This window comes from Chlorocebus sabaeus, chromosome 11, assembly GCF_047675955.1.
Source record: "Chlorocebus sabaeus isolate Y175 chromosome 11, mChlSab1.0.hap1, whole genome shotgun sequence".
In the NCBI taxonomy this organism is placed as follows: domain Eukaryota; kingdom Metazoa; phylum Chordata; class Mammalia; order Primates; family Cercopithecidae; genus Chlorocebus; species Chlorocebus sabaeus.
The window spans coordinates 51346993-51418638 of record NC_132914.1 but is presented as its reverse complement, the minus strand read 5'-3'; the positions used below and the strand labels follow the sequence as shown (position 1 = coordinate 51418638).

Sequence of the window (71646 nt, the reverse complement as noted above, 5' to 3'; positions counted from 1 at the left end):
TGTTGAACAAATGTACAAACAGAGAAGAGAAAACCTGAAAGAGCAGATAATCCAAAATTCCTATCTGTTTGACTTTGAGATACATACTTTGTAGCCAAGCAACCTTTATAAATCTGAGTCAGGTAAATATATAAATGGTATTACATTCCTTGTAGAAGGCAATCAAAATGAAAAGTGTGAAGGGAAAACCAACTGTGATAAAACCTTGACCGCAGATAATTCATGGCATATATAAGCCACACGTAGGTGATAAAGAATTGTTTGCCATTATGGATGCTTGTTTTAGAAATATCAGCCTGCCTTGGATTGCAGGGAACCATCTAACCCTCAGTTAGCGGGTCCCTACTTATCTGAAGGCATCATGCTCAGCTCTCTGTAGGACATCCCCTAAGCCAGAGGTTGTCACTCGAGGGGTCATAATTAAGATACCTGGGGAACATTTTCACACTTCATGTCCTTACCCTCTGGAGATTCTTTTACAACTAGCCCCTTACTTCTTGTGACCACTCTAAACCATCCCAAATGACAAGAACCTGTCCTAGATTTAAAAGGGACAAGACTCTAAAACTTTCCTTCACAGGAAGGCAGCGTAGTTTAGTAGTTAAGAGTAAGAGCTCTATAGATAGACTGCTGGAGTCAAAACTCAGCTCAACCATTTCATAGTTACATGATTTTGGACAGATTCTTATCCTTATTTTTTATTTTTATTTTTATTTTTATTTTTATTTCTTTTTTTGAGACGGAGTCTCGCCCCGTCGCCCAGGCTGGAGTGCAGTGGCGCAATCTCAGCTCACTGCAACCTCCGCCTCCAGGGTTCAAGCGATTCTCCTGCCTCAGCCTCCCGAGTAGCTAGGATTAAAGGTGCCCACCACCACGCCCGGCTAATTTTGTCTCTGGACAAATTCTTTACCCTCTATGCGCTTTAGTTTCCACAACTGAAAAATGGGAGTAAATAAACTTCATAGGGTTGTTGAAGATCAAATGCAGTAATGCTTGAAAAGTACTTAGCTCAGTACTTAGCAAAACAATATGTACTTAATACAATCTACCTAATACTTAATATTAAAATATGATCTAAAGTCCTCCAACTTTGAAAATGAATTCATCTTTGTAAATTTCTAGCCTCAAAATCACCCACTGAAATTTGAGCCTGTTGGTTGGCCCTCATGAGAAAATAAAAACTGTTTTATTCTATATAATTTACCTTGAATCTCTGAGAACTCTAGTCAGATACCCTCAGGCCTGCTACTGGTAAACACTTTGGAGGGTCCTAGCCTTACTGAGTTAGAGCAGGCATTGAAAAGGCCAAGGCTCAGCCAGGCACAGTGACTCATGCCTGTAATTCCAGCACTTTGCGAGGCCAAGGCAGATGGATCACCTAAGGTCAGGAGTTCGAGACCAGTCTGGGCAACATGGCGAAACCCAATCTCTACTAAAAAACACAAAAAATTGGCCGGACATGGTGGCAGGCACCTGTAATCCCTGCTGCTCAGGAGGCTAAGGCAGGAGAATCATTTGAACCTGGGAGGTGGAGGTTGCAGTGAGCCAAGATCATGCCATTGCACTCCAGCCTGGGTGACAGTGAGACTCCATCCCCCTCCCCCCCAAAAAAAGAAAGAAAAGGATAAGGCTCAAATATTATAGTAAAAATAATAACTGACATTTATTGAACATTTATTATGGGCACTACATTGAGTATTTTACCTGTGCTTCCTCACAACAATTCTAACAGACAAGTCCCATTGTTGTCTTCATTGTGTTTATTAGAAAACTGAGGTTTAGATAAGCCAAGAACTCATACAAAGTCACACAGAGAACAAACGGTTGTGCCAGGATTTGAACAAAGACTGTGTGATGCCAAAACTCAAGTGAACTCCTATGCCATGCTGCCCTCCTTCCCTACCGCTTTGTTGGGATTGTACACAAGTTTCCTTCAACACCCCATTTCCTAAAACGGACAGCGATTGAGAGGGAGGTCACAGTTTCCCTTTAGTGGCTCCTTGGACCTCAAGAATTCTGTCTTCTGCCCAGCCAGCCCTAAAAGGAAGAAATGATAAAAAGAGGAATACAGCGTGAACAGTAATAATAATCATACATTTGCTTCATATTATTTCTGGAAGAGGCAGTACTGGGTAGCATAGGAGTAAGAGTAAAGAATATTGAGTAATTTTCTGGAGGGTAGCCATAGCTCTTCTACTTAACTATATAAATTTTGATAACTTGCTTAATCTCTCTAAGCCTCAGTTTTCTTATCCATAAAATGGAAATGATAATATTTGCCTTACAGGATCAATATGAGGAATAAATGAGAAGATACAAACTATCACACACTGCTGGTGGGGGCCACCATCCTGATACAGTCTTCATGGAATTAAATGTGCACACGCTCTCTAACCAGCAATCCCACTCCTAGGTATACACCGCAGGAAAACTCTCTGGGTTCATAGAGAGGCCCAGATAAGGATATTTATCACAGCACCGTTTGTGGTAGTAAAAAGTTGGAGGCAACCCAAGTATCTATTACTAGGTGAATATGTAATAAAATCGACTGTATGAGCATAGCAGTCAGAAATAATGAAGTCGATTTCCATACAGCAACATAGATAAGGCTCAGAAACAATGTTTAGTGGAAAAAGTAAAAGCAGGATAAACCATATAGCACAATGTCATTTATGAACATTAAAAAGCGGTCAAATTGACACTATATTTTTTAGGTATACAATTAGATCTATTTTAAAATGTAAATCAGATTGTGTAATTCCTCTGCTCAAAACCTCCCCCTGGTTTCCCTCCTTATTCAGAGTATAAGCCAAGATCTGTGCTTACAGTGGTCCACAAAGTCTTACACATTTTGCCACTGACCCAGCTACCTCCCAGCCTGCTGTTTCTCTCTCTTTTCTCACTCATTTTGCTCTGGCCACTGACCTAAACTGACCCTTCTGGCCTCCTAACATACCAGGCAAGACCTGCCTTAGGGCCTTTGTACTTGCTGTCCGCCCACATCTGAACCGCTCCTACCCTAGATGTCCACATGGCTGGTCCTTAATGTGCATTTGGTGCATCACACCTTTTCAATGAGGCTTTCTTACGTCACCCTGTAGAAAGCGGCAATCTGCTCCTGACCACCTACAACACAACGTATCCCCTGCCCTGATTTTTTGTTTCCATAGCACTTATCACTATTTAACATATCCACTCATTTATTTGTTCACAATCATCTCATCCCACTAGAACGTCACCCCACTCGAACGTAAGCAACACAAATGCAGGTTTTGATTGTTTTGTTCACTGCTGTGAACACCTACAACTGTGCACCTACAACTTCTCAGCACCTGCAACTCTGTTCAACACATAGCAGGCACTTTATATTTGGTGAATGGCTGAATGTCTCTAAATAAACATATAGAGTACGGGTTGGAAGAGCACTAACTAAATATATGAAACAGATAGCTCCCACAAGAAAAGGAAATGAGAAATAGAAGTGAGGGGTGAAAGGGAAAGATAGAAGGAAGCAAAAAGGGGCCTCACATGAACTGATGATGCCGGCGTGCTGTGAAGAGGGCTTGGTAAGTAACTCAGTTCTGTGCACTTGAGCTTCCACAAAGGAATTGCATGAGATAATGTTGCGAAAGGACACTTCTGATTTCCTCAACTTTATCACACAGGATGGTCCCTGGGTCCTTCCCACTTTTGCTGAAGATAAAACTGGACATACAAAGAATGAAGATACAAGGGAAGCAGCTTAAAGAACAAAACATATGGGAATTAAATAGTCATAACCCATGACTCAAACAGAAGCATGCAGAACAAACAAATAAACAACCAAACTGACAGAAGAAAAAGCAAGCACATGATAGGGAATCCTGAGAAAGCCTAACTGCAGCCCAGTGTCTAACAATAAAGAGAAACATCTTCCTTGAATGCAATTCTCAGGAATATCTTTCCCTGTGCAATAATCTGCAATTATTCTAACGGTTTATATTCAGTCTGGGTTCTTCAAACCAGCTGTCAGAGCCCCTTCCTAATCATGCCCACCTCTACCCCCAAGCCTATCACCTCACTCCTAACTCAGCTCCTCACATTGTGACTTACCCTGCATGCAGCAAGACTTTGGCCTGCACCAGTTACTGGCCTGGCCGAGGGGTGCCCTCCTCACTCCTTTCTATCTGGTCTTGACTCTCTAGCTCTTCTCAATCCTATTCTACAATCTTTCCCCCACTTCTAGAAGCCTTCCCTGTGCCATCCTGACTGGTTTCCCCATCTCCAACCTTCCTTCCCATTTCATCAGCACTGACAGCTAACCTTGATGCTCAGCCGAAATTAGTTTTCCCTTTCTGTCTGATGGTGTCCTGGGTATGTCCCTTAAATTCCTTTATAGTCTAAAAGCCTCCAGAGGGCAGGGCCATGATCTGTGTACCTGTTCCTTCCGAATTCCATGCTCCCACCACCAACCCTTGTTACCCAGGACAAGGATCTACTCAATTGTACTGAGCAACCAAAAGAGACACTTAGGACAGAGAAAATAAACACATAACTGTATTGATTAACAACTATGTCTTACGATGCCTAGAAGTAGGATTTTTTTTTTTTTTTTTTTTTTTTTGAAAGAGAGAAAGGGCCAGATAGAGGTGGGAACAGGAGACTAGAACACACACAATCTTCTATTTAAAGAGTGTTTCCTAAGGATATTTCCTAATAAGGGCCCTGGGTCTGTGGATCTCAGTTTAATTAGGAAACAGTCTCTCCCAAAGGAGGTGCTTGGCCCAGGGGAGGTGCTTAAAGAAATACAGAGAAAGGCCAGAGAACACGAAGCCAGCTTGTATGAATTCCATCATGCCCCTGGCTCTCTCCTTCCCTTCCTCCTCCTCCCTGTGTTTCTCTCATTCTCTGAGCTCTTTCCAAACTCCAGAACAAAAGTTCCATCCCAAGTAGCCAAGAAGAACTCATGTCGAATCCAACAATCCACCCACTAAATTGAAGGCTGTCTTGTTTTCCCAGCCAACCCCACCCACTCTCCTTCATCCTGGAGGTCATTGTGTTCATTCCTTTGTCTCTAAGAAGGGCACTGCCCTCACTCAGGACCTTTCCTTTTCAAAACATTTTTCCAAGGAAGTAAGTTCCACTGGTTCCCTTGCTTGGGTGCTAACAACCCTGCTAATCCGGAAGTTTGGCCTCATGGCTCCTGCCGAACAACTTCAAATAGAGTGTGGACACAAAGTGCTCTTCTAGAAACTTGATAAACATTCATGAGAGGAAAGCTATGGAGCTGCTACATAATTACTTCAGGTCTCAAAGTTTCCAAGAAGTGGACTTTAAAATGCAACATCTCCTAGAGATGATATCAATCTCTTTGCATGTAAATACAACTCCTTTCTTGATCCCAAATTATATAAGTTTGCTCCTCCTTAAAATTTCCGGAGAATGAAAACTCTGGAACCAATCAAACCAATGTCTCAAAAAAAAAAAAAAAAAAAAAAAGTAAAGGTTTCTGGATATCTAAGCTTTCCCAGAGTTTCCAAAGCCCTGACTCAAGCACCTCTGCAATTATGGTTGGAGGCAATCAGAAATACAAGAGTAGAGGCTTTGTGTTCAAGGCGACCACTTTAAATAATAATAACCATGGCATATGCAGTGCACTAACAGTTCTAAATTGGAAACAGTTCAAAACACATAAGAAAAGGTAAACTGTATAAAAGCCATCATGAACACGGGGTCTGAGTTATATATCCAAGGTCTAGAAGAAATCAGTTAAGGCCAAACGAAAAACAGAATCTTCTCATATTATCTTTCTGTGTATGCCTTCTCTAGAAGTCTATGTCTACTCACAGTTCCTCATTCATTCAACAAATATTTACTGGTCCTCAACTATTCAGCACTGGGGATACAGCAATTAAAACACACACACAAAAAAATCCCTCCACTTAAGTCACTTACATTCCAGCAAGAAGAGGCAAATGATAAACAAGTAGTAAGAAGACATATTGTGTTAGGCCGGGCGCGGTGGCTCACGCCTGTAATCCCAGCACTTTGGGAGGCCAAGGCGGGTGGATCACGAGGTCAGGAGATCGAGACCATCCTGGCTAACACAGTGAAACCCCGTCTCTACTAAAAATACAAAAAAATTAGCCAGGCATGGTGGTGGGCGCCTGTAGTCCCAGCTACTCGGGAGGCTGAGGCAGGAGAGTGGCATGAACCCAGGAGGCAGAGCTCGCAGTGAGCCGAGATCGCGCCACTGCACTCCGCGAGACTCCATCTCAAAAAAAAAAAAAAAAATATATATATATATATATATAGTGTTAGATTGTGGTTTGTGCTGTAGAGAAAAGTAAAGCAAGTAAAGGTTAGGATGTGCTCAGGATGGGAGTTGAGATTTTAAAACAAGTGGTCTAAGAAGGCCTCGCTGAGATGACACTTCACCAGCAGCCAGGAGCAGGTGCAGGAAAAAGCAATGGTGCAGATCTCTGAGAAGTGCAAATATAAAGACTCTGGCCATTGTTTATTGTGGTAAAATGTACATAACATAACATTTACCATTTTGACTGTAAATGTGGCCTTAGGCTAGGCATGGTGGCTCACACCTATAATCCTAGCACTTTGGGAGGCCAAGGCGGGCAGATCTTCTGAGACCAGGAGTTCGAGACCGGCCTGGGCAAACATGGCAAAACTCCATCTCCACAAAAATAGAAAAATTAACCAGATGTGGTGGCAAGCACCTGTAAACCCAGCTACGCAGCAGTCTGAAGTGGGAGAATAACCTGAGCCTTGGGAGGTCAAGGCTGCAGTGAACTGTGATCATGCCACTGCACTCCAGCCTGGTGATAGAGCAAGACCTTGTCTCTAAAAAAATAAAAATATAAAAGGCCAGGCACGGTGACTCACGCTTGTAATTCCAGCACCTTGGGAGGCCAAGGCAAGTGGATCACGAGGTCAAGAGATCGAGACCATCCTGGCCAATATGGTGAAACCTCGTCTCTACTAAAAATACAAAAATTAGCTGGGCGTGGTGGTGGGCACCTGTAGTCCCGGCTACTTGGGAGGCTGAGGCCGAAGAATTGCTTGAACCCAGGAGGCGAAGGTTGCAGTGAGCTGAGATCATGCCACTGCACTCCAGCCTGGGCAACACAGTGAGACTCCATCTCATAAATAAATAAATAAATAAACAAATACAGCATTAAATACATTCACACGAGGGTCAATCATCATCACCATCCACCTCCAGACCTTCGTCATCTTCCCCAACTAAAACTCTGTGCCCATTAAACATTAAATTCCCATTCCCTCCTGCTCCCATTCCTCAGAAACTACCACTTTGCTTTCTGTCTCTATGAATTTGACTATTCTGGGTACCTCATATTAGTAGAATCATACAATATTTGTCTGCTTGTGTCTGGCTTATTTTATTTAGCATAAAGTCTTCAAGAGTATCCATGTTGTAGCATGTATTAGAATTTTCTTTCTTTTTTAGAGTGACTAATATTTCTCTCTATGTATATACCACATTTTGTTTATCCGTTTGTCTATCTATCAATAGACACTTGGGTTGCCGCCACCTTTTGGCTATTGTGAATAATGTTACTATGAACGTGGGTGTACATATATCAATTTGAGTCCCTGCTTTCATTTCTTTTGGATATACTCCCAGAAGTGGAATTTCTGGGTCATATAGTAATTCTAAGGTTTTTTTTGTTTTGTTTTGTTTTTTAGGAATTGCCAGTTTACTGTTTTCCACAGTGGCTGCACCATTTTACCTGCCAACCAGCAGTACACAAAGGTTCCAATTTCTCCACATTCTCGCCAACACTTGCTATTTTCTGTTTTTTTAATAATAGCCATCCTGATGGGTGTGGAACGGCACCTGACCATCTTGGGTTGGCACAGAGTGAGATAGGAAGAAGTAGGAGGGGATGAGGTCAGAGAAGATTCAGGAGGCCGGATCATTCATGGAGGGTCATAGAGTCACTGTGAGGACTTTGACTTTCACACTGGGTATCATGGAAACCCTAGATGAAGTGGCAGTTTTGCATATTGGCTACTGATTGTCATGTTCTTTGAACTAAGTATTTGGTTCTCAAACTATGGAACAGGCCTCCTCCAGAGTTTGAAAATACAGCACAGAAATGGGTTCTGCAGAGTTCTCCACAGACATCTCATGGTTCTGACAACAAAGTGAGAGCTAAACAAGCTGAGGCCCTCTCACACCGGCCTTCCTCTCCAGATGCTATACACCAACCCATGGGAGATTAACATGATGGATTACTTTCATCCAGGATGTTCACTTTATGGATTATCTTTAGCCAGGATTCAATCACTTAAAAAACCAATAATCTTTGTCTCATTCAGTATTTTGGATTATCTCCTCCATTTTTCTGGGTAACCAAGAGCTGATATGGAGATGACGGGTACTTTTTCCCAGACACTGGTGAAATTAGGGACTGCAAAGACAAAGGCAGGTAGATTCTCAGAAAAGGGGCAGGAACAATGTGAATCATGCACTCACCAGCCTTGCAAAATGAAATAGACGAATTCAGTCCCAAGGCCTGGATGCCTCAGCAAGGATTGTCAGAAATGTCTGAGATGATCAGAGCTCGGGAGAGAAAGGGCCCCAGAGGGAAGCCTGAAAACACATTTTTGAGAGGCAGAGAGTACCTCTCATAACCTCACTTCCCCCAGGCGACAGGGATGAAAGCTTCTACATCAAAATGAGAAGTCCAAGGAGTTATAGATTTTCTCAACAATAAATAATCTGGAGAGAATGGCCGCCCAACCACCGTTTATAAATGCTAGAAAATACACACTTGTGTGTGGTGAGGGCAGGGGGATGGAGAGTGGAGAAAGAGAGAATTATGGAGTTGTCCCCTCTGGGAGAGGAGGAGGGCCAGAAATCAATTTTCACTATGGCATTCTTAGGATTCAAATGGGGGCTAGGAGAGGGAAGTATGGTTAAATCTGGAAACCTAAATGACTAATTTTTCTCAGTAAGGAAACAGGCCAGGTACTCTATGATTCTGTGTGCTATTTTTCTTTTCATCTGAGGACCACCTCATTCATCCTCCTGTCCCTACGCAGTATGAACACCACCACCGCCCGCCCCGGGTAAACAGAAACTCCATGGCTTCCCTTACGCCATAGTCCCTCCCTCATATTCCTTCTCTGTGGTCTCATTAAAGAAGTCTTGGGTTACCCTTTTCAGCCCAAAGATTTATAATAAAAATGAAACTAGGATTTAGGAGAAGGCTGCTCTTCTCCTTCTCTTCAGGTAGAAAAATAATGGACCTACATGGCAGTGAAAGTTTTAGGTCATTCATTCAGTAAGTATTAAGCACCTACTATATGCCAATCACTGTGCTTGATGCTAAGAACACAACAGGGAGGGGAAAGACATGTTCCCTGTCTACATGGCACTGTCTTTAAAAGTGTTCTTACCTAATCCAAAAGTGCCAGAAACGCCTAATCTGAATCTAATGATGAAAACAATCCGTCAAATTCAGACCCAGTGACTTTCTACAAAACAACTGACTGGTACTCTTCAAAACTGTGAAAGCTATGAACAACAGGCTAAGGAATGATTCCAGATTAAAGGAGAATAAAGAGGCATGATAACAAAATACAGTGCATACACTTGAATTGGATCAGGCTAGGAAGAAACATTTTACTAGAAAAAAAATTATTCGGCCAGCGCAGTGGCTCACACCTGTAGTCTTAGCAGTTTGTGAGGCCGAGGAGGGCTAATCACTTGAGCCCAGGAGTCTGAGACCAGCCTAGGCAAGATGGTGAAACCCTGCCTCTACAAAAATAAAAAATTTAGTCTGGGCCGGGCACGGTGGCTCAAGCCTGTAATCCCAGCACTTTGGGAGGCTGAGACAGGCAGATCACGAGGTCAGGAGATCGAGACCATCCTGGCTAACACAGTGAAACCCCGTCTCTACTAAAAAATACAGAAAACTAGCCGGGCGAGGTGGCGAGTGCCTGTAGTCCCAGCTACTCGGGAGGCTGAGGTAGGAGAATGGCGTAAACCCGGGAGGCGGAGCTTGCAGTGAGCTGAGATCCGGCCACTGCACTCCAGCCTGGGAGACAGAGCCAGACTCCATCTCAAAAAAAAAAAAAAAAAAAAAATTTAGTCTGACATGGTGGCATGTGCCCGTAGTCCCAGTTACTTGGGAGGCTGAGGCAGGAGGTTCACCAGAGCCCAGGAGGTAGAGGCTGCAGTGAGCTGTGATCATGCCACTGCACTCCAGCGTGGGCAATAGAGTGAGACCCTGTCTCAAAAAAAAATTATTAGACAATTAGCAAAATTTGAATAGGCACTGTTTTATATATGTGTGTATATATACATATATGTATATATGAGACAGAAGGGTAGAGCACACAAATGTGGCAAAATATTAGTAATTGGCCAATCTTGGTGAAAAATGAATGGGTATTAAATATACTATTTTACAACTTTTCTGTAGGTTAATATTTTTCAAATTAAAAGGTTAGGAGGAAAACAAGAATGTTCCAACAGTAAAGGTTATGGATTTTTCTTCTCTCAATGATCTTTATAAACAAACTTGCCATCATGTTTTGATTGGAAGGAAATCCTATCCAGAATGATCTAGCCCTGAATCAAGAACTTTAGATCAGAGAGGTGGGTGGGAAGATTGAACTCCTTTGTCTTTGATTTACAACCAAAATTGTCAGCAAGTAAAAATGCCTGGAAAGAAACCACAGCCTTGACTCATGTTAGTATGGTTATAAAAAGTACATACTGTTATTGCCATTTTGTGGGACTAACACAAATTAATAAATCAGAGCTCTAGGCTTGAACGCTAAGAAGCATTAGGGAAGACGTGCAGAGGCTGGAGACAGAGCAAAATATCTGGCAAATGGCATACCAGGGATAGAATTATGTGCCAAAATTAGGGTTACGTGGAAAGAGGGGTAAAAGGAACCAGAATGTGTTGAGCTGCAAGCAAGGTTCATATGCTATTTCATTTAACCCCTATATACCCAATGAGAGAAGTATTATTATTCGATCTTGAAGATTAACAGAGGTTAAATAACTTTTTCAAGATCATATAGCCAGTAAACAGAAGAGTTAGAATTTGAACATGGCTCTTCATGAATTCAAAGCCCATGTTCTTCCTACTGTGGCACCCAGTCTCCATAAAGAACAAGGAGTCTAAGGGCATGGCTATTAAAAGAGGATTTGAACCAGTTCTTACTTACCCTTATGCCCAGGTCATCCCCTGCCAATGCCTTCTCTTTCCTTGCATATAGACACTGATGGACCAGAGCTGGAAGAGAGAAATCATTAAATCTGGAAGTTCCATCTAAACCATTTCCTGCTAAAATTCTAATCCAATCAGGTGCCAAAATGTCTCCAGACAATCTTTTTAGATGCCAAGAAAGGAGATTCCAAAGCATCCCCGTAACTATTCCAATAGTTCATAGACACAATTTTACATCTAATTATAATTCCTATTCCTACTCCCACAACTTTAATCCATTGCCTTTTGCTTGGTTTTTAGTGAAAAATACAGGATAAAAGATCTCTAGATGCCAAATATAAGTAACCCCTCTGAGACTTCTTCCAACACACTGTTCTTTCATCATATTTCAAATCTTGCCTACTCACTACCTCATTCTTGGGAAGAAAAAAACCATCTTCAGTGCAGGTTAGGAAGTGCTAGAGAAGGAAATGAAAGCTTGATTTTCACTGGCCAAAGGAAAATGGGGTGTTGGGAAGGGAAGCGGGTATTTTTTTTTTTTATGGTAGCCCAATGGCAGGAAAATGGTTGCAATTTCCCTGACAATCTACATACCTCCAGATTTGGCCTTCCCAAACCTCAGCAGTCACCTAAGGCTTCCAGATGCTACCGGCACACACCGTTAGGAAACATCTGTCACAAAGAACAGCCCCAACTGGGACAAAGGAGAGTAGGGAGGCAGACGGTGCCAGTTTAATGAGGATGGTTTAACAAAATAGCTTTTAAGCTTTCTAATTCACTTGGCCATTTGCTCCCCAGACTTGGCTGCCAATCAGGAGTAGACCGTGGGGGGATGTTTGCCAGAGAATGGCAATCCCTGATCCTTAACTCAGGAGAACCCAGTACCAGAAAAATGTCAACTTGTCAGTCATTCTAAAACATGATTAATCCCATTCCAGAGCTAACAATTCATGGTGATACTGGGGAGAAGGACTTGAGCTACGTGAGGTTGCTCGGTCTGGTTTGGTTGTTCTTGACAGCCAGAGGCCTTACTTAGCAGAATATCAAAAACAGGTATTAGGACATGCCCCATGTCCATGTCTAGCTCTGAGCTCATGACAACTAGAGCATTTCTAATATTTATTAATCATTCACGGAAAAAGCATAAAGACCAATGGATATGCGGCATCAACACTGATCTCTTAACCTTTCTGTTTTTAGATTGCCTCGTTCTTTTTTAATGTTATTAAAGGATATGAACTTGAGATAAGAAGTAATAGGTTTTCTCAACATGCTATCAGTATAGGAAAACCCAGGAAGAAGATAAATTACTTTTCCATTTCAGTTTCCAGGGGGAGAATGCCCCAGATATGGCCAAAGACAAGGGGATTGACAAAGAAGCCTCAAAGGATCCTGACTTTATTCAGAGGCGTTGCATGAAAATTTGGATTAAACCTAAGGAATCCCAGCTGAAATCACTGGTTTCAGATATATGTGGATCATTATCCTAGGCCTGAATTCAACCTAGCCAACATGCCATTTTTCCCACCAGAACTCTATCCAGTAGATTCCTACAGTTTGCAAAGACTGCATCCCAACCTCCCGCTATACTCCCTGATCCACCCTCCTGGCCTTTAACATTGGTAACTCTAAACAATGAGATCCTCACAGATTTCACTCAGATTCACCCCAGCAACCATCAGAGAGTGCTGCTCTTCTCTGAAGCAGGCTACAGCCCTAAATCACATTCACCGTGATTGCTGCATTGCAGCAGATAACTGAAGTGTGAGTGCCCTCTACCCTCCTTCTGGAAAATGACACTTTCTTCAAGGATTGAAAGCAACACACACACACACACACACACACACACACACACACCCATACCTTCTTCCTACCAGACCTGCAGTTTTCTGCTCTCTGTTAAATCCAAACTTTTAAGATAGTATTTACAGATCTTTCTTTTCATTGTTCCTCTAAACCTTACTCTTATTATTAACCTTTTCTGTGGCTCTTTGCTGGAACAGAACAAATCTTTCCCCATATATGAACATCTTGCTATCATTGCCTCAACCATCACATGGACAGTCCCTCTCTGCCTCGAACACCCTTTTTCCAAACTGTTCAACATGCCCCTTCTTCAGGAAGCATCTCTAACCACACCTACGGATATTTGACCTCTCCGCTATGCCCTCTTTGCCTGCTCTCATCCCCTCATTACTGTCCATAATTCTGTCCATTTGCTCCTAACTTCTTTCCTTGCTGCACTGCCAGTGTCTGTGCCTTGGTTATGTGTCCAGCCTCCTCCATCAGACTGACATCCTCTCCTCCTTCCTTTGGATTAGTCGGCAGTGAATATGAGTCTCTTGCACAGGAGTTTTAGGACAGAAAGGCATAACTCACTGGCCTAGAACTTTGCACTGGGAAAACGCCTTGGTTTGGCATTTCCTTGGTTAGGGAAAAAGGTAGCAGTGGTAGATGGTTAGGTGCAGCAAAGTAGCACAGCTCCTGCCTGATGATGCTTTCAGCTTGCCTGTCCTTCCCCAGCTGAAGCCTGAGGTACAAAGTTAACTGGCCACAGCCGAGGAAGCACCCCATGATCTACAGCCCAATGTGGGGATATCAGAGATAATGAAACAAGAATGCAGGTCCAAGTCTCTTCTATACCACAAAGTGAAAATGCAAAGGTAGTAACCCAAACTGGCTGGGACAAAAGATGTTATCTGCGACACTTACTATTGGCTCCCGTGTCATTCCCCTTCATGTCCAATGACCAAACTGACTTAACAATACAGTTTTATTACTTTCATTGCTTTACTTAATTGTGAAAATAAGCCACCTAATACTTTGGCATTAGGCAACCTGGTGTGATACTCAAACTGCAATAAAGAAATCTCAGCTTAGACTGCAGAAAGGAAGGGTGCTCCAATAATCAAATGGTTGAATATTGTTTAGAATAGGATTTTCATTTGTTTTGGGAGGATGTGGAAGTGTCCATGAAGTACTCTTATATTGCAAGCTCTCAGAAAAGAGAATTTTCTCTGTTTACTACCATTTTTCCTGTACTGTCTATAAATAAATTCACAGATAGATTCTGTTTAGTTTGGGTTGGGTCTATAATGAGAAATTGGATGACCTCTATATGGTTTGGTGTTTCCCTCAGGTGGATACCACTAAAAGTTTCTAAGTGACAAAGGCTGGATTCAAACTACTGAAAATCAGATTTAAACTAAGTGTAAGTGAATACAAAGACAAATTCCAAATTAGAAAATTCCAGCACCAAAATGATTCCTTTCACAAAGGAATTCAAGCAAAAGCAATGTCTTTTTTCCCCTAAATTATTACCACCACCACAACCACCACATCACCACACACTCACACACAATGCAAGACAAATGGTAGCAAATAAAGAATTCCCCTCTTTGGGAGCTTACATTTAAGAGATTTTCTGCTACTTCCCCACTCCTCAAAATAAGTAAAATATATATAAACCATGGACTGGAAAGCATAATCCTCAATCAGAAATATACAGTAAAGTGTTTATATCAGAGGCAAGGGCATTCCAAGATCCCAGGTGACATAGTTGACAGAAGATGTGAGCAGGAAGGGCTTCATTTTTCAGTGTTGGCAAGATTAGGGAGTATCTTCCCTGCACCTCAGGCCAGTTTGAGAAACCCTCACGGAGGAGGGGGTAATTGCTCCATATGGGGATTTGGTTTCCCTGGGAAACGTCAGTTCAACCTACATCTTCATGGTGGTAAGAAGCTTGGGCTATGAGCCAATAAAGCAAATCTCACTTAGGCCTTCCTTCCATGCCTCCCATCAAAAACAAAAGAATAAAGACAAATAAACTCTACATATGCTTTGAACCAGTAAATCCAGTTTGCTCAACTATATAGATCCAGTTAAATGTTTACTACAGATTCTAATACAAATCTAAATACCAAAATATAATAATAATAATTCTCAGTCTTGGTCTGTGCTGAAAAGGAAAATAGAAACAATATCAGTAGTAGTAAGTGTGTTACCTCTCTGTAAGGAAAGAGAAGTAAAGTTGAGATGGCTTCCCTAAAAGGTTGGAAAGAAAGCTGAAGTAACCAAATCTAGCTCATACTAAAGAAAATAAATGTCCAAGCTTATCTCCCAGGAGTCTTCTGAGAATGACCTGAGCAAACTGACTCCTTACCAGGTATCTTCCCACACCCGTGAACTTTCTGCATCCTGTATTCTGTCTGAATGATACTTGAGAGAATATTTTGTCTCCCTATCTAAAATTAAAACTCCTTAGGGTAGAAACTGTTTTATGTTCACACACTAAGCTAGAAATTAAAATTCTGCAATAAATATTACTAGCTCAACCAAGTCTTGAACTTGAAAATTATGACAGCCCCCAAACTGCTCAGGAGACCAAGGGGAAACACAGCTGCCTCCTCCAATTCACCTGCCTACCCTACCACCCCAGCACTGCAACTCTTAAATCTCATTCGAGCTGCGCAGAGGCCGAATTCCAAGAAACCCATTCCGATGTAGACCAAACCGCTGCAGGCCAAATGTACACCAAAACCATGTAGACAAAATCTATCCAGATGTAGACAAAATTCATCTAGATACAGACCAAAATAGTTTTGCTTTCTTCCCTCCATATTATGCAGTCCCAGTTACATGCAGACACTACACTAGTACCATTGTGCTATGATTTGGGTAAATAATCAGACAGCCAAAGCTTCTCTAGAGGCTATGTGTACTTCCCATTATCCAGTGTCATTTCGGAATGGTTGTGAACAAGGTGGCTTTTCTGAGTCTCTCTGGAACAACTTCAGAGATGGCACAGTCAAATCCGAGTCTCTTCATTCAAGATTTGACACATTCACAGGTTTAGTTTTAGTTAGAATCCAATTTTGGAAATTCTTAACAATTCTATCACACCAGAAAAAGATATCCACTTGACAAGTCAGAAAAGCCTGGGCTTCTGCTTCTAGAGCTCTTCAGAAACTAGATGGGCTACCAGGATGAATCAGATTTAGATTCTCCAAACAGAATCACAGTGAGAACTGGGAAAAGCCAGGGAGGGTGTAAAAGATTAGAGATTTAGGCTGGGCACAGTGGCTCACGCCTGTAATCCCAGCAATTTGGGAGATCAAGGTGGTCGGATCACGCGGTCAGGAGATCGAGACCATCCTGGCTAACGCAGTGAAACCCCGTCTTTACTGAAAATACAAAAAATTAGCCAGGCGTGGTGGCACTCACCTGTAGTCCCAGCTACTTGGGAGGCTGAGGCAGGAGAATCACTTGAACCCAGGAGGCGGAGGTTGCAGTGAGCTGAGATCAAGCCATGGCACTCCAGCCTGGGTGACAGAGCGAGACTCTGTCTCAAAAAAAAAAAAAAAAAAAAAAAAAAAAAAGATTTAGAGATTTAAAAAGTGAGGCCTAGGTTGCAGCAAGCCAAGATCGCTCCATTCCACTCCCTCTCAAAAAAAAAAAAAAAAAAAATTATGTGATACATTGAACAGCAAAAATCAATTTCTTCTCTCCCTTATTCCTCTTTGATTCTCTACTCCCCTTTTCTCAACCCAGCATCGTATCAACCCAGCACTCCTCAGAAGAGTCCTCACAAGAAAACAGTAGAAGGAAATCCATCTGCCTATCCACCTTACTTTCCAATCTGCGACTGAAACATAGGATGGCCTTTGTCTACAATGATGAACCCTGAACCACACTCATTTTTTCCAAGAAGCCTTGCTACCAAACTTGGTTCTGTTTCTTTCCCAAAATCCTTCATTTTCTTGTAAGCATGGACTATAGAAGTCCACTCAGTGGTCCCATCTATCACTATATCCGGTCTCTACTCTTAGACTAGCCATTGTAAATGGTCATTGTGAATGGCTCCTTCTTCCATGTATCTCCTCCCAACACCCACCATAATGCGCTACACACCAGGTAGCATAGGAAATGCCAGCTGTCTCTCTGGTTATCTTCCTTCATGCCTTCAAATGTATCATTCTGTCCTCCTCTGTGAATGGTTGGTTGTCTCTCTATCCTCTCTTACAAGGCTCTGCTGAATTCCTCTCATAGCCTTAGGCAGATGCTTCATACCCCCACCATCGCCCTTAGACATTTAATTTATTTTGTTGTAGGAAAGACATCAGATCATCTGACTTAAATGAAGGCTGTATCATATCTCAAAGTCCTGAGTTCTTATCCATATAGATCAATATGACTGCTCCAACTGGGACCCACCTGCCTCACTCTTGCTCATTATGTCATAACCTACCACAAAGAGCCTCTGACAACATGCTTTTTAGGGTACAGTCCTTATCCTCATTCCCTGGTTCTTTCTATTCCCTCATCTGCCTTGTGATTTCTGTGATTATAAAAGAAGAAAGACCAGACACAGTGGCTCACACCTGTAATCCTAGCACTTTGAGAGGTCAAGGCAGGAGGACTGCTTAAGGCCAGGAGTTTAAGACCAGCCTGGGCAACACAGCAAGCCCCCCTTGCTACAAAAATACCCCTCCAAAAAATTAGCCAGGCATGGTGGCATGCATCTGCGGTCCCAGCTATTCAGGAGGCTAAGGCAGAGAAATCGCTTAAGCCCAGGAGTTAGAGGCAGCAGGGAGCCATGATCACACCGCTGCACTCCAGCACAAACAACAGAGTGAGATCCTGTCTCAAAAAAAAAAGTGACAAAGATAAACCAAAAGAATATAATCAAAAATTATTTTTATTAACTTGGAATATACTTTTTAAAGGAAATTGGGTTTCCCACATGATTTTGCTTAAACTAAGATTGGAATGAGTCTGCCTTTTGGAGACTCACATGTTAACTGACAATAGAGATGTTTTCCAAAAGCACTGGACGGCAAGAGAAAGTGAACCTAGAATTTAAAAATTGCCACATACAGTCAGTAACTCAGGTGTCATACACGGATAGGTGTTGTCCAGGTTTCTGGTATTGGGGTATTGCCGAAATTGTATGTGTGTGGGAGGTGGGGAACAATTTAAGACTCCAAGGACCTTCAAAATTAAAGAGCTTTAAACATGTTTTGTGATAGAAGGAAACTGCCTCTTGGAGACCAAGGAAGCCAATCCTATTTCAGGCTTCTCCACTAAGCCTTTATCAATCAATAAATATGCCTATCATGTATATAAAATTGATAGATTCCAAGAGAGGGAACAGAGCCATCAGGTTTCAAGGTTTATTTAGTGCTGGCTCATTTGCAATATACTTGAGACCTGAGACAAGCCTTCCTTCAGTGTCTTAAAGACCACTAGCAGCCACACCCCAAAGGAATTTGGTAATCTTTCCTCCTATAGCTAACCTGTAATTTCCACCACTGCTTGTTTTTTATCGTATTTTATTATTATTATTTATTTAGCTACTTGAGCACCTAGGAAGAAAACGCTCAAAGTCCTCTCCGTCATCATTGTGCACCACCTTATCAAACTGGAGCTGATATTCTGCAATGTCCACATCAGTGTCCTCCCTAAGTAGATAAGCCACAGATCGTTTCAGAATCTGAAGTGACACCAGGTGGTAAAACACGAAGGAGGCAGCAGACCCAGGTGGGAAAATTTTCATTCATTCAAACAACATGTCTGTGCACATACCATGTGCTGGGCCCTGTGGGAAAGACAAAGATAAATAAAGCAAGCCCTAAATAAATAAACCAGGCCAGAAGAGAAAGGCCAGGAATAGGAGCATGCAAAAAGGAGGGAAGCATGCTGGAGGAGGAAGGCTAGGAAATAACCTCCCCTAGCTTATATGTTCCTAGGACCAGCTCTACTGAAGTCTGCTGGCTTGGAGTAGAATGGAATGTAGGCCCACAAATCACTCCACCCCCAGCAAACTAACCCACCCTCCTCAGGCCCATAAGGCCTCTAGTCTGCACCCCTCAATCCAGAGCTCTGCCCTGGCACCATGGAATGCTCTCTGCTCAAAGCCCTCAGGGGTTCTACACTGGCACCACTCCAGGCCCAGTCTGCTCAGCCTTATTCCTCTCTGGCTGTCTCAGTTACTTTACCAACTCCATAACTATGAGGAATCCCTTATGCATGGTCTTTTTCTGGTGTGGGGAGAGGGCAGGAAGTGGGACCCCAAGGAGGCCGGAAGTAGTAGAACTTTCGATGGGGGGTTTAGGAAAGGGGAGGAACAGTGTGAAGGAGGTAGCATAGCCCAGAATCCAGGAAGAAAGCTGGAGGCAGGCATGGGAGAAGCAGCGGCACCCAGTTCGGAGACCGTGGAGTGGAGGCTTAAATGGAGCTTGGGCTGGAGACTGGGCAACAGAAAATAGATTTTTTTTTTAAGACAAAGTCTCACTCTGTCACCCAGGCTGGAGTGCAGTGGCACAATCTTGGCTTACTGCAACCTCTGCCTCCTGGGTTCAGGTAAATCTCCTGCCTCTGCCTACCAAGTAGCTGGGACTACGGGCGTGAGCCATCACACCCAACTAATTTTTGTATCTTTAGTAGAGATGGGGTTTCTTCATGTTGGCCAGGCTGGTCTCAAACTCCTAACCTCAGGTGATCCACCCGCCTCAGCCTCCCAAAGTGCTGGGATTACAGTTACTGCTCCTGGCCAGGAAATGGATTTTGAAGTAAGTATGTGTGCCAAGGGGATATGGAAGAGGTCCTGATTGGTTAAAGGAGAGGCTGGGAAGGGGTTGGTGCCTTGCCTGTGAAAATACAGGAGTCGGGGCCAGGTATGGTGGTTCACACCTGTAATCCCAGCACTTTGGGAGGCTGAGGTGGGCAGATCACTTGAAGCCAGGAGTTCGAGACCAGCCTGGCCAACATGGCAAAACCTTGTCTCTACTAAAAATACAAAAATTATCCAGGTGTGGATTATGCCTGTAATCCCAGCTACTGGGGAGGCTGAGGCATGAGAATCACTTGAACCTGGAAGGTGGAGGTTGCAGTGAGCCGAGATTGCACCACTGTACTCCAGCCTGGGTGACAGAGGGAGATTCTGTCTCAAAAAAATAAATAAATAAGATAAAAAATAAAATAAAATATGAAGGTCAGTCCCAAGTCCAGATAAAGAATCTCCACTCAGGAGCCCTTTCAACAAGGATAGACGCACCAGGCCCCCAATCTCTCTCAAAACGCCCCTACTGGGTTCCTCTACCACCATCCCCCAATTCTCACCCCCCACCCACATTTTCCCTCACCCCAGAGATAAAATTAAAAGGGAGGTGGTTTAGGCTTCACTGTGGGAGATCTCCTAAGAGAATCATTCAGCATTCACAGCATATGTTAACTGAATACTCATTGATTATTGTGATGGAGGAAATAAAGATGAAAAAGATATAGTCCCTGCCTACAGAGTTTCCTGCTCTCTGGAATGGAGATATTCAAACAGTAGGGATTCCAAGACCCTGAAACAGGTGACCAAAGGAAGGTATCTCCTCCTTTCCTGACGTCAGTCTTCAAACAGACGAGACTGGACTCCCAGGGACAGAACAGGTGGGGTTGGCATAGAGATTGAGGGCCGAATGGACCAGTGATCAGCTCAAGAAGCCACTGGTCTCAAGGGAAAGGGGCATGGCTGCCTTTACTCAATAGGGCTGCTAATCCTCTACAACCTAAATGAGATGAAAGAAAGACTGGGGTGGAGGCGAGAGAGGGGAGGAGAAGGGTAGAGGCAAGACCCTAAGAAGTAGAGTCTATACTAATTATATACTAAGACATAATATTGGAATTAGAGAAGAGAGAATTGCTCCAGATCCCAGAAAGAATTGCCACCTGAGAAAAACCTAAACACCACATTGACTTTGCCATAGTGCTTCTCTATTAGACATGGACCAAGGGCATTAACTGAGCACCTCCTTTGTGCCTGGCACTACGCTGGGTAGTGGATGAGTGGCCCCAGTCAAGACTACAGAGCCAGGATGCCTAGAGGCAAAGGAGACAGGCAGGAATTGGAAGGATGGCTGTAATGACAGAACAGTAGGGGAGGGGCATCTGGGTGTTTGATTTATGTCTGCTCCAACAGTCCTAAGCTGTCTTCCCCTGCCTCAAGCTGGGATTTTCCCAGATGTGCATCTGCTTGAGGGAAAGAAGGGCGGCACAGGGGGAGGGTCTCCGTGTCCTTGCATCTGGTCCCAAGAGCAATCCCTTCTCCTTTCTCCCTGTGCTGTTCACTGCCTGCTGGGTAGAGGGTGGGAGGCTGGGGAAAATGCCAGGGCCCCCAGATAATCATCAGGTAATGAAAAGAACTGGCCCAGGGCTTGGGGGGAATGCAGAAGATGCCGAGTTGGGGCTATAAATCTTCCTGGGAGAAGGGGGTACGGAATGGGGGGCCCTGACAGTTGGAGCCCATCCAGGTGATTTCACATGAAGTATCTGAACCTTGAGGGGTGGGAGGGGGTAAGATGAGAGGCAGGCAGGGGTGTGAGCCAGAGAGAGGAGAAGACGCTGAAAGAGACAGGGAGAAGCAAAAAGGAGAGATGGAAGGGAGGGCAAGAGATGGGAAGAGAGATGGGAAGAGCGATGGGGAGGCAGCCAAATGAGACAGATGGGAGGGGAGGTGGATGGAGAGACTAAAAGGCACACACAGTGAAATTCATAAAGACGTGATGGTATGAGAGACCCTTGGAGACTGAGGGAGGGAAGCGGGGAGGGAGAGAGAAGGGCTGATGGCGGACACAGTCCTAGAAAAACTCAGACCAAAAAATATCTGGAGTCAAGGAGATAGGTAGAATGGCCGACAGACAGACAGACAGACCTGCCTGACAGAGATGAGGGTGACAGACTCAAAGAAGGAACAAAGAAAACAGGGTTGCAGTGAAGAGGGGGGAGGGAGGGAGACAAAGAGAGAGAAGGAGGCAAGTGCAGAGCAGGAGGAGGGAGTGAGGCCAGGGAGGGGATATATATTTTCTTTATGATCCTCTTCAATCTCACTCAGCTCGCTGCTGAGCCGCTTCCCCTCTCAGGTGCTGCGCAGTGGCGGATGTGCCCAGAAAGCTGATAGGGTGAGGCTGCTGCCAGAGCCCCCAGGCTCTCTCCCAGAGCCAACCTGGGGGGCTCGCAGAGAACCCTCCCTACAGGGACATGACAACCCAACCTGCCTTCCTGTCCCCAAAATGCTGCAGTCCAGAGAGGCCTGAAGCCCAGCTCTAAATTTTTCAGAGCTAATGCAGCCTGGCACAACCAGTAGAAGGGGAAGTGGGACAGAGGAGGAGAAATAGAGGCGGGCACGCAAGGGAGGCACGTTCTGGGGAGGGTGCTGGGGACAGTCTTTGGTCAGGGGTCAAGGGCAGAGGAGCAAAGAGAGGTAAGGACTGAGGAGAGATCTGCATTTGAGAACGAAATCAGCAGCATGCAAAGGATAAGGGAGATAAGACACCAGTGACTGTCCATTACTTTGGGGTCAACAATTTAGACACCTACTGAGAAGCCATGACCGATGCCTTCAAGCAACTCTCTAGCAACAGACCCCACAAATATATACATAAAACCCATGAAAGGAGAAACTGAGGCATAGAGTAGAGATCCTGAGACCAGTGAATGTGCGTGAATCTAGGTTTTCAGGGACCGGAGATACAGCAACCAGCCAAGTTTCTGAAGAAAGTCATGCATTAACTAAGACTTAGCATGACAACCTGGACCCTGCCTTTTTTTCTCCAGGCTTTCTTGAGGCTGAGGAAGTAGTTGAGCTCTACAAAGACCAGCTCCCCCAGCTCCTCTTAGGGCCGGGGAAGACCCTAAGAACATTACCTCCGGCAATCTAAAGTGAAATTATCCCCACTCCTTCCCTGCCAGCCTCATGCAAGGTCCAAGAGGCCAGATGTCTCAGGATAGCCAGAGCCTAAGGAGTCGGCTTAGCAGCAGAAAGAACTTTATCACAGCTTATTTGGGCCTGCCAGAGGTAAATTGAAAGGCTGCGAGGAAAAAACTGAGATCCCTACCTAATCCTACACCCATCCCAAGGGAGTATGGGTAGAAGGACAGGGGACAGAATCAGAAGGACTTCACAACCCAGGAGAAAAGGAGAAAAGCCGGTTCCCAGGCAACAGCTAGGTCAGTCAGTAGCTGAAAGACCCCCAAGGCAGCTGTAGATCTCTGTTCTTCGCCTGAGTCTCTCAAGCCGGCAAACGGGAGGCTCTGCAATACCAGAGGGGGCCGCTAGGGAGTGCTCGCCAACAGCCAGGCTCCAGAAAGGAAGGAGCCCGCCAAGCCAAGAAGACCGGAAGGCAATCGATCAGAGTCGCCCTGGCAACCGGGCTGAGCCCGAGACAGACAGCACGTCGATAATGAAATCATCGTTAAATGACTTCAAGCCCTAATTAATAATCCAGGCCAACCGAGGCCATGCCTGACTGGGGTCAGGGGAGGGGATGTCATTGTTGGGGGAGCACTGGAAGCTTCTGGACAATTAATCAATTAATCCACTCACTCAATAATTGGCTCCTTTGTCCTCTGTCATGCCCCCTCCCCCACCTCATCCACCTCTGACTGTGGAGAGGGGAAGAAGAAATGTGGGGCTAATAGTTTCCAAGGGCCACACTTCTTTGCTCTCCCCTCCTTTTTTTCCACACATCTGTTTCCTGAGCCAGCTCACAAAAGCTTCCCTAAGTCAGGACTTGCCTGCGCTCTTCCACAGGACCTACCAAAGAGTGAACATTTCAGGACCCGGAGTCCCCTGCTATCCAGGTACCTCCCCAGATCCCCTGCTCCCTACCCCACTTCCTCCCATGTAATCCCCGGTCCCCAGTATACACACACACACACACACACACATCACTGACCCACAGCCCACTCTGACTGAGGAAAGAGCACTGAAGAGTGAATCATGAGAGTTAGCTAAATCCCAGCCACACCAGCCCACCACTTACATATGTAACCTTGGGCAGATTATCTCCCCTCTCCAAGGCCTCCATTTCCTCATCTGAAACTTGAAGGAGGCCAGGTGCAGTGGCTCACATCTGTGATCCCAGCACTTTGGGAGGCTGAGGCAGGAGGATCCCTTGAGCCCAGGAGTTCAAGACCTAGCCTGGGCAACATAGCAAGACCCCCATCCCTATTTAAAATAAAATAAAACCTCAAGAGATTCAACTGATTTCCAAGGTTCCTTCCTGTGGTATCATCTATTATTACAATAATCAGACCTGGATCATTTCCCACTTCTCTCTACTCTGTTCCCTTACTTTGGGAAGGTAAGAGGGAGATTGTAAGGAGTGCCAGGTCCTCATTTATCAGGTGCTTCATCCCCAAAGAACTCACCTCGAGAGCCAGAAAAGGGGATGATAGAAGAGTACATGGAGGGAAGGCTTCCCCAGCCCATCCCCCACCTGGCAGTCCTTCTGGCCCTCGCCACCCACCTTGCTTATTGCTCTCCACAACCCCCAGCAGGAAATGAAAAGGGTACAGGAAATTGCACTTTAAATCCCCTAGCTCCTGACTCCCTCCACCAAGCCAGGGAGCTGGGGGCAGTCTAACTTCACAGACCAGGCTTTCTCTGTTTGTAATTAGTAAGACACTTAGGAGAAGGGGTCCCTGCTAAAAGAGCCCCTGTCTCCAAAACAGCTAATCAGGTTATCCAAAAAAGTGGTGCTGGGGAAAGCATAAGGGGTTTGCAGAGAAGGAAGAACCAGAAGATCTTGGGCAAGATAAAGACAGCCGGTGAGACATGGACTGGATAGGTAGGTGGTAGCCTCCTTTCTGGGAGAGGTGATTTATAGCGCACCTGAAGCCAGGAGAAATGGTGTGCAGCCAAAGGCTGGGATGGGCAAAAAGCGTAAAGAGGGGACCCTGCAGAGACACCCTGCAGAGAGGACCAGGGAGCAAAACCCACCAGGTCCATCCCACCCCTGTGGACACTTAAGAGGTTAATAAAGTTCAGAATGTTCAGGGCTTACGTGTAATTAAAGCCAGGAGCTGGGTCATTCCATTTCTTCAAGTTCCATCTTTTACTTTCCCCTCCCCGACATACGCACATCTTTTACAAAAGACATTGAATCAGATCCTGGACTTTAGATAATACCTCCACTAAAGACGTGGGCTTACTGTCAGCAAAAGAAATGTAGAATAGACTTTAGAAAGGATTTCCTTTGAGTTGGGGTTGGTAAATGCTAGGGCAAATGAAATGATATAGAATCTCCAACAACACATTTCCTACCACACATACACACACACACACACACACACACACACACACACCCCAAACAGGAAAAGGAAAGCCCTCTCTCGACCGCTATTCTTTTTCTGGGGGATTGGCCTCCAGGTGATGTGTCCCACATCATGGGGCAAAACAGTCTCTCTAAACATTAGGAAAATAATTCGCATCCCACCCTTCACTCCAGGAGGAAGATGATTGTTTCCCTCCCCAGATCTTGGCAAATGCCCTGCTCAAGGATCGCATGGCATGTGGGTAAGAGCCCTGCATGCAGCTTGGTGGCTTCTCCCCAAGCCCTCCCTCTCCTGTTTTATCTTAACCTCTCTGCACCTCGTGTCCATTGTTTGGATACACCCTATGAACCCAGTCCTGGAGAGAGGGAAGGAGTGCAAAGGCAGGAGAGGACAGGGTCCTGCTCTCTGGGATGTGAGCAAGATCAGAGGGAAGTAAATGCCAGGTTGAGAGGCTGGAGAGAGTGCAACGGGGTTGGGAGGAGGAAGGCTGATGTCCCTAGCAGGTATGAAGAGAATAAGCTGGGATGATATCAAAGAGAAGGATGATTTTTAAAGCCTAATAAACTGAGATTCAACTGTACAAAGTTCTTTTTGCAAAAATCTCATTTTATTCTTAGTAACAAGCCACAGGAGCAAGTATTAGTGTTGTCATTTTATAGATAATAAAATGAAGACACAGAGAGGTTAAGTAACTTGCCTCAGGTCACAGAACTGGTAAGTAGCCAGGAATCAAGTTGCTGCATTCTGATGCCAGCTCCTGCTGGTTCTGTCCTGTGACGAAGCCAGTTGTAGAGCCTGATTGCATAGGGAGAGATTAACCCCCACTTCCCCTACCCAGGGCAAAAGACCTGCTTCCTCGTGCCCTTTTCAGCCAGTTCTGCCCGGGAGATCTCGATCAAGTTGGTTAACTTGTGTAGGCCTCATCTGCGAAATGGGGAAGTAATATCGAACCCTTTGAAGGTGAAAGTCTAGACTAGATAATTTATTGAAGGTTTTTTTAGCTTTAAAATGAATAATTCAATCCATGAAAGGAGTGAGTAAAGGAGATAGCTAGGAAAGAGGTCTCAAGCCTTCCATCTTCCCATTACCCATCCCCATTCCCACCTCTATCTCCTCCCTCTTTCTGTTTGGGGACCTCTGGAGGCCTCTTCCCCACATTTCATAGCCTGAGCAGCTGTCTCCACCTAACCATGGTTCACTAGCCCATGAAATCCAGACTCATTCATCTTCACGCCCCACGAGGACGTATCAGGGCCCAGGAAGTCAGCCTGGCTTCCTAGCATCTCGCCTACCCAGCCCAGGATCACGGTAGAGCTACAACAGTAGGACATTTTACGTTGCTGTCCTATACCTCTACCACCACTGCTACCCTATCCCAGGTGTCTTCAAGGACAGCTCAGCCCAGGCTTTCTGCTGCAGCCCAGCAAACCTGCCCTCCCAAGCCCTGCATCCTCCACCCCTGGGCCTCCTCAGTACACATTTCCCAACACACACACACACCCCTATGCATTCCTTCCCCATCTGCCTCCAAGGTTCACACTGGCCATTCCTTACCCCAAGATAATGCACTTCACTGAGAGCTCTAACTTGCTAGTTCTCTCCTTTCAGTTCTGCTGCTCCCTGCTAACTAAATGAATACCATTCTCCCTATCCTCTAGGGACCCTCCTAGACTTCTTTCAGATCTTCCTCCATCCTTTCTTATTTGGTCATTCCCAGTCTCCCCAATGCCAGGGTCACAGGGCTTGTTCCAGTTGCTCCTGACCAACTCAACTCATAAGGCTTTGTTGAGGGCGTGCCCAGGGCTCCATGCCTCTTGGTTGGTCTTGACGACCAGCCTCATCTTACCATGAGTCTAGGAGCTACCGCAGGGCAGGATCTGTGCTCCTCCCTCTGGATCTCCCCTCAGTGCCCAACACAATGGGCAGCACAAACAGGGGAAGGTGTGTGACTCACCGATTCTGCTTCTTAGGAGTCAGGAGGGAACTAGGGAAAGAAACTAAAGCAGGAACAGAATTCCAGGCCCACACTTCGCAATTTTCCTTTAAAAATCTCAAAGGACGTGTGTGTGTGTGTGTGTGTGTGTGTGATGTATAGATGGGAGAGGAGTATGACGGTATGAGGTTCTAGGAGTCTAGTTCCTGCCTTGGTGCAGGAGTCTTGGGGGAGCTGAACTCTCAGATCCACTGCAGCCCCCAAGAGGACACAGGCCCATGACTCTGCAGCCCTAAGAGGGCAGCCATACTGCCGAGGCAGGACTAATGCAGGTTGACATGTCCCGTAGGTTTTAATTTGCTCAGTCCAGTGTGCCAGTCCACATGGTTTCCTTTGTTCTGCAGGTCAGTCCAGTCCTGGTCCTCCCTTCTTGTACACCCTCAACAGCACTTCTTGCAATCAGAGCCTAATGCATTTGTTAGGTTGAACCATTTGCAATTTCTGATATTCAATTTGTGGGGGCCTATAGTCTGTAATTTTGGTTTTCTCTCCTCAAAACACTTTAAGAAAACTCCAGGCTAGGGAGAGGAGCAGATTGAGGAAAGGCAGAAGTGAAGTGCCAATAGACTAAGTCCCATGTGCCAAGCATGTTACATTCGTTATCACAGCGCTAATTCCCACAACATGAAGCACCTAAAATTATTTCCCACATTTTACAACTGAGCAAGCCCAGGTTAAGACTCACATGGTGAGGCCCAGGTCTGGGATTCAAACTTAGCCACAGACCCACCGCCACCTAGAACCAGGAACTCCTAACAGAGCCTGAGGGCCAGCAAGCAGTGTCTGCAGCTTCGCAAAAAGGGAGAGAAGGAAACGAGCCAAACTCGACTTCGCTGGTTGGATCGGTCCAGAAGAGCCCCAATTAGTAGGGTGCTGGAGCAATGCCCAGGGCCGTACCTGAAACCCGAGGGTAGAAGGCCCAAAGGAAGAACCCAGACAGAAAAAGACAGAGGGCGGGGAGGGGCCTGGAAGACGGCGGCGGCAGCGGGCAGAGCGGGGCGAGCGGAAGGGACCTTGGAGGGGAACCCAAGAGGGGGGTGTAGGCAGCGCCGGCAGGCAGCGAGGAACCGGGCTGCAGAGTCTACCACGCTCGACATCCGGGGCGGGCGGCGCGGGGCGGAGAAAGTCCAGGAGAAAGTCTGACAACCACAGGGAGCGGGGGAGGGAGAGACCCTGTGGAAGAGACGAAGACTGCGGCAAAAAAAAGGAAAGGAGGGTTACGGGCACCGAGGGGGAGCTGGAGTCAGCCGCAAGGAGAGAGGGAGCGGGGGAGGAAAAGAGGCGGGAGAGAGACCCTAAAAAGCAAGCTTGACGCTCCAGCGGGCCGCTCTGGTGTGGGGAGGGAGCGTCATCTCAAGGACACTGAAAAAGGCAGGTGGATGGTGCAGAAATGCGGGCGCCGCGGTCCCGGGCGGGCGGGCACCGGCCCGCTGCCCTCGCCCCGGGACGCCCCCGCTCCGCACGCTGAAGGCCCAAAGCGCACCCCCACCCCCAGCCCCACTCCCGGCCCAGCCAGTGCTCGGCGCTGGCATGAAATTGGCTGCAGCCGTAATGAGTCCGCGCCGCGCGGAGGAGGCTGAGGGCCCGCCAGGGAGCCCTGCGCGCCTCGTTTAGCTTGTTTATTGTTCAGGCCTAATTAAAACGTTCCACCGCGCTGCGTTTACATCCGCCCCCCGCTAATGAATTCTCGGCCGCCGGGCGATTTCGGAAACTGCCGCGGGCCGGAAGGGGGTGGGAGGCGACGGGGCTGGGGAAGGAGTGAAGGAGAGGACACCCACGCACACCCCGTTCCACGGCCAAAGGAGCCATTAGGTATCTGGCGATTGGCTCCGAGGTCCGAGTGAGCGCCCCAAGCCCCAGCTCCCCCAACGCCTGCAGGCGTTGGGAGGTGTGGAAGGACGGGCCGCAGGGCTCAGAGGAGGGGCTGCGGGAGGGAGGCCGGGAGCGAGTGTGTGTGTGTGTATGTGTCCTGTGCGTGCGAAGGCCTGTGAGCCAGGAGGGTATTGCACGTGGGGGCACCTGCTCCGTCAAGCGTGTCCGCGGAGCAGCCTGTGTGCGCAGGAGTGAGTTTGTGGGTGTAGGAGTGAGAGTGTGTGTGTGTGTGTGTGTGTGTGTGTGTGTGTGTCCGTCCCTTTGGCTGTTCATGTCCCTTTCTCCCCCGCAGGGGGAGTCTGCGCGGGGCTTACAATATTCTTGTTTCTCCCGCCGTAGCTGTTTGCCGTTTTGCTGTTTGCCTCCTTGTCACGACCTCAGCGAGGGCAGATGGAGGCAGTGGAGGGAGAGAGACAGACGGCAATGCTTGGGTAGCCAGGGCTCCCTGCCGGCCCCACTCCTCCTGCAGACACGAGCACACACACACACACACACACACACGCAAAACACACACGCTGCCCTTCGCCACACGTAGCCAAATAAAATATACAAAAAGCAACTGAGTTACCATTCGCACATGACCACATGGAAACACACAAATGAACAAACGCATTCAGGCATAGCTACATGCCAGTCACACAGATGGATAGACAAGAGCCTGGGGTACAAAACCACATGGCACAAAGCCACCTGGATTTACATACCCCTACACACACAACACAGAAAAAAACATGCAAACTTGAGTACACACCTATCCAGACAAGTGTGAGTGCACACACACACACTCACTCTACCTGACACGTTATTGCATCCCCAGTCGGCCCCAGTTTCTCTTAGCAAATTCAGATCACCCAGCCTGGCTTCGAAACCTGTCCCCTTCCATTCCCCTTCATGCTGGTTCCTGAATCCAGCTCCTCGCTCCAGGCCAGCAAAGCTGTCCCCAGCCTCATTTATGGTTTGCTCACCTGCCTCAGCAACATCAGCCAGAGGTACTCCTGCTCTTCTCCTAATCTGTTCCATGCCCTGTTGGGTTTCTCTTTGCATACCCCTCTAACTCCCCCACTCCTAGCAGCCTTCCCTGATGAACTAGCTGGCTTGGATTCTGAATTTGCTCTAGTCATTTGCACTTGTTGATCTTTGCTGTGGTGAATGTCAATGAGATAACTTTGCACCTATAAACATAATGTTGGCAGGGAGGAGGACTGTAAGATCCCCAAGGCGAGGACCACTGTGCCCAAGTATTTCCATCAGATGCCAGGCCTCATCCCTCCAGTGCCAGGCTGCGAATGCTCCTGGAAGCATTACTGCCCGGTTTTAACAGACAGAAAAATGAAATTGGCCCTCAAGCAGCCACTAGAAGATCTCCTTGTCATATCCTGCAAGGTTCCCCTTCAGGGTGGCCTTTCAGAGCCACTTTGGATGAGGGCACCCCCTCTTCTGTGTCTTCCCATTTTCACCTTCTTTTTAACTGGAAATACTGCTCCCCAGCTGGGTCCTCACCTGATTCTTCAGCCTTGATTCCTAACACTTAGACTGTTTTCAAAAATTAGATCTACCCCTAAAGGACACAAATTTGCCTCTGGTGCAGATGCTCAGAGCTATACTGCAGGCTCTAAAGGTGATCCCCAAAGAGAAATTGCCAGGAATGACCCAAGCACCTGCAGCAGCTGCTGAAACCTGCTATGTTAAAGGAGATAGCATGCATTGGAAAAGGTTCTTTGTACTTAAAGAAAATGATAAGGTCACCCTAAAAAAGAAAAAAGAAAAAAAAGGAAAAAAAGAAAAGAAAAACTCATGGACTGCCTCCCCAGCTCACTGCAGGGTTGTTTCATCCGGTAAACATGATGCTGGGTTGATTCCAGCCCGGCATCTCCAGGTAGATAGGTGCCCTGCCTGCTTTCCCTCCCCATTTCCCCTTAGTCTGCCTTTCTCTCAACAGCCCCCTCTCTCTCCATGCCCCTCTCACCCTCCTGCAGTTAGAGGCACCCTCTGCTCCCTGTCTTTTCTACGCAGACACACTCACTTCTTGCCTCCTCATATTTCTTTCTCTACCTCTGTCTTTCTCTGTCCTCTGCCAATTTCTCTACTCCCTTTTTCAACATCATTTTCTCTCCCTCTGATCTCTGCTGGGGCTCTGCCATTCTTTTTCTTTCTCAGTCTTTCTCTAACTTCCATCTATCTTCTGTTCTCTCCTCCACACCTCACCATAACTGCTTCAAGCTGTCCATGCAGAGGGAGGGTGTGTGGCTGTCTGGTTCAGCACCAGACAACTCTGGCATTTTGAAGAGCTTGGAATTGCCGTGTTCCTCCTCTCACACACACACACATGCACACATGTATGGGCCTCCCCTCCCACCTGAGTCCCAGGCCCTGGAAGGCCAGCAGAGCCCTCAACCCAGAATCCCCATCTCACCCCCTGTAACCTCTACCTGACCCTTCTTACTGTCTCCCCACCGCCACTCTCCTTTCCTTTCTCCTTGGAAACACATCTTCTCCCTCCCCTTCTCTGCTTCTCTCAGTCTACTGATACACTTCTGGTATATTCTCCGCCCTGGCCCTGGCCCTGGCCCTGGGTCAGTGTGCCTTTGGCTCAGGGTACATGGCCTTCAGTTTCTCCCTGTGGCTGGGACCTTCTCATGCCTCTGTGTCTGTGACTGACTCTGCTATGGCTGGTTTCTGGGTGGCTCTGTCCCTGTGTGAGTCTTCGATCTTTCTGTCTGCTCTCTGGATGCTCCTCTGTCTTGGCTCTGTCCTGTCTCTAGGTCTGTCTCTCCTCTGTCTTTCCCTTTCCACTCAGCAGTGTCTCTGTTCCCTCTGTCTCTCTTCATCTCCAGAGTGCTGGGACCCACTCTGCCCCATGGGTCCCACTCTGTCCATCTTGGCTTGAATTTACTGGATCGTTCTGTCCCTGTCTGTGTGTCCGTCTCCCCCCTTCTCTGCCTCTTTTCCTGCCCTGCAGTGATGGGGCTGGAGAGGGGGTGGCTGGCTCAGAGGGCTTGGAGAGGGAAGGGGGCGGGCGGCCCTTTGTGTGGAAAGATTGACGGCCAGCGGGGCAGCCTCCGCAGCGCTGATTAGGATGCAGCGCGGGCTCCGACTGCAGCATTCTTCTCCTCATCGAACATTCTCCACACTCCAAATAGAGATCCCCTCCCTGCCTGCTCCCCTGGCCTCTCGGGATAGTATGGCTTACCCCTGCCCCCAACCCAGTTCCTCTACTGGGAGCCACTGGAAATTCTAGGAGGGCACCCAAGGGCCCCCTGTCCCACCCAGATATCTACATGTCTTGTACATTCTAAGAGAAAAGGAATGAGGAGAGGTGAGAAGCCAACTGGTGGAGCTTTACTGGAAGGGGGTGTGGGAAGGTCACAAACTGCTTAGGGGAGTTGTCTCCACATCCCCAGCCCGACAGCACCTTGCACCCCTCAGACACATATGGAGCAACAAGTGCAGGGAGGAGACGTGGCAGGTCTCAAAACACAGGAAGGGGAGCAGGAAATAGGTGGCGTGCCTCTTTTATCCCCTCAGAGCACCTGTCGACCTACCCTGTACATAGTAAGTCCCCAGTAGAATGGTCAGCTCCAATTTTATCAGTTCTCCCAAAATCAGTGCGTAAATCAGTGGAACTCAATTCCTTTTAATATGCCTCCCGACCCACCACCCCCAGCAATTCAGTATCTGGCCCCTGGACAATATCCCCAGCCACACCTTCAAAGCACCCCAGTGATCATCAGATCTCAGCTCCAAATCCCAGTCATTCCAACCACGACTCCTCCAGCATCTGCCTTGTGTCCCTGCCCCTTGCTCTTCCTCTCACTCCGTTGCTCACCCCCATGCAGCTTGGCCCACTGGGTTTCTCCCCCAAAGACAGGCAATCACTAATGAGCATTGAGTTCAGGGAGGGGAGGGCCAAGGGCAGCCTGGTGGGTGGGAGGGGATTCCAGGGCTAGCAAATAACGAGCCCTGTCAGCATCTGTCAAATATGCCATCTCCCTCCATCATCCCTGCCTCCTGCCTCCTGGCTCCTGCCAATCCATCTCCCTGCCGACACTGACCGACTGTGCTCAGGTGCAACTGCCAAGAAGCCCAGACGCACGATGCCTGGTCTGCTCCAGATCCATTTTCTCCAGGAATGTCACCAGACACTGATTTTAAAACTCTGAGAGACCCTAGGAATACAGGGTTGTAGGATGAAACCCAAAGAGGAAGAAGAGAAATTGCCCTCTGTTCAATCTCAGCCCCTTGTCTCCACTATCCACTTTCCAAAACCAGAACTTAAAACTTCAGGCAAAGGTATAGAGTGTTAAATCTCCGGAAGACCTTCCCAGCTTTGAAGAGGTTGTGAATGCCTCCAAAACTAAGGAAACTGTTGGGGGAAAGCTGTGGCCAGAAACCCGAAATCGCTTCTTGTAATATACGCAATTTCCACCAGGGGGCGAGGAACGCGGCTCTGCGGAGGAGCGGAATCTTCTCAGCAGCGACCTGCGAAGGGCTCAGCGGCCACAGGAGGGCGGCAGAGAACAGTGCTCCCTACAGATCCAGACATCGGCCCTGGATGCTGTCGGGAATCCACGCAAGGCCAGGCTGGGCTGCCCTAGGCTGGGGACGTCTTTAGCTCGAGCAAGAACCTATGAATTTCTGAATTCAGGAATCCTTGCATCCCATCTCAAGCTCTCTAGTCCCTGAAATGCCATCGCCCTCCTCAGTCTCCCTTAAATTTCTCGTTCTAGCACTAGGGCTGCTGGCACAGAAGGACCCTGTGGCTTTTCCTTCATGGTATAGCAGATAACACCCACGGTCCTCCGTGACATTCCCTGGGGTCCCAGATGATAACTGGGGCCAGAACTAGAACCCACGACTTCTTGGTTCTCAGCGCAGGGGTCATCCCGTTGTGTCAGCTGCAGCTCCTGAAAAACACCATACCCTACAGGCCACAACCAGACAGCATCTCAAACCCCTGGCTTAAACAATCAATGTCAAAGCTACTGTGTTCTGTATGTTTACATATGGAGCTGGTGCATACAAGACTGTTAACCCAGAACACACATGTGTGCTGTAGCTACCTGGTTGTGCACCCTTCATCCTCAGGTACATGACCCTCTGTCCCTTCTCTTCCTACTTTCTGAACTGCAAAAGAAGCTTCTCTTCATTTATAATTTGGGCTTTTCACTGTAGTTTCAGGAACTCCTCGAAGCTGTAGACACAGAGGTCCTCTCCCAGTTCTAACCTTGGTCCATCCTACCACAGCCCTTTACACCTGGAGGAGAGGACCTGCACATGATCTTCAGCTCTCTCTTCCCGGGTATCCCTCACCTGGTCCTGTCACTGCTTCTTGCCTCTCTTGTCCCTCTGCTGACCAACCTATGCCTCCTCCAGATTCTTCTTGCTGCCACTGGTTCTCCTTTCATCTCAAAAGCTGAGCCACCCAGGGAGGTGGGCACAGAAAAGAGAAAAGAAGAAAGGTAGGAGGGATTGGGAAGAAAATCTGTCTACAAGTCAGAAGAGGACTCTGTCCCTGCCCCCTTTACTCTCAGCTGGTAAGTTCTACTTAGAGTCTGACATCAGTCCTCTGGCTAGTCCTCACTTTATCTACTCTCCTTGAAGCTAAAGAGCTACAGAAGCTGAGAGTAAATGAGGAGAAATGGATCCAGTTGTGTCAGGGGTATATGTGCAAGCTTGTGGACTGACAGCCTGAGTGTGTATACACTTGCATCACACACCACCCCTTCCCCATTGCCGCCCCCACACACACGTATTCCATGCCATCCCCAATCTAGGATTCCTCCTATAAAACGAGAAGAAAAACATCCCACCTCTCAAACATTTTATTCTAACTTTGATCCTCCAAGGGAAACCTAAAAAGACAACAGCCTCCCCCTCTGTTTCCCCCTCCCCATGTCCTTGTCCACTCTGGTTTTTGAGATTTCTTCTTAAACCCCGTGGGGTGCAGCCCCTACACACCTTCCCCAGAATCCAGGAGGCACTAGAGCCTCCTCCCTACAAAGGACTGAGACAAACGCCAATCACGTTGGGGCCTCTCACAGTGCCCATTCTGCTATGAATTCCCAAGGTCAAAACCATTCTGGTGTTATTAAAAACATAAATGTTGCATACCAGGCAGCGGGGGGAAAAATTATAAGGCAGCCAGACGAGAGGGAGATGGAGGGGCCAGTAATTGTCTTCGTCTTCCCAGAGTCAAGCTCCACGGGGCTGGAGCCGCACACAGAACATTGCTTTTTAATTTAACTCAGTAAGGTCAGCAGCAGCAAATGAGGCAGGGGAGGAATGGCACCTCAGAGGGAGGGCACTAGGGCCTGCAGAACCGGGGCTCCTGGCCAAGATCTCCAAGAAGTGCCAGGGGAAGCTGAGGGAGAATGGCAGGGAGGATTCGGTGACCCTTGGCTCACCAGAGAAGGGAGCTGGACTGAGGGGGAGTGATATAGGAACTCCAAGAATCATTATAAGAGCTTCTGAGAGCCTGGGATTTAAGTGGAAAGAAAGAAAAAGGCTTCAGAGGGACTGTAAGTGAGACCAGAATGCCTGATAGAGACAAATACCCCACTTCACTCTCCACAGTACCCACTCTACAGAGGAGAATAACAAGGTTCATGGTTGGAACTCAGAAGTTCTCCTTTCCCCCAGTACCTGTGAATCCTGGAGCCCAAGTGGAGAGAATTCTCCAGTGAGGTGGGCCACTCTGTCGCATCCCCTTCATCTCCAAGGATCCAAGGGGGCAGGGGAGAGGAAAATGGCAGGAGAAACTGAGGCAGAGCTGCCTTCCCTCAGAATCTTCCTCATCTTCCCCACCTTTTTAGGGTCCCAGCTTCCCATCTGCAGCTCAGATAGCTATATGGTGGTTCTCTCCATTTCCAGTGCTATAGGAAGGATTGAAGTTAGACCAGAGCAGGGACTTCCCAGATCAGCATCTTGGTCATAGGCACAACCAAGGATAGGGTAGAAAGGCTAAGGAACCTGGGATTTTCTGAATAGGACCAATGAACTGAGCATGATGGGATTAATGAGGCTGAAGAAGGTGGGAGACTCACTGACTGGGGGTGGAGAGCAGCTGTGAAAAAGCCGTGCAACAGTCGCAGTAGCATCCAAATACACTTTGGGACTTACTGGAACTTCTGCAGATCAGACCTCAGATCCTCCTGCTTCAGTTTCAGGATGAAACTGTTAGGAGTTTCATCCTGTTGCCCTGTTAGGGTTTTTGTTTTTGTTTTTGTTTTAGGGAAGGAGGATTAAAACAGTAGGTTTGAGACTGAAGGACAGAGTTTTAATTCTCTGTCTCCATCCCTAAGTGTCCTTGATACTTGGCAGGTTTCTACTTCCATGTCAGTCAGGAATTAGGAGACCCCAATGTCAATTTGGAAATCTGAAGTTTGCTACCCTCATAATGTACACCGCTGCCATCATCTCCCTTTCCGGAAGGTCTCACTCTCAGCGCTGGGACCCCAACCCTGCAGTTCTCCGTATCTGCCACAAGGTGGCGGCCAAAGCATCGATTGATCCAGAGCTAGACCTGGTGCCGCACTAGAGCCTGGACCCTGGCCTCCACCCAGTCTCCATTCACCCCTTCCCCACCTGGGATCTGCCAACCCCGAGGGACCCAGGAAAAGAGAAACTTTCTGGAAGAACTCCAGCTCTTCGGATAAATGGGCTGGGTGAGGACTGGGTGGGAGAAGGAAAGGGAAGGTGCAAGGGAAACCAGAGAAACATAAACCTGGAGGGCTTCAGTGAGGGAGCAGGCAGTCAGGTGTGGTGAGAAGCCCAAGCTGAGAATTACAGTGGCTGCCTGCCACTGCCCACACCACACCCAGCACCCCAGGGGCTCCAGCACAGCAGCCCAGAGCTGTTAACTTGCCCAGAGGCAACCAGAGCAGAAGGAGTACCAGGAGCTGGGATGCAGGGAGCCTACACCAGAATAAGCCACCAAGATCCAGTCAGGGAAAGGGTCGGCACCACCTCCTCCTCCTCAGTATGAGACCATGAGACTCAGTGGGACTCCGTTATCCCTGCTATTCCCAAAAAACGTTAAACAGGGAAGGGTTCAGTCAGTCTCCCCTACAGTACTGATTCTCCTGGTGCAGGAAGAGGGTCCTGGGAGACAGGAAAGAAGAAAGAAGGCAGATCCCTAGAGAGAAGAAAAAACAGCCCTGCTCACAGGGAGGTGCCAGTATGTGGGGACCAGGAAAGAGAATAGGAAGAGGCCTGCAAGCACCTTGGCAGTGGTTTCTAAAGGAAACGTCTGGGATCCCGAACCAGGAGGATCAGTCAAGGAGGGCTTCCTAGAGGAGGACAGTATGGGGCAATCTTGTAAAATGCTGAGAGGCTGGTCTGGAAAAAGGAGACAGAAGATAGTTCAGGCTGAAGACAGACTATATGTATGAAATTGTTTGGGGTCAGGGGACAACTAAATCTCTGGATGGCTGCTCAGGTGGAGCTTAGAGACCACGCCACCCTGCAGTGGGAGAATGGGGAGTTGAAGGAACAGACATGGCGCATGTGAGGCAATGAGGCCTCAAGACCCAGCTGGCATGGCTGGGCAGCACCCGGGCCCAGCTGAATATTCCTCCCTCTCCCCCACCCCCATATAGCCAGGAGAATAGGAACAAAATGTAGGATCCTCCAAATAGGGCACAAGAAGGACTCCTAGACCAGGAGTCAGGGGCCTGGGTTTTTCAGAAGCAACCACTGCATAGCAGGGGACACTGGGTAAGTCTTCTCATCTCTGAGGACTCTGGCTGCTGTCTGTACAGGCTGATACTGATGCTCTCTGACCTCCCTTTTCTGAGACTGTCCTGTTGATGACTGCCCTCCTCCCAAATAATGGTCTGACTCATCTGTGAACTGCCAGGCTTTAGTCCTCCTTCTCTCAGTGTCCCTATACTCCAGACACACTCCTCCATCCAGAAGAAATTACTCCATTGCTGTGGTGGGGGAATGGAGGTGCAACGCCCCATTTTCATGAAATTACCCTGGCCTATTGGGCATCAAACATGACAAGAGGATCTGAAGTTAGACTCAAGGAAGAACTTCCTAGCACAAGTGGCCTGAAAACCTCAGCTTGTGTGAAATGCAGTAAGAATATATACTAGTGGCTGGCCAGGCACGGTGGCTCACACCTGTAATCCCAGCACTTTGGGATGCCGAGGCAGGCGGATTATGAGGTCAGGAGTTTGAGACCGACTAGCCTGACCAACATGGTGAAACCCCATCTCTACTAGAAATACAAAAATTAGCCAGGCATAGTGGCATGTGCCTGTAATCCTAGCTACTCAGGAGGCTGAGGCAGGAGAATCGCTTGAACCCAGGAGGTGGAGGTTGCAGTAAGCCGAGATGGTGCCACTGCACTTCAGCCTGGGCAACAGAGCAAGACTCTGTGTCAAAAAGAGAGAGAGAAAGAGAGAGACAGAAAGAGAGAAAGAAAGAATACATACCAGTGGCCTCCAAGAGACCAGGAAACTGTTTTGGACCTCTGAATAGTGCCAATGAGACATAGAGAAGTTTTGACTGTGGTTATGGTCCTCCTAGTTAGAAGGTTGCACATAAAGACTTCTGGGGGTCAGCTACAGTGGCTCACGCCTGTAATCCCAGCACTTTGGAAGGCCAAGGCAGGCGGATCATGAGGTCAGGAGATCGGGAACATCCTGGCTAACACAGTGAAACCCCACCTCTACTAAAAATACAAAAAATTAGCCGGGCATGGTGGCAGGCGCCTGTAGTCCCAGCTATTTGGGAGGCTGAGGCAGAAGAATTGCTTGAACCCGGGAGGCGGAGCTTGCAGTGAGCCAAGATAGCACTGCTGCACTCCAGCCTGGGCAACAGAGCAAGACTCTGTCTTAAAAAAAAAAAAAAAGACTTCTGGTAATTCTACCACCCTGAAGTGGAGTGGGGTGAATCTAGAGTTAGGAATTGCAGGCTGGTTAGAAGCTAATGGCCAAAGCCTGAATTCTCTACAGTCTAGGCACCCTCCCATCCTGGCCCCACCTCTTCATCACCCTCCCAGGTGAGACCAGAGCCTCTGAGCACTTCCAATTCAAACCCTGAGTGAAGGCCTCAGATCCTAGTCTCCATCTCAGACCCCAGCCCTGATGCTATCCCCCTGTGCCTGGAAGGGCAAAAGCACCCACTGCTCAGGCTCCCCAACCAAATAGAAACGGCCTTCTCCTGGCCTCCCACCTCAGCATCACCACATACCACATCCTGGAACCTGCTAGAGATTTGCATAAATCAAAAACATCTTCACTTGAGTCTTCCAGCTCCCCAAGGCACACCACATGCACATATACACATATGCACACATTCGCCTGCACACATGCAGATACACAGGTGCATGCTCATACATGCATCATACATGCACACACATACCCTCAAAATACAGATATATGCACACACACCCACATCCCATACACTCTCACATACATGCAACATACACACATTCATAAACTCACCCACATATGCAGACACACATCACATGCAAACTTACACATACTCATCAAACACTTGTTCACACTCATGCATGCATCCTCCTCTATTCCTTTCTGCTGACTAAGGATCAAAAGCCCAGGCTTCTAGATTCTAGAGATTTAGAATGTCCAGCAGAATGCATGTAAACCCACAGGAAACCTATTTTGAGTTTCTTAGCCCAAACTGGAACTTCTTTACCATACCCTCTTCCCTGCCTCCAGATCTCTGGACCTCTGGTCCAGATCATGGAAATGGAGCCTGCAAAGATGACTCATTCGTTCATGCTACAAATGTGTTTAAATACCTGTCACCTATGTGCAGGAAGCTGAGGTAGACACATAAAAGCATGAGACCTTCTAGTGTAGTGGAAAGAGCAAGAGCTCATGAGACAAGGACCTGAGTTCAAATCCTGCCCTGTCTCAACAAGCTGTGTTACTGTGGGAACATTACAAAACCTCTCTGAGCCTCAGTTTCATCACCTGTAAGGTGAGGTGAATAAAACTCACCCAGTAATGCTGTGAGGATTATAATAAAGGCAGGGAAAACCTCCAACAGCAATGTGCCCAGCCATGAAAAGGGTCCCCATTCCCTTCCCTAGCCCTTGAGGTGGAGGTCGGGGGAGAGCGGCTCCCCAACACCCTCCCTATCCTGCCATCACTGAAGCAGAAACCCAGTCTCCTTCAGCCTTGGACCCCACAGGTGCGCACACTTCGGGAAACTTAATCTCGGACTTGGGCAGCTCGGATCTGACTCCCCCGCCCCCGCCCTGGCCCTCGGCCCCCGCCCCTCCTGGTCCATCATGCCTCTCGCCCGTTTGCAGGTCGCGTTTTCCGTAATAACCTTTAATGCGGCTGGCCACGGCCCAAATGTTCGCGATGGAGCGCTGGGCCCCGCGCATCAGATGGACGATGAAGTGTTAATCATCCCCCAGGGAGCCGTCCCGCGGAAAGTCGTCATTAATTTCTCTGAATTACACCAATTCCGAGACATTCTTTATGGACAGACAGTGCGGGAGACAGTTATATGACAGGACTTGCTGTGCTAAGCAGATGTGGGAGAGATTGCGTCGCCCCATGAATACTAAACAATCGCTCCGAAGAAACCCCACTAGTTCCTGCGCTCAGAGCTGGGACTCGGCTTAGCCGGTCTCCCACCCTCATGGGCACACCCCTGCAGGTGCCTGGGGCTGGGGAAGGAGGGCTGGCGCCCATCCCTGCTGCACAGGTGGCCTCCTCGGCTCCCCTCCGGAGTCAGGCCTCGGCCTCAAAGCAAGAAGTGGCTTGGGGCTCTCACCCTCACCTTCCTGGGACGCTGCAGGGTCCCACCAACACCCTTGCCTTCCCTGCCACAGCCTTTGCTTCCTGCATTCCTTCCAGGGCCTGAACTGCTGCTCAACGTTTTGCTGTTTCCCCTCTCTCCGACTCTGATCCTCCTCTAGCTCATCACCCAGACGACTCAGTACCTGCCGGTTTCTGCGTCTCCATCCTGGTTCTCCCACCTCCCCATCCTGCCCCGCCTCCATCCCTCCGACCCTCTCTTCCTGCCCACCTCCCACTCTGCTCACTTCCCCAGCCTGACCACTTTCCACCCTACGCAGGCTGCCTGCTCGTCTCCCCCAGACAACCCTGCCTGGCAGTGGGCATAGCTTTCCCATTCCCTCCCTCGCTCCAATCGGCCGCACCCTACGCTTTGCCCCATTTCAGGTCATCTCTCCTACATCTGCTTTCACACTTCGCCCACCCTTCAGAATCTAGCGGGGGAGGGACAAAGTTCAGAGCAGAATGAAAGGAAGGAGGTGTGCCCCTTTTCTCTCTCCTCCTGCCCTCTGCCTGCCCTCCTTTCTTCTTTCTGGGATACTGAAAGATCCCAGACGGAGTGAACCAGAGCTGGAGACACCTCCCCACAAGCAGAGTGGTGGAAGCCAGGAAGTGGGGGAGAAGGAAGAGGGTGGCCGGGGAAACCTGCCCAGGCGATGGGTCCCACCTGGGGAAAGCCCCGCCCACCACGAAGAGCCCCGCCTCCCCTGAGCTGCCGGGGAGGCCCCGCCCGGCCCGCGGCTCGGCCCAGCCCCAAAGCCTGAGGGTCCTCCCCGGCAGCCCGGGGACCTTGGGAGTGCCAGGTTTCTCGGTCACCCTAGGCCACTGTCCCTCAGGAGAGGACAGAGGCAAGTGCACACTGTTCCTGTCAGGCCGTCCCTCCCTCTTCGCCGGAGGGAGGACCCCCTCAGCACCTTGCGCGGGTCTGGGGGAGAGGAAGGAAAGAGCGCCGCCTCTGCGTCTTTCCTCCTCGCAGGTAATTTATGTCTGAGAGCGGAGCAGATGGCGGGTAATTTAGCAATTACCGTGTGCGGGAACGGGACTCGCGCCTCCACATGGAAGCCAAAGATTCCCCGCCGCAGTCTCATCTCATTTGCTGCCTGTTTTCTCTATTTTGTCTCTCCTTCCCCCGCCGCACCTCGCTGAATCCCAAAACTCAGACGGAGGGGATCTCCTGCATGGGGTCCCTTTTCATCCTGACCCCTCTCGACATCAGGCCTAGGTTTTCTGCCTCAGAAAACACGAGGTAGAGCCTGTTTGCTCACTGGGAGTTCTTCCTTCCCCTTTCACCTTCAGCCTTCTTGCTGCTGTAAGTGACCGTACTGTACTGGGAGGCTGTGGGGTTCTCTCCCAACCTCCTTCCCTACCGCCACTTCTTCAGGCTTTCCACGGTATTTTCCCCAAATATCTGGGTTCCAGACCCCCGGTTTCAGAATAGGCTTCTGGACCCCAAAGTTAACCCAGCGGCTAAGGAGCCTGGGTGCCTGCATGGGCAGCAAGGGGAAAGCAGTGATTATTAAGGTGAGAGGGTCCCCAAAGCCCTTTGGAGCTCTGTCCAGGCAGTGAGCATGTGATGAGTATGCAATGGCTGACTGAGAAGCTGGCCTTAGTGAGGAGAGGGCAGGCAGAGGGGACAGAAATGAGGCTGGAGACATCTGACATGCCTCCTTCCCCTTCCACTCCCTTCCTCTATGGGCCACCTGGGGAAAGGATGCTGTGAGACAGGCCCTGGGCCTGGAGACCTCCCAAAGCTGCATGGGAGTCGGGGGTGTCCTCCCCTCCAACCAGCCCAGCCCAGGACACAGGACACCCATAAGCCAGAGGCTGTACCCCACACACACCCTGTCTTCGGCCAGAGCCCCTAGATCTCTGACCTTCACTCTCACCCCTAATCCTAGACTGCAGCTTGAATGCTGCCATTCCAACAGGACTTTAGGTGACCTCTGGGCTCTGCAGAGCTGGCCTCTCAGGCTTTGAGACACCCTCACCACAAACTCTCCCAGCTCCTCCTCATTCCTCAACACCAGAGGAGCACTAATTAATTAGCGTGTGCAACCAGCCATAGGCACCATCTCGTTACTCACCACAGGGACCCGCTGTTAACATACCAGACCCCCGGGACGCGGGCACACGCCAATTACACAGCTAGCAGCTCGGCTAATCACGGCTTCTGGTGACACTGTGGCTTACAGAGGAATCCCCACTTCCCTCCTCCCACCTCCCCCTACACTCTGGGAACAGGAGGCTGGAAGGGAGGATGTGAAGACTGGGTGGGGAAAAGTTGAAATGCTGGGAAACAGAAGGCCAGCCATGGAGTAGCTGAGGGGAGAGTGGGCGTGAAAAGTTAGAATTCCCCTACAAATTACTTTAGGCTGTAAACAGCCACTATGGAATTAGTAACTGCAACAAGAGGGTGTGCTGGTTAGACTACAAGAAGGACTTCCTGATGAGGCCATTGCTAGGGTAGAATTGGACCTAACAAAGGACAGCCTTTCTTCCTACAAGAAACAGCCAAGGGAAAATGGTCTGTTAGGTGGAAGAGGAAGGGAGAGAGGGGAAGTTCCAGGAACTTAGGTATCTGGTGCCATCCTGTCCCTCAGCCGCAGTTCAAGGGTACAGAGAGGAGGCGGCCTCACTGCAGACACAGATAGACGGCTTCCCTCCCACACACGTCCCATTGACTTTGCCATTCTGCTGTCACTCCACAGCTTCTCCGAGATTTAACATATTGACTCTCCGAGCTGCAGAAAATTGAATTTTCTTCATTACGACTGTCTCCCGACAAAAGCAGCTCATAAATTCTCCATCTTTTTCAGACTTCCCGCCCCCTCACCACCCAACACCTCTCCACGGTATTCACATATTTGAACATGCCATTCACATGGGTGTAAAGGCAAGGCATGGCCAGCACTCCCCACGGACACACCATTCACAAAGACAGCATTGACAGCATTCACCCCGTCCCTCACTGCCCATGCATAGATCCAGTCTACTCCCAGAGCTGGCCACTGTCATCAGAAATGAGGGTTCGTGTCTTCTACAACCAGGGTGGCTCCAAGTATATGGTGCCCCATATAGCAGATTCACATGTCCCGTATCAAGGGGTGAAAGGTCCCATGCCTTAGCCAGTGCATGCACGTCTATATTGTGCCCCATCGGCAGTCTCACGGATGACACTGTCACGTGGGACAGAGTCATCTGTCCTGAGATACAGTATTCACTCCAGACCCACCTCAGTGCTACCTGGGCATAGCTACAGGTCCCTCCCCACAGTACTGGAATCCCTGTCCACACTCCCACCTGGGAATAAGCCCACAAGTATGAAGCATACGCAAGTCTCTCAAGCTTTGTATAGTCATAGACATGGAAGGAGGAGAGGAAACATCTCCTAGGACCTAGTGGGGAGTCTTCCTTCACACCACAGCAACCGCTCCTGTCTCCTCCCAACACTGTCCCCTGCCCATACACATGTTAAGCTGCTGGTCTTCTTCCATGACTATAGTACCTCAGCAGTACTCCTGAAGGCACAGACACCTCCCTTCCACCATCAAGGGATGTTGGATTTGGCCTCCCACTCCAGAGTGTGCTCTCCCCATCTGACTGTCCTGCTTAGGCTGCAGGCACAGCACTGGGGAAGGGCAGGGCCTAGTTCTTTTGGCACCTGTGCCAGCCTGGCAGCTGAAGCTGTAATAGATGGGCAAGAGGCCAGGCTGATGGCCAGCACCATGTGGCTTGTGCCCAGGGCCAGATTGGGGCGGGAAGTGGTGGGCTAGGTGCCCAGGCACTCCACCTTCCAAAATGCCACACAATCTGTGAGTGGAGAGAGACAGAAAGAGGGACTCAGATAGATTCAGATGAGGACACCCCCTGAGACCAGACTAAGTCAATCTCTGGCCCCTCAACAGCTGCTCCCACCCCTACAACTCTGACCCAGGCACAAAGGAAGTCACCACAAACAAGAGAGAGGACAACCAGTTATTTTCAAGAATAACTAGCCCAACCTCACCAACAGGAAAACTAGAGATTGTGGAGGTACAATCAGAAACAATGATAAGAATAATTCCTCTATTAGGAGAGGGGCTGAGACTTGGGAGGTCTCCATGCATTTTTATGTCAGCTAATTAATATACAAATGTTATGTACAATGCAGATGAATAGCTATTGCCTTTGCAATCCTGAACCTTCTCGTCTTGGTACTTGGTACTAATACATACACACACACACACACACACACACACACACACACACACAGTCTATATGATTAGCTGGACCGTTTTTCCCAGCACTTAGGTTTGTAAACTATCTTCCATCTTATCCCTTAAGAGCAAGTTTGGAAATACACAAAGATGGCCAGGAAGGTTGAGCTCCACAATACAAGGAATGGCTTTCTGGAGACTCAGATGTACCTCAAATCCTCTTTGTCCAGAAGGAGAACAACCTCCCCCATGCCAACCTTACCCACGCCCACCCCAAACCTGCTCCTGGCGGGGTGCAGTGGCTTACACCTGTAATGCCAGCACTTTGGGAGGCTGAGGCAGGTGGATCATTTGAGGTCAGAAGTTTGAAACCAGACTGGTCAACATGGTGAAACCCTGTCTCTACTAAAAATAACAAATTAAAAAAAAAACTAGCTGGGCATGGGGGCGAACACTTGTAATACCAGCTACTGAGGGAGATGGAGGCAGGAGAATCGCTTGAACCTGAGCGATCGTTACAGTGAGGTTACAGTGAGCTGAGATCACTGCACTCCAGGCTTGTGACAGAGTGAGATTTTATCTCATAAATAAATAAATAAATAAATAAACAAACAAACCTACTCCTTCTGCCAACACCCCCTCTCAGGGAAGGGCATCCACTCAGATGCCCAAGCCAGTACTCTGGGATCAGCCATGACCCTTCCTTCAAGTTAGAATGAGACATGGGAGCCTGTTGCATGTATTAAATGACTTAGGGACTTTTTTTTCTTTTTTGAGACAGGGTCTCACTTTGTTACCCAGGCTGGAGTACAGTGATGCAAACACAGATCACTGCAGCCTCGACCTCCTGGACTCAAGTCATCCTCCCACCTCAGCCCCCAAGTAGCTGGGACCACAGGCATATGCCACCATGCTCAGCTAATTTTTGTATTTTTTGTAGAGACGAGGTTTTGCCATGTTGTCCAGGCTGGTCTTGAACTCCTGAGCTCAAGCAATCCTCCCGCTTCACCCTCCCAAAGTCCTGGGGTTACAGGCATGAGCCACCACACCTGACCCCCTTAAGTGATTTTTTTAAGCTAAAAGTTTAACTTTTTTAGCATCACATGTCTACAGACATCAAAATCATTACTTCAAAAGTCAAAATGTCCTGTTTCCTTCATTGCCCACATCCTGCATGCTACTTCCTAAATATCTCTGTGTTTATTGCTGCATTCTCTCTGGCAGATGAGAGACAGGTCTTAGCAAGATAACTGAGCTGCCTCCTTGTTGCGTTCTCAGGCTCCACGGTTAACCTCCCCACTTCCCCCGATTCCCATAGCACTGGGGAGGCCAGAGAAGCATAGGGAACAGGCCAAGCTACACAGTTTCCCAGAGAGAACTATTTTGAAACTGTCAGAAAGCTGATAGAATTGCAAAGTACATGAAATCAGCTACTTAAATTGTGACTACAACACACAGCTATTTATTTTGTGACAGGGTAAAAATTTTCAAACATTTTATCAATAGAATAATAAAAATAAAGAAACCCTATAACCATATGAATAACACTATCTTGAGGGAAATCGGCCACATTCATGACCAATCAGCCTGTGGCCTGATGCCCCGCCAACATTTTGGTTGGCTGAGTTCCAATCTTTCTTTAGCAGCGGATCTTTGCTTATGTGTGGTTCACAAAGTTGGTGCTCTATAAATTTCAGTGGAATAAAATGTGAGACTAATAGAGGTATGAGCATGTGGTCAGATCAGAATCAAAAGTCTTCTTGTCAGAAGTATCTCTTCTCCCAGAACAACTCTAATAATTCTAGAATGTTGATTCAACCCATGTTGATAGAGCATGGAATGGGCACATGACTAGATTCTATCTCCAACCCCTATTATATGAGGCCATATGACTGGTTCTCACCAATAAGATAGAAGTGGCAGTAATGTGTTACTTCCAAGCTGTGAAAGTTTAGAGTGTGTGCCTTCTCCACATGCTCGCTCTTCCGCATCTGCTGGCGGTGACACCTGGGCAACCTGAAGCCACATATTTCGGAAGGCAGATTCACAGCATGAACAGATCTGGATTCTTGAGTCACCTGACCACAAATATCCACATTGGACTTATGTGATACATAAATTCTTATCATGTTAAGACACTGAGATCTGGGGGTTGTCTGTTGCAGCTGTTATATCTACTCTAATACACGAATCAAGGTAATGAGGCCAAAATGGCAACAAACCAGACTTGTAACACTGTCGAATTTGGACTGTGATGGATGCAGAGGGCACAGGAGAGCACTCTGGAGTCAGGAATTCTTGATTTAAATATCATACTAGGGGCCGGGCATGGTGGTTCATGCCTGTAATCCCAGCTTTTTGGGAGGCCAACGCAGGCGGATCACCTGAAGTCAGGAGTTCGAGACCAGCCTGGCCAACACAGTGAAACTCCGTCACTACTAAAAATACAAAAGTTAGCCGGATGTGGTGGCAGGCACCTGTAATCTCAGCTACTCAGGAGGCTGAGGCAGAAGAATTGCTTGAACTCTGGAGGCAGAGGTTGCAGTGAGCCAAAATCATGCCACCGCACTCCAGCCTGGGTGACAGAGTAAGACTCTGTCTCAAAAATAAATAAATAAATCTCATACTAGCTATGTGGCTTTGGTCAAGTTATTCAATCTTTCTGAACTTTGGTTTTTTCACTGATAAAAATTACATAATAATAATATGATCTGAACACTTTGATAGTAGAGTGGCTCGATAGGTCCGCAGAGTGAAGGAGCTGCAGACCTGAGTATTGTTGAGAACTCTAAACCAATCTTCCACCCAGCCCTAGGTCAACCAAGGAACTAAGAGGACAAAAGAAAATGGGCCGGAGACCTTAAAGAAAAGCCCCAAAGAATCAAACTTTGCGCTAAAATTACATCAATGTTTTTCCTACTTCCCATAGAGTCCACAGTTTGGAAACATTCGGAACAGCCTACAATGTCTGATAGAGCTGCTTCTGTGTGTTTGTAAAGCACCCAGCAGAGTGCCCAGTACATGGCAGACACTCGGTACTATTAATAACACTGGCCATTATTATTTTCTCAGAAAGCATTTTGTTATATTGGAAAAGGTATAGGTTTCAGAATAAGATTGTTCTTAGAGGCTTTTCTTTTCTTTTTTTTTTTTTTTTTAAGACCGATCACATTCTCATCGCCCAGGCTAGAGTACAGTTGGTGCATTCAATGGCTCACTGCAACTTTGATTTCCCAGGCTTAGGTGATTCTCCCACCACAGCCTCCCGAGTAGCTGGGACTACAGGTGTGCACCACCACACCTGGCTAATTTTTGTATTTTTAGTAGAAACAGGGTTTTTCCATGTTGCCCAGGCTGGTCTCTAACTCCTGGGCTCAAGCAATCTGCTGGCATTGGCCTCCAAAAATGCTGAGATTACAGACATGGTCCACTGCACCCAGCAGTAAATTACTCTTAAAGTCTCAGTCTCTTCATCTGTAAAATCTGGATAGCACCTTGCTCAGTTATTGTGATGATTCAATGAATGAAAGAGCACCTCTCACATAGAAGGCACTCAACTAGTGATAGCTCTTCAAAACATTCCCAGGGTCCAGGGCCAGCTTCCATTAAACATTTATTATGTGGTGGTCACCGAGCTAGATGAGGCAATACCAGAATTAGGACTTTTACAAAAGAGAAAGACTTAACATTTCAGGGAAATGGATTCATTTTTCAGCAACTCCTTCCCCAGCTCTATGGAGCCCTTCGACAATCATGGCAGTCATCTCCCTTCCCCAGACAAGAGTTAAGACTATATTCTGGAAAAAAAAAAAAAAAAAAACCCCGTCCCCAAATCTCCCACTCTCATTCAGAAATACTCTTTGATCCCAACAACTGTAACTTCCACCTGTCTTCACAGTATTATTCCCCTTTTTCAAAAAATCTTCAGTGACTAACTTCACATTCCTGATGGGAGTGAAGCCCAAAACTCTGCACATGATGTATTGATTAGGAAAACAGTAGCTACTATAAAAATAAACCCCACATTTTAGCAGTGTAACAAAATAGAAATTGATTTATTGGTCAAGTGAAATCTAAAACACATGATCCTGATTAGTGGTCAGCTCTCTGCCAAGTGATGATTCAGGGAACCAGCTTCCTTCCATCCTGTGGCTCCACTATCTTTAACATGTGGCCTTCAGGGTCGCTGTGCCTAAGGTCATCTTCATCAAGCTAGACAGGAAAAAAAAAATGAAGGATCTTTTTTGGAGGGCTTTATGGGCCAGACTTGAAAATGGAACACATTAATTAAAGGAGAAGCTTAAAAATGTGGTCCAGCTGTGTGTCCAATAAAAAGAAAGAAATAGGTTCTGATAAACACATAGCAGGCTCTGGCTCACCTGACATTCAAAACTCTATACTCTGGCTTAAGTCTGTCTTTCCAATTTTATCTTCCATTATCCAATTATCCAACTGTAGCTTCTTTTTGTTGTTGTTGTTGTTGTTGGTTTTTGTTTTGTTTTGTTGTTTGAGACAGAGTGTCACTCTGTTCCCCAGGTTGGAGTGCAGTGGCACCATCCCGGCTCACTGCAACCTCTGCCTCCTGGGTTCAAGCGATTCTCCTGCCTCAGCCTCCCAAGTAGCTGGGATTATAGCCACACGCCACCACACCTGGCTAATTTTTGTATTTTTAGTAGAGACAGGGGTTCACCCGTTGGCCAGACTGGTCTTGAACTCCTGACCTCAAGTGATCCACCCACCTTGGCCTCCCAATGTGCTGGGATTACAGGAATGAGCCACCATTCCTGGCTTCCAACTGTAGCTTTTATTCAGCTTTACTGCAATCACAACCAACCCCAAAATCTAAGGGACTTAAAACAACCAATGTTGGCTTCTGATTTATGTGTATGCAGGTTGTGGGCAAGCGGCAGCTCGGCTCCACAGGTCTTCTCATTCCCGGACCCAGGCAGAAGGAGCAACTCTCCTGTGGATTATTCCCATTCTAGTGGCAGAGAAGAACAAGAAAGTGGAAACTCATGTGTTCAAACATGGAATGAGTCACATCTGTTCACATCCTGTCAGCCAAATCATGAAACATGACAAAGCCCAAAGTCAATGACATGAGACATCTATTCCTTCTACAGGAGATACTGCAAGTCACATGGCAGTGGGCAGGAATGAGAGAGGAAATAATTTCAAACAATTAGTCCATCCACTACAACTGCCATTTTCCATCTGGAGTACATGGCAGACATTGCTACCCAGCACTCTTTCCTCAGAATCCTCAATACAACATTTCAGGCAGACATTACCAATAATCTGAGTTTGCCTAAATAAATAACTAAAGGTTGAAATTGATGTGCTATTATGTGACTCTAGGCTCATTATCCATTCCCACCTCCAAATCTTTGCTTTGGCCTAGAAGAAGCTTACCCTCCCCAGTCCCCATCTTGCCAAACTATCCAAATTTAATCTATTCTTCAAATATTTGAATATTTGAAAGTAATGACTATAATTAAAATAATGAATTACATTCATTATTTTAAAATAATGAATATTTTCTATTCATTATTTCAATAAAATTAACTGAATACCTAGCATAGTACCTGACACACATATCTGTTGAATTAATCTGTTTCACATGACCCTGTGCCTTGCACTGAGCATATAAATGCTCAGTGAACATGTGTCTCCTGTTAATGAACCAGCACTGTTCCTTAGAACAATGGGAGTTAGTATCACATGCCAGAGTTTCTGGACCGGGAGTATGGTGACTGCTTGTGCTTAAATCCTGATTCTGCCACTTACTAGCTGGATGACTCCAGGCAAGTCATTAATTGTGCCTCAATCTCATCATGTGTAAAATGGGGATAATAACAAGGCATATTACATAAGCCTGTTGTATTAAATAGGAAAATTCTTAGCATAGTTTGAATAGATCGTAAGCACCCATTTTTAGCTCCGAGACTGTTTTCTTACAGACCTTTATTTTGGGTGGAAGACAACAGCCAAGAACACTTGAGACTTGGGTCCTTGAACAGACCTCACTCTTAACCCACTCCAGACCTTGAGCTACCTCCTCATCCAGAAACTGGTTCCCTAACTCATAAATCCTGACTAATGACACAGACACATCACCTTAATGTTTGTGCAGCTCAGTAACTAATTGTTAAGTGCCTGGAGATCTTCAGATGAAAGACACTCAGGGCAGACACCGCATTCAGTCATAAAAGCAAAACACTACCAAAAAACTTGGAAAAGGCAGAAGCTCCTAACTTAGTGCAGTAGAGAATTAAAGCAGGCACCTAGGAAGAGGAAATCAATCCTTAAGACTGTAATCCTTTAATGCAGAGCCAGAGAAAGAGGTAATTCTGAATGCCTCCGACTAGAGGAATGGTGAATGGCGAGACGGGGGTAGGATGCTCAAGTCTGTAACGTGACTTGGGGTGTGGGAGACGTGTCAATCTTTCACCTCTCCTACATAAAAACCGGAACCGTCAACATATATTGTTATCCTAATTAATTTAAGCCACTTAAAAGGCTTGGGCAAACAGGCCCCTATAAGTGGCTTGTGAATTGCGACAGGTCCTGAATTATGCCAAGCTCCCTTTTCAATTTCATTCTTCTCATTCCACAGCTCCTACCACCACCTCAGGCAATTTTATCCTCTTCCTAGACCCAGAAGCCACTCTAGGGGAGCCCAGTCCAGATGCGTATTGTCAGGCCCCTTAGCACTGAAATCCTTAAGTTGGAAGAAAATGGTCAACTGTGCAGAACACAACATTCTTACAAGGTCTGTCCCTGAGGTTGAAGTAAAGAAGAAACGCTATACCCCAGCTATCAGTTTCCCATCCCCAAAATGGTGGGTAGCTGTGGTGTAGTGGCAAGAACATATGACGTGGAGTCAGCCAAGGCTAGTGCAGTTCTACATTTCATAGCTTTGACACTTCACACTGGCTCCTTAACCGTACTTGAGTTTCTTCATCTATAAAGTGTGCATAACGCTAACGCCTATCTCACAGGGGGGTGTGAAAAGTACATGAGGGGACGCAACAGAAACCGCTCTGCCCACCGTTAAAGCGTTATACAGAAGGCGTTAGAGCCGTAAATCCTCCCCAGCCCCCAACAGCGCACGTTACAAACCAGCAGCCACCCCTCATGCAGCCGGCCCCCTCCTAAGGGATCATGGGCCGTGAAGTCCTTTGATGGCCACACCCTCGTTCTCTGTCATAGGAGTGAGAACTACGCCTCCCAGGACGCCGCGGTGAGGCCGCCGCCACGGACGCCCTCTTCCCCGCCCTCCTTGCGCGCAGCCTTCTAGGATATGTAGTCCTAGATCCGAGCGCGCGGCGGCGAAAGGGCGCGGAAGAACCACAAAACCCAGAAGCCCTCGCGCCCACTCGTCTCCCTCCCCTCGAGAAGTCGGAGTGCTGTTTTTGTTGTTGGTGAAAGGTGAGGGGAACAGCTGATCCATCTGTTGGGTAAGAAACTTGGCCTAATTGGGGGCGATTTTATGGGAGGGCAGAGTTTCCCCACTTTCCAGTTTGGGGAAGGATAACGTAAGGGAACTGTCGAAGGGGGATGCAGGAGCGTTTGGGTTTTAACACTTTCCTTACTGGAGAAGCCACCCCCGCTGTTTGGGAAGTTCTTAGTTTCAAGGGGACCCTGATTAGAGGGGGCGCCCCCTCGTCGTCCTCTCCTTCTTCTCAGTACGTCTCTATAAAGCTGATCCCTTTAGGGGAGCTGAAATCTACTTATTCTCTCCCAGGCAAGACGTGTCCCCCACACGTCTTCCCTCTCTCCCCTACGCAAATCCAAAGGCCTTTACGACGCTGAATCCCTGGAGGAAGGGGGACCTTCCAAGTAGTAGAATGTCAAGGAACTCTAGAGCCCTACAGAGGAGGGGGCGGGACACCCGCTCTCCGCCCGCCATGTGAACAACCGAATCAGGCTACACACCTACGTCTTAGGTGCCCAGAACTTTCTTTCGGACATGAAGAACATTTACAGCTGTTACGGATTTTCTTTTTGGGGTGTATTTTAGTGTTCTCCAGGTATAGATCTTTGGGGACAACTTACCCCCACCCTTAGAAAGCTGGAAGAATTACATTTGGAGAAAACATGGACTAGTTTCAACCAGGAATTTTTCAGAGAGATGAACATTAAAAAAAAAAAAAAACAACCTTTTGTTCTACCTATTTTGGGGGCAGAAGTTGCTCCTTTTTGTGTTGCTGGCTCACCTTTATCCACTGAGTTTCTGTTTTCTTTTAAAGCTTCTGTCCCCTAGACTTCAGCCTGGTGTGGGTTTGTGATGTTTGGGGGCGTGCGTATGACTAGTGGCAATGGCTGGTTGGACATGTCGGCTGTGAGTGACACAGGAAGCAGATTAGTGGGCTGGAAAGGAGTGATGAGTAAGAGGGCCATCTCACAGCCCTGGACTGAGGAGTTCTCTTGATCATTATTATTGTTATCTGTCCTCACCCCACCCTCATATTTTCCAATTAACTCTCCCCAGCTAACTTGGAACATCCCTTCCTCTCAACCCCATCCTATAGTGTGTCTCCAGCTACCAATACAAACAGATGGAAGGATCGAGGCTGAGGGGAGCAGAGAGAAAATGAGGAGAGAAATACTAAAGTGAAACTAGTAGATTTCTAGTCCTGCTGCAGGCACAGCCTGGAGAGAAGAATGTTGGGTTCTTTTTTAACTTATCTCCCCTTTCCTCAACGTTAAATATACATTTCCACTTCTTGGGGGCCCTTACTTCCCACTTTCTAGTCTGTTCCCTGCCCCGGGGTGGGGCTTTCCTGGCTCCAGGCCCCCACATTCCATCTCACCACCCCCACCACGTTCCTGCTAAGTGCCTCACTCCACCCTTGAAGTTGCTGCCTCCAGAATTCTTGACTTCCTGGAATAATAAGTCGAGGGACAGAACCTGTCTTTCCTTATATCCTCCCCTTCCCTTTGTCTCTTGGATGCCAGCAGAAGCTTTCTGCTTCCCTAGAATTCATGGGGGTAGACAGCTCAAAGAGATGAAAAGAGAGCTCAGGAGCCTAAGGATTTGGGCTGTCAGTTCCCCCCAACCCCAAGCCGTATTCTAGCTCTGAAAACTCAACCATTCCTTTCAGAGATTTTAGTTGCTGCTTTCTGATGTCATAACTCATTCCTGGATACAGCTGGGTCCACAAGCTTAGGAGTAGGTAAGGACACCTCTCAATGAGAGGGCCCCACACCTCAGCTGGATTTTGAATTCAAGAGCCAGGATGTGTGGGAGATGGGATGGAGAAATGGAGGCTGTCGACCAAGTCTCAGTGTCCCAGGCTCTGTCTCCCCTCAGTGTCCTTTTGGGAGCAAAATTAGAGAAGTCTGGACCCTCAGAAGGGTCTATAAGCCAGAGAGGGTATAGTGTGAGACAGGATGGGGACTGACTTGGAAGGCCAGACCTATATCCTAGAGACTAAGAGTGATACCCCAAAAATGTCCCATAACCCTCAAGGACTGGAAACCAGGTATGCCTTATCTCCAGGTGTAGTGGCAGGGGCTGTGAGTGTGTGTTGCTGGAGCTGTGTGGGGAAGGAGGTGGACTGGAGAGACATTAGGATATCAACCCTTTCTTTCATAGGAGGACAGATATCTCAAGGCCAGGATGGAAGAATCACCACTAAGCCGGGCACCATCCCGTGGTGGAGTCAACTTTCTGAATGTAGCCCGGACCTACATCCCCAACACCAAGGTGGAATGTCACTACACCCTTCCCCCAGGCACCATGCCCAGTGCCAGTGACTGGATCGGCATCTTCAAGGTATCTCTGGAACCCCTTTTGGCTTAGGTTTATGGGCTGTGGGTTGGTTGGAATAAGGGGAATGATTGGGCTCTTGGATTCTCAACCTCAGATTGATAGAGAAGAAGAAAGAAACATGTCACAGATGACAGAGGCCACCTGTGTAATCAAAGCTCATCTTTTCTCCATCTTAACCTTGTTCTTTACAGACACATTAGTGTCCCTCCACTTTCCCTTTCCCTTGTCATTGTTGCCACTGTAGCTCCATCCTGCCCCTCTCATTCAACCCCTCCCCTCTCATTCAACCCCTCTGCCCTTTCTTCCATCCATAGAAGGTATTTCCATGACCATACCTTTCTCCAACCTTGGACTTTCACAGGTAGAAGCTGCCTGTGTTCGAGATTACCACACATTTGTGTGGTCTTCCGTGCCTGAAAGTACAACTGATGGTTCCCCCATTCACACCAGTGTCCAGTTCCAAGGTACAAGGGAAGACAGAAAATTGGGAGAGAGGAGCCAAGGGAGTAGAAGTTTGAAAGAAGGTAGTGGGCTCAGAAACATTAAAAGTTAGGCACAAAGGACGAGGAAAAATAAATGAAAATAAATATAATCAGAATATATCCAACAGGGCTCAGCAGATAGAAAATCATGGGATTATTGCAGAATCAGTGACTTAGAAACAGAAGGAACTTCAGAGGACGTCTAGTCCCATGTCCTACCCAAAGAAGGAAAAACCAGGGAGTAAGGAAGATGGAAAGGTAGCATTATGTGGTGAGAAGAGGGAACGTCCTGGGTTCAAATCTCACCTCTAACACTTAAAAGCTGTTTGGCCTTGGGCAAATTACATAACCTCCCTGTGTCTGTTATCTTAACAGTAAAAGGGGATGCCTGGTTTATAGAAACATTATGAGGATTTAAAATGAAAGCTGTAGGCCAGGCGTAGTGATCCCAGCACTTTGGGAGGTCAAGGTGGGTGGATCACTTGAGGTCAGGAGTTCAAGACCAGCCTGACCAACATGGCAAAATCCCGTCTCTACTAAAAATGCAAAAAAAATTAGCCAGGCATGGTGGTACATGCCTGTAGTCCCAGCTACTCACGAGGCTGAGGCAGGAGAATCTCTTGAACCCGGGAGGCACAGGTTGCAGAGAGCCAAGATCGTGCCACTGCACTCCAGCTTTGCAACAGAGCAAGACTCTATCTCAAAATAAAATAAAATAAAATAAAATAAAATAAAATAAAAACTGTTACCACAGTGTCTGGTACATGGTAGGCACTCACTACATGGTGACTAGGATTATTATGATTATGATAGAGGGGGAGTGGGTTTGGGAGAGAAAGGAAGGAGAGGGATAGGCAGAAAGGAGAGAGAAGAGTACCCTAGAAAAAGAAATGGCCTGTGGGAGGTGGAGAAGAGAAGAAACAGTATATGGAATACTGAGCAAGGGGCTGGAGCCAAGGACAGTGGATCATTTGGGGTCCTGGGTCCATTCTTCTTCCCACAGCCAGCTACCTGCCCAAACCAGGAGCTCAGCTCTACCAGTTCCGATATGTGAACCGCCAGGGCCGGGTGTGTGGGCAGAGCCCCCCTTTCCAGTTCCGAGAGCCAAGGCCCATGGATGAACTGGTGACCCTGGAGGAGGCTGATGGGGGCTCTGACATCCTGCTGGTTGTCCCCAAGGCAACTGTGTTACAGGTGAGAAAAGAGCAACAGAGTTATTCTCAGGCAAGGGAGTGGGAGACAGCATTGCAAGAGGGCCCTTCCCACCTTACCGTCCCCTCATCTGTGGCCTCAACTAAAGACCTCACTGAAAGTTAGACAAGGTCCTGCCTTCAGGAAAGTCTCAGTCTAACATGGACATACATGAACATGTAAGGCAGGAAAGGAGACCACCCACAGGCCAGTGTAACTCAGGATTTCATAAGAACTTTTGCAGCCTGCCTTCTCTGCGCGCTACATACTGCCTTATACCCCAGAGGAAGATCTAAAGGGTGGAGGGAGGCTACTCGAGGGAACATTCAGAGAAAAGGGAGCACAAGACCTGCTTCCAGGACGAGTAGGGAGTGAGAGCAGATAGGCAAGGCCCCAGACTGTCCAGTACCAAAGGCTCTTAACTATATATGGCTCTTGAGCACTTCACGTGCAATTAATCCAAACTGAGATGTACTATAAGGGTAAAATATACTCCAGATTTTGAAGACTTAGTATTTTTTAAAGAGAATGTAAAAGACTTCAATAATTTTTATTTTGACTACACGTTGAAATGATACTGTTTGGGGTTTTTTTGTTTGTTTGTTTTTCTTTTCTTTTTTTTTTTTTTTTGAGACAGCCTTGCTCTGTCACCTAGGAAGATGTTTATATCTCACATAAGTGAAAGATGTGTGATGAGCTCCTACTCTCTATTGTGTTTTCGCAATCATGATTCTCATTTGAGCCCTACAACAATTCAGACTAAGGGATCATGTTACAGATGAGGACATGTTTCTTAACTTAGAGAAGTTAAGAAACTTGTTCAAAATCACATAGCCAGCTGGGTGTAGTGGCATGCGCCTATAGTCCCAGCTACTGGGGAGACACTGTGGTGGAAGGATTGCTTGAGGCCAGGAGTTTGAGGTACTGTATGCTGTGGTTGCACCTGTGGCTAGCCACTGCACTCCAGCCTGGGCAACATAGTGAGACCCTGTCTTTAAAAAAAAATCACATAGCTAGTAAAAATTGCATTGAAGATTTGAACCCAAGTCTGTCCAACTCTAGAGCAGATAGGGTAAAATTAAGGGAGCCATCCCTTGTGTTTGTGTTCATTGACATGCCACACAAGGGATTCCTGCAATTGCTGGGTGAGGAAAGGGCCAGGCCTAGGGTGGGGAAAGGTAAGAGGGATGGGCAATTCAGAGTGCCGTGAGCTGGTGCATCTGACTGGGTGGTGGACAGGATTCGGTAGCACACCTAGCATCCCCTTCCTCGCCTCTTTATAGCCCAAAGCTATGTAACTTCCCAACCCCAGAATGCACCTGGAGAGTGGTAAGGATGGAACCTTAGAAGGGGTACTCCACCAGCACACTCCCCTTCTCCTTCTGCCGCCTGTAGAACCAGCTCGATGAGAGCCAGCAAGAACGGAATGACCTGATGCAGCTGAAGCTGCAGCTGGAGGGACAGGTGACAGAGCTGAGGAGCCGAGTGCAGGAGCTCGAGAGGGCTCTGGCAACTGCCAGGCAGGAACACGCGGAGCTGATGGAACAGTATAAGGTGGGAGCTGGGCCAGGTAGGGGGTAGGGTCTGGCTGCTCATCCAGCGTGCAAAATCTAAACCCACTGAAGAGAGTGAAGGAGAGATGTTAGTGGGCTTCTATGATGGTTCTGACATCAAGAAAACAGGTTTAAGGGGTAATGGTTGGGATTAAACTTGATATGACAAGAGACGTGTTCCAAACTTGTAATGAGATTCAGTTCTTTGAACATAGGAATGCTGAGGTAAGGTGGAGGTGGCCACGTTGATAGGTAAAGGAATGTCCCAGCAGTTTCTTTTTCAAGGAAGGCAATGTGATGGCCAGGTGGGAGCAGTCAGACCCTGGTGTGCTCTTCCTAAGCCTTTGTTCCACTACTTGAGAGATGAATCCCAACCTCCCTTTTCTTCTGGGGGAAACTTAATTTCAGGGGATTTCCCGGTCCCATGGGGAGATCACAGAAGAGAGGGACATCCTGAGCCGGCAACAGGGAGACCATGTGGCACGCATCCTGGAGCTGGAGGATGACATTCAGACCATCAGTGAGAAAGTGCTGACGAAGGAAGTGGAGCTCGACAGGTGAGGGGAGTCCACTGACCCCATCACTTCCTCTCCTTTCCATGACCCCCATGCTCCAGCCCCCTCTCGCAGGCAGGCAGACCTGCTGTCTGCCTCACATGCTTTCTCTTTCCTTCCTACCCTCACTTATGCTAGTCCAATTACTGGGGATACCCTTTTCTGCCGAGCTCTCTACCATCTTTCCACACGCTATTCTGTATTCCTTTGCTTTGGAAATAATCATAGTTACCACTTATCGTGCAGCAAAAGCTGAGCAAGAGCTAGGAGTGGAGGATTTGGAAGAAGAGAATGGATGAAAGTCAGTGCAAGATAAGAGAGGATGGATTTCAGATTTGGCAGCAGGAAAGATAAGATTGGACTGTGTTCTTACTATTAAGAAACATTAGAACTGGTGATCCAGGAATGTTATGGAATCTCTCCTCTGGAAAAAAAGATACAAATCATAGACTGTTAGCATTGGGAATGTGAGATATGTATGAGGGTATGTAAGAGGTCACCCTCAGGAGGCAGCCTCTTTAACATTTGACAGCTGTCATTTTTGTATCTCTTGTATTGAGCCAAACTCTACTCTCCTATAACTTAGCAGGGGGTCCCGAGACCTCTGGAGCCACATAAAATAAATTTCTTTCTTCTTCCAGAAGGTTGTTTCCTCTACCAAGTAGCATAAATATTGACCACCACCTCCCATGTCCCCCTTCAAATTTTCACCAGTTTAAATACTCTAGTTCCTTATTTCATTAAATGACATAATTATATTCCATTTAGTACTGGTAGATGGGATATTTTAAAAAACTGTTTAAGGCCGGGCGCGGTGGCTCAAGCCTGTAATCCCAGCACTTTGGGAGGCTGAGATGGGTGGATCACGAGGTCAGGAGATCGAGACCATCCTGGCTAACACGGTGAAACCCCGTCTCTACTAAAAAATACACAAAAAAAAAAAAACTAGCCGGGCAAGGTGGCAGGCGCCTGTAGTCCCAGCTACTCGGGAGGCTGAGGCAGGAGAATGGCGTAATCCTGGGAGGCGGAGCTTGCAGCGAGCTGAGATCCAGCCACTGCACTCCAGCCTGGGCGACAGAGCAAGACTCTGTCTCAAAAAAAAAAAAACTGTTTAAAAGAAAGAGGCATTCTATCCAAGGCCCAAAGTAATAAGTGAGTTCATCTGAGAGGCTTCTTTAGGATATGTTAGTCTCACCCTAGGGAAATATTAGATGTCAGCATTCTAAGTCATAGGTTAGGAAAGCAGTGGTCAGATTGAGCATCTGGAAAAGATTAGAGGCTGTCTAGACCAGAGGTCAACAACTATGGCCCACAAGCCAAATCTAGCCTGCCACCTGTTGTATAACGCACAGGTAAGAATGGTTTTTACATCTTTTAATGGTTAAGAACAAATTAAAAGAAGAATATTTTGTAACATGTGAAAGTTGTATGAACTTCAAATCTGTGTTCAAGTTTTATTGAAACATCATGCTCATTCATTTACATATTGTCAATGGATGGTCCTGCACTACAATGGCAGAGTTGAGTAGATGCCACAGAGACCACATGGGCTGCAAAGCATAAAATCTTTACTATCAGGCCCTTTACAGAAAAAGTCTGCCAACTTCTGGTCTAGATCAAAAGTTTATAATCAATAATGACTGCCCTCGTCTCAAAAAGACTAGATTCTAGTCTCTTGATTGAGTGAAAACAATGGGAGCCATCAGCAAAACATTCCTTAAAATATTACATAAAAAGATAAGAAAAACTATTTCTTTCTAAATTCTTCTCTAGAACCTGGAATCTTGGTTTCCTGGGGCTTAGAACTGGAGCTGGCTTAGGGATTTATGCATCCCAGAGTGAAATGGAGCTCTGGGCCTAGAGCAGCAGCAACAGAGCACAAGACAGAGGCCTGAGTCCATTCCTTCTCTGGGTGGAGCAGATTGTCTGACATGTCATCCCACCAATCACAGGCTTAGAGACACAGTGAAGGCCCTGACTCGGGAACAGGAGAAGCTCCTTGGGCAACTGAAAGAAGTACAAGCAGACAAGGAGCAAAGCGAGGTAAGAGGCTCAGAGTTGATTTGCTTTCTCCATTGTCCAGTCAGTGTTTGATTCCCTTTTGAGAGCCAGACACCAAAGGGAATACAAATGTAAAGAAGACATTGACATTGTGTGCACTCCACTAGGGAATATAAGACATATACCCAAATCAGGATTAGTCAGAGTGGAAAAGTGGAATACAAGAGTACAATCTCAGCTCAGTGCAACCTCTGCCTCCTGGGTTCAAGCAACTCTCATGTCTCAGTTACCTGAGCAGCTGGGATTACTGGCGCATGCCACCATGCCCAGCTAACTTTTGTATTTTTAGTAGAGACAGGGTTTCACCATGTTGGGCAGACTGGTCTCGAACTCTTGACCTCAAGTGTTCCGCCCACCTCAGCCTCCCAAATTGCTGGGATTACAGGTGTGAGCCACTGCACCTGGCCTCAAGAGAAATCTAATAAAGTATTGTAGAGCTCCAGGGAGGTGTATGAGTGCACATCTTGTTAGAGACATAAGAAAAGTCTTTTTAAAAGGGGTGTGGAGGCCAGGCACAGTGGCTCACGCCTGTAATTCCAGCCCTTTGGAAGGCCAAGGCAGGCGGATCACCTGAGGTCAGGAGTTCAAGACCAGCCTGGCCAACATGGTGAAACCCCATCTCTACTAAAAATACAAAAATTAGCCAGGTGTGTCAGGTGCCTGTAATCCCAGCTACTCAGGAGGCTGAGGCAGGAGAATCACTTGAACCCGGGAGGCAGAAGTTGCAGTGAGCCTAGATCACACTATGGCACTTCAGCCTAGGTGACAGACTGAGACTGTCTCAAAAAAAAAAAGCAGGGGAGGGCCATGGCTGGGCATGGTGGCTCACACCTGTGATCATAACACTTTGGGAGGCTGAGGTGGGAAGATTGTTCAAGCCCAGAAGTTCAAAACCAGCCTGGGCAACATAGTGAGACCCCATCTCTACAAAAAATTTTAAAAATTAGCCAGGCATGGTGGCATGCACCTGTAGTCCCAGCTACTCAGGAAGCTGAAGTGGAAGGATTGCTTGAGCCTGGGAGGTCAAGCCTGCAGTGAGCTGTGATCGCACCCCTGCACTCCAGCCTGGGTGACAGAGCAAGATTCTGTCTCAGAAAAAAAAAAAGGGATGGGGTGTAGGGCATGTAGTAGCCTAGTACTTTCAAACCTTTTTAGCAGAACCCTTTCCTCTCCTCCCACCAATAAAGTTTTTCATCTTGTGTGGACTCTCACTGAATAAACAAAAACAATATTTTATTACTATGAATTTATTTTCATAAATCTGAATGTATAACATTTACTTAAAAGGTAATGAAAGCAATTAGGTAATTTTGAGGCATACCAAACTTTGAAATGAGAGGCTACGGATGACTGTTCTGTCAGCCTCAGCAACTAATATATTTCTGTATTTTATTTTGGTTGTGCAGTATTGAGAACACCTTGAGTCACACACAAGTAGGTGCAAATGATAGCAATTTTTAAACTGTCCACCTTGCAACTCAGTTTACTCTTCAATTCAATAGAAAATACAATAGAAACTATTCTGAGCTTTGCACAAAAATGAATTAACCTGGAAACACATGCCAATTGGTGATCTCCAGTGTGTTAACTTGTGATTTTATGCGTGTTTGTTTGTTTCTTTGTTTTGAGACAGAGTTTCATCTTGTTGCCCAGGTTGGAGTGAGTGCAGTGGGGCGATCTCGGCTCACTGCAACCTCTGCCTTCCAGGTTCAAGCGATTCTTCTGTCTCAGCCTCCTGAGTAGTGGGATTACAGGCACCCGCCACCATGCCCGGCTAATTTTTTGTACTTTTAGTAGAGATGGGGTTTCACCATGTTGGCCAGGCTGGTCTCCAACTTCTGACCTCAGGTGATCTGCCTGCCTTGGCCTCCCAAATCACGCTGAGATTACAGGCGTGAGCCACTGCGCCCGGCCTTGTGTTGTTTTTTTTAACATAATTGTTAATAATTTAGAGGACGTTCAAATCAAATATCTGCAGAACTCCTAAATCCCTTCTTCAGTACCCTGGGTTTGTGTGGAAGATCGTTAAAAACCCTTTGCTCAGCAGTGAGAATAGGTAGAATTTGAGTAGACAGAGATGAGAGTGAGGATATTCTAGGAACAGAGAAAGACATGAGCAGAGGCTTAAAGGACAGAACACTCAGGGCAGTTGAATGTGTGGGTGAAGTGTTTGAGATAAGGCCTCGGTTAGACTGTGGAGGATCTTGAGCTTCATTTTTATTCCACAAGCAGTGAAAGGCTTTGATGATTTTTCAAGCAGGGGTGATATGAACTGTACTTATGGCCAGGTGTAGTGGCCCACATCTGTAATCTCAACATTTTTGGAGGCGAAGGCAGGAGGATCCCTCGAGTCAGGAGTTCAAGACAAGCCTGGGCAACATAGTGAGACCCTGTCTCATCTCTAAAAAAAAAAAAAAAAAAAAAAAAAAAACACAAAAACTAGGCAGGTGTGGTGGCACACACCTATAATCCCAGCTACTTGGGAGGCTGAGTTGAGACAATTGCTTGAGCCCAGGAGTTGGAGGCTGCAGTGAGCTGTGACCATGCTACTTCACTCCAGTCTTGGCGACAGAGTCAGATCCTATCTCTAAAAAAGAACATAACTGTACTTAAAAAATCAGAACTGTACCTAAAGAAGAATAATCTGATTGCCTTGTGGAGAATGAGCTAGTTATAAAGTTATTCCGTAGTCCAAGCAAGAAATAACCAGCGTCAGATAACGTGGTTGTGGTGGTAACAGAGGAGGGGAAATGGCTGTGACCAGGATGGAGAAGCAATAGGCTTTTCTGTGGGCTGCTAGGGAGAGGACAGAGCCAAGCATGGCACTAAGGACACCAGGTTACTCCATCCTGAGTAACGTGGGAGCTAGTTGTTACCATGGACGGAAATAAGAGTAGGAAAGACTGGGATGGGGTAGGAGGTAGACTGTTGAGTTTGAGGGGCCTGTAGGGCATGAAGACTGAGTTTTGATTTAAGAGAAAGAATGGAGTAGCAGAAATGGTACATGGAATGCCTACATGGAAGACCTGAGGCTATAATGCTGGATACCTCAATTTGGGAGCTGGAGACTGGATATGCAGGACTGAGTCCTTTGAGCTGAGAACCCAAGAAGGGCTGGCAATAGTTGAAGGCTTGAGTGTGTGTTAAATCTGAGAAGTGGAACCTTGACCACTCTCATCACAATGGTTCACCTCTTGAGCCACCCCAACACACATACCCCTTTCCTTACCTGCTTTCCGCTTCCATCAGGCTGAGCTCCAAGTGGCACAACAGGAGAACCGTCGCTTAAATTTGGACCTGCAGGAGGCCAAGAGCTGGCAAGAGGAGCAGAGTGCTCAGGCCCAGAGACTGAAAGACAAGGTGGCCCAGATGAAGGACACCCTAGGCCAGGCCCAGCAGCGGGTGGTGAGTGAGGCCCCTTGGCAACAGGAAACAGGGAAAGTTCCAAGGGCAAGTTATAGAAAAGCCTAAGTGTCTAAAGAGAAGGGGAAAGACATGGCTAAAGACTAAACAACACAACCCCGAGTCCTAATGCAGTGGAGTGGAGGGAGCCTGGTTACCTCCCCGGCTGACAAACGGTTCACTGGGAACTCTGATCTCCATCTCCTCCTTTCTCCTGAGGCTGAGCTGGAGCCGCTGAAGGAGCAGCTTCGAGGGGCCCAGGAGCTTGCAGCCTCAAGCCAGCAGAAAGCCACCCTTCTTGGGGAGGAGTTGGCCAGCGCAGCAACGGCCAGGGACCGCACCATAGCCGAACTACACCGCAGCCGCCTGGAAGTGGCTGAAGTTAACGGCAGGCTGGCTGAGCTGGGTTTGCACTTGAAGGAAGAAAAATGCCAATGGAGCAAGGAGCGGGCAGGGCTGCTGCAGAGTGTGGAGGTAGAGGGATGTGGGGGCACCTGGCAATCTGATGGCCACTGTCCCCACCTCTGTGGGGACTCCTACATGTGGTCAGACCCTTTGGGAGGAGAGAAGAGGGGTTGAGAACCTTAGAGGACTCAGGGGTGGAGAGGGGCTTTGAGGGAAGTACACTTTACTTTCTAGGCATGACCCATCCCTAACCGGGGTATCCCAATCCTGATCACCAGAGTACCTTCCTTGGAACACAAACATTTTCTGTCCTAGGCCCCAGACCCTGCCATAATGCCCATTCCTGATCAAGCAGCACCTGCCTTCATGTCCTGTCCTTCATTCAGAGGGTATAGGAAATGAAGGCAAAAGGGGGAAAGTGCTCTAAAAATGATGCTTTAAATAAAGGAAAGGACACAGTAAGGGATAGTGCTAATGACAGTGGCGTTCCTTTTTCTTCCCCTCTCACCCTCCCATTTTCCTTCTTGGCTATCTCCCAGGCAGAGAAGGACAAGATCCTGAAGCTGAGTGCAGAGATACTTCGATTGGAGAAGGCAGTTCAGGAGGAGAGGACCCAAAACCAGGTGTTCAAGACTGAGCTGGCCCGGGAAAAGGATTCTAGCCTGGTAAGGCACCCAGCCACCAAGGGTCCTGTCCTGTGGCCTCCTGAGGCGTCCATACCCCTTCTCTCTGTCTTGGGTATGGGCTCAGAAGTACTAGGTGTCCACTTACATGTTGGGTGGCATTTCACTTGCGCAAGCAAGCCCTCGTTGGTTTGAAATATGCATTTTTTGCCGGGCGCGGTGGCTCAAGCTTGTAATCCCAGCACTTTGGGAGGCCGAGACGGGTGGATCACAAGGTCAGGAGATCAAGACCATCCTGGCTAACATGGTAAAACCCCGTCTCTACTAAAACATACAAAAAACTAGCCGGGCAAGGTGGTGGGCGCCTGTAGTCCCAGCTACTCGGGAGGCTGAGGCAGGAGAATGGCGTAAACCCGGGAGGCGGAGCTTGCAGTGAGCTGAGATTCGGCCACTGCAGTCCAGCCTGGGCGACAGAGCGAGACTCCGTCACAAAAAAAAAAAAAAAAAAAAAAAAAATGCATTTTTTTCTGCTCTCAGGGCACACATCTGGGCCCAGTAGAGGTGACTTAGGAGAATTATAGAGTGGCTTCTTGGTATGACCAAGGCCTCTGCACCCCAGTCTACAGGCAGTCATCCAGGACCCACTCGAGAGGCAGAGACTAAGACTTAGAAAACTGAGTCTCTGGGGCCCAAGACACAGGACTCATGGAAGAAGAGTGTTGGGAATCCCCGTGTGCGTCAGAGCAGGAAAGAAGCAGAGACATGGGGAGACCTGATTCTAGATTGTTGGTCCTGGTCCCAGAGCCCAGGTTCTTGGGGGTACATTCTAGGCTCCAGATTCCATCGGGCCCTCTTCCCTCAGGTACAGTTGTCAGAAAGTAAGCGGGAGCTGACAGAGCTGCGGTCAGCCCTGCGTGTGCTCCAGAAGGAAAAGGAGCAGTTACAAGAGGAGAAGCAGGTGAGCACCCAGGCCCTGTGGATGCCACAGGTGAGGAATTGAGGGCTAGAAACTTTGTAAATTCCCGTCATCTCTTGGCTTAGAAACTGTTCTCTCCAAGAGGGCCCATACCCTGGCTTCTCTTATTAGCGGACTTGGCAGGACAGGGGATGATCTCTGGGAGAAGGGAGGGATGTAAGTGGTGAAGCAGGGGTGCTGGGGGGAGTGTCTGCCTGAAGTCGCCCCAATCTTTGCTGAAGGCATCTAATCCTGAGGAGCTAAGAGTTCTTGGGTGCAGAGAATGGCTCTGCAGGCTAGCAAGGTTGGTACCTTCACGTTCTCTAGCACCTGCCTTTTTCCTTCCCAATTCCAGGAATTGCTAGAGTACATGAGAAAACTGGAGGCCCGCCTGGAGAAGGTGGCAGATGAGAAGTGGAATGAGGATGCTGCCACAGAGGATGAGGAGGCCGCTGCGGGACTGAGTCTGTATAACCCCAGTCTTATAACACCTCTTCCCCTCTCTACCCTCCGCTGTTGAGGAAGGCTCCATGTAACCTTGCTGGGAGCTGCCTCTGCCTTCTATGTGTTTTGCCTTTTCTTTCCCAGACCCTGGCCCCTGTTTAGTCTAATGATACCCCTCATCCAGAGGAGACAGCTGGTCCAACCTTCTCACAACACATCCTTCTTCTCTGCCTGCTTCATCTCCTACAGGCTGCCCGGCAGCTCTGACAGACTCGGAGGATGAGTCCCCAGAAGACATGAGGCTCCCACCCTATGGCCTTTGTGAGCATAGAGACCCAGGCTCCTCTCCTGCTGGGCCCCGAGAGGCTTCTCCCCTCGTTGTCATCAGCCAGCCGGCTCCCATTTCTCCTCACCTCTCTGGGCCAGCTGAGGACAGTAGCTCTGACTCGGTGAGCAGTGGAGGAGCCTGTACAGAAGCAGTAAGGAGGGGTAGGGCCAAACCCAAGTGTCCCAGCCTGGAGTGCAGCACGATCCTGGCTCACTGCAGCCTCTGCCTCCTGGGCTGAAGCAATCCTCCCACCTCGGTCTCTCAAGAGTAGCTAGGACCACAGGCATGCACCCCCAGCTAGTTAGAGCAAGAACCTTAGCCATACAGGGCTCTTTTTCCCAGGAGAGAAGAGGCAGGCCCAGCCTCTCTTCAAGGCCACACCAACAGATATCATCCCAAAACCCAGACCAGCCCAATAGCCTCGCTGCTTCTCCTCCGCACTTATTCTCTTATTACCCACCAGCCCCTCGAAACGCCTCTCCTGCCGCACCCTTCCTAAGCCCCTCAGGTCACTATCCTAGCCTTGGCTGCTCTTCCCATACTGTCCCAATGTGCTGCTCCCCCATCTTGGGACACCACTCCAAAGCCCAACCCTATCTCTTCGGCATCCAGGAGGCTGAAGATGAGAAGTCAGTCCTGATGGCAGCTGTGCAGAGTGGGGGTGAGGAGGCCAACTTGCTGCTTCCTGAACTGGGCAGTGCCTTCTATGACATGGCCAGGTGAGTTCAACCAGCAAGGCCAGGAGGGAGGTGGTAGGAGGTCAGAGGGAAAGGGCATCCGTGTGGACAGTCACCAGGCCCTGCTGCCAACCCCTTCCCTTCTTGGCCTCAGCCAAGAAAAGGAGATACAGGTATGGTTAACAACAAAAATGACTCACTGCTCCAAATCCCAGATGCCTTCAAGTAATCCCTCCCCCTATCTTATCAATGCACTCAGAGGTCCTGCCTTTAACTGGCTTCTATGTTGTTCTAGCACCATCTTCTGCAGAGCCCAAATTGCCCTGCTTCCCCTCTCTCCTGCCTCTACCCCTTCCCCAACCACCAGGTAGGTACCTAGGATCCTCCGGGGAGGAAGGGAGGTGACCACGGCCCACAGGGATAGGAGCAGAGAGAAGACTGGGATCCAGCATCCATCTGGCTACACCTGAAATGCTTTCCCTCTTCGCTCACTTCCCTGGGTGACCCTTAGGGAAGGGAACCTACAGGGGTGGGGGTTTCGGTATCAGATTGTCCCCTTCTGCCTTCCCTTTTATTCCCAGGGTCAAGGGGCAGGCACAGGGAAGAGAGATTTGATCATCTAGTCCCAGTTTTGCCTGGATGTGAGATGGGCTCAGGGCAGGGAGAGGGTGATGCTGTCATCCTTCCCGGCTGGAGCAGGAAGATGAAGGACGATGTCAGACTCATTTTCAGCCTCATTAGGCAGCAGACGGAGATGGAGGGAGGAGAGCAGGAGGTTGGGGGATGGGCTCTGCACTGCAGAGACCAGCAGAGACTAAAGAAGAAAGGACATGGGGAACTGGAAAAATAAGACTTCCAGGGTTGTGGGGAGAAAGACCCTGTGGGAGAGGCCAGGATGCTGCATTTGGCACAGGATAACCTGGGAACCCAGGCACATGGGTCCTGCTCCCTGAAGTCTGCAAGTCAAGAAGGGAACAGAGCACGCCGACCCTCTCCCTTTCCCCTCTGTCTCTCTTAGTGGCTTTACAGTGGGTCCCCTGTCAGAAACCAGCACTGGGGGCCCTGCCACCCCCACATGGAAGGAGTGTCCTATCTGTAAGGAGCGCTTTCCTGCTGAGAGTGACAAGGATGCCCTGGAGGACCACATGGATGGACACTTCTTTTTCAGCACCCAGGACCCCTTCACCTTTGAGTGATCTTACTCCCTTGTACACGCACAAATACACACTCATGCACACACACACTCACATGCATACACTTAGGCCTCATGCCCATTTTCTATCACACTGGGCTCCATGATATTCTGTTCCCTAAGAACCGCTTCTGTGTGCCCTATTTTCATCCCAAGATTTCTCAGTTCATCCTCTCCTACCTGGCTCTTTTGTCCCAGGGAGGGGTCCTGTTCGGAAGCAGTGGCTGAATTTACCCCCTGAAAGTGGTTTTGGAGGAACCAGGATGGAGGAGGCCTTCCCCTGTGGGAATAGAATCGTCCACTCCTAGCCCTGGTTGCTTCTGATACTCACACAGCCACTGCACACACATACTCACACTCACACTCCCTTGTCTGATGCCCCAAAGCCAATTCCTGGGGCACCCTACCCTCTCTAATTTGGGGTTTCTGTTTGTTTACCTGAGTTTTCTCGGGCCTGCATAGAGGCAGCAGCATGGACATCACGGCCTCTCAGGTCCCTTTTGGTTCTCAACTTCGTTGGTTCCTCTTTCTGTTCCCCCATTGCCTTCTGCGCCCCACCCCAGCCTTTTCCATAACCTTAGGTATTCAGTTTGGAGGGTTTTTTGTATTTTTGAGGATTCCTGTATTCTGTATCCTGTCCTCGCATCTCCTCACATGGAAAGAAATAATGTATTTGTGCCTTCTGTGAGGGATGGGGGGAACAAGTGGTCCCAGGTATCCCCATTTCCCAGCCCCCTCTGCCTCTCCAGGTCCCCCCATAGCAATAAAAGCTTCCCCCTGATATCCATCCCTTTGTAGTTTGAACAAATATATTTATATGATATGTATGACTGTTGTCACAAAATGTGTTCTTACCATGAGGTGTGACTGGAGCACAGAGCCCAAACCTCCGGCTCTTGGACCCTGGTGGAGGGAGGAGGGAAAGAGGGGACGCATCCCTACCTCATGGCAGGGGATGCTGGGCAGTTACTCTCCTGTCATGCCTCCTGGTGTGCTGGCCACCAGTGGGTTGTCTCAAGTGGGCGTCTGGCTTGGATAATACGGCAGTTGGGGAGGGAGCAAACTGATGGGTCCATGTCAGTTCTGCTTAGGGTTTAGCCCCAGGGTGGGTGGTTGCTGTGGAAAAGTGGGACAAGTTTTCCACTGCCCAGACCTTCACCTTTCATAGCAGCCATCACTGTACCTTATGCCAAAGGACAGGCTTTATTCCTGTCAAGAGTGTACACCTTTGAGTACTTAGTAAAAAATGCCCTAAGCCTTATACCTCTAAAGGCGATTTTATATTCCTCCTGTTTCTGTTTCTGTTGCTTTCTCTGTTGCCATCCCCTCATACCTGTGTGCACACTCTGACTCAACAGTCACAAAAACACATTCATCCACTTAACCAGCTTCACAGGCTAGACAGACACATACACAGCATCGTAAAGCATTTGTTAAGGACCTGCACATTCACCACGGCTCTTAGCAATGCCCTGCACAAGCACATGCCTACAACCTCCTTATCCTCCAACCCAATAGCTCCCTTCTCAGCTGCCCTCCACTCCCTTCAGGGGCCCTGTGTGGACCACCCCCACCATTCCCTGTCTCCATTCACCTGAAATGCTCCTGTCCACCCCCTTTCCAGCCCCACCTGGATGACATCTTACATCCTTCCTTCTTCCCTCACGTCTCTGTCTCCTAGCAACCCCATCTCGTTCCCTGAATCCCTTCCAAGGAAATTAGAGATAATGGATCTCTCCTCTCTCCATCTCAACCCCTCTTTATTGATCCTCCTTTAATGAAAGTTAATTATAACAATGATTTAATTAATAGAATCCCTCTCTTCCTTTATTGCTTCCCGTATTAAGACTATTAATAAATACGAGCTGGGCTGACAGAGGCATCCATCACCCGCATGGGATTCCCCCCATCCCTCCTTTTACCTTCCCCCTCTCCCCCTCCCTCTCTTGGCCTATAAACTTGCCGGGGTAGTGGGGGTTAATCAGAGAGGAATTATGAGCCAGCATCCCCAGCAGGAGGTGCATTTAATGAAATCATGTGTGATTTATTTTCTGGGGGAGGTTGGGGCGAGAAGAATCTGGGACCCACACCTCCTGGCTTCCAGAGGATGGCTGCCTTGTGCCAAAAAGGAGAAAAGTAGACAAACAGGGACCCAGGCCTCTGCTCCCATGCCACAGCCCTTGCCAAGCCACACATATACCCACAGGAGCCACATGGCTAGCTGCACAAGGCCACTGATAACAGACGCTGTCAGACAAAGCACTTAAGAGGACTGTGGTATAGGTTTTGTCCTGTCCCACCTCCAAAATTTCACATGGGTCCTTCTCACCTTCCTTTCTCTCCAGACCTATTCTGCTTCACTGTCCCGAATCTGCTTCATACTCCCCTCCTCCATGAAGCCCCCCAATCCCCCACTAGGCTCCTCAACATGGATATCTAGAGTTTCTAGCTGCTCCTTTCTCTACCCTTTGTGTGTCTTTCTGGGGTGCAATCTGCAATTTCAGACTGGGGGTGCCACAAAAGTGTGGGGTAATTCCTCTTCCTTACTCATGATTTGCCTATCCCAGTATCCAAAGCATGGCCCCCGACACAGAGGGAGCTCAAGGAAGGGCAATTGACTGCATGGGCCAGAGGAAACCCAGGGGCAGCTGGGTTCCAATTCTAGTTCTCGCTCCTATTCACTGAGTGGTATTTGGCAACTCAAGCCTTTCTTCTTATCTCTCTTCTATAATGGATCATCCCTTTCCTCCCTGCTCCCCAGCATCCATGCAGAAGCTGATAGACCTGAATGGGCTTGAGACTCTAATGTGAAAGGAGATGTCAGCCAAGTAGCAAATAGGA

General features: G+C 48.0%; 1 protein-coding gene across 1 annotated transcript; it reads left to right on the top strand.

Moving 5' to 3' along the window:
• Positions 1 to 52512: 52512 nt before the first annotated feature.
• Positions 52513 to 69632, top strand: CALCOCO1 (calcium binding and coiled-coil domain 1). Its single transcript, XM_008003479.3, has 15 exons — positions 52513 to 52620; positions 54762 to 54941; positions 55300 to 55402; positions 56424 to 56614; positions 58007 to 58165; positions 58573 to 58721; positions 60671 to 60761; positions 64029 to 64184; positions 64401 to 64655; positions 65126 to 65251; positions 66072 to 66167; positions 66520 to 66628; positions 66858 to 67057; positions 67549 to 67655; positions 68632 to 69632. Exons 2-15 carry the CDS (start codon positions 54786 to 54788, stop codon positions 68807 to 68809), a joined length of 2076 nt encoding a protein of 691 aa, XP_008001670.3. The 5' UTR covers positions 52513 to 52620; positions 54762 to 54785; the 3' UTR covers positions 68810 to 69632.
• The last annotated feature ends 2014 nt before the right edge of the window (positions 69633 to 71646 follow it).

Coding starts and splice junctions, on each gene's coding strand:
- CALCOCO1 (XM_008003479.3), top strand. CDS start 54,786: ATGGAAGAATCACCACTAAGCCGGGCACCATCCCGTGGTGGAGTCAAC. Junction 54,942..55,299: donor ACTGGATCGGCATCTTCAAG/GTATCTCTGGAA, acceptor GGACTTTCACAG/GTAGAAGCTGCCTGTGTTCG. Junction 56,615..58,006: donor CCAAGGCAACTGTGTTACAG/GTGAGAAAAGAG, acceptor TGCCGCCTGTAG/AACCAGCTCGATGAGAGCCA.